The following is a 70,455-nucleotide window of genomic DNA, read 5'->3' on the forward strand; positions in this document are numbered from 1 at the left end:
CGTCTTCTCACACAAACTCATTACCGCCTCAGACTTGCTCCCGGCCCTCCGACGTTTAGGATACATTGGTCCAACGTTGCGGGAGAACCCAGTGATGACTCACATCTGACAAGCAGAATAAAGCCCTTAACAAAGGATGATAATTGAAAGATGGGATTCAGACCGGTAGCCATTGATAATGCAAATTAAAAAGCCTGAACTGCCTTATTGAATATCTTGTGAGTTTTCAAAGCTTATTCAGGCTTCAGATATAGAATTATCTGTTAGACATGGACAATGTTTTTTTATTTTTTTTCTCTGGACTGTATGTTTTGACGGAGTGGTTTAGGCTTAGTGATGGACTCGGAGCAAAGATGGTTGGGGGCGTTAATGAGATAGTTGACACTTTGGGGGTTAATGAGGGGCTGGAGGGAGAGGACTAAATGATTGGACTTCTGCTTGGATGAGCATTATAGAGACTGCTAGAGGAGGGCATTGTGGAGGCTGTGGATCTGCTGTAGCCAATTATTTAGGATGAAAAAAAAAACACGCAACTCCCCTAGATTGTATTTTTCTAAGATAATAAAGAGGAGATTAGATGTGTTATCCATTGTTCTTTTGTCTTGAGTATCCTTGAGGGCTGGGTAGTTATAGACGCTGCTGCGCCTCAATGCTCCTAAAACAAAGTCAGCAGTGAAGGGGGAAGAAAGGAGGCGGACAGGACAGGGATAGGATAGGAGGAGATGAGTCCCCCCACTCCGCCACTCCACAGATCTCCCATCAGCTCTTGTCATCCCTCTAATGAATATCAGTTAAATTGCTCTGTGGATCTGAGGAGTTTGGATGTCAATGTGATTTGTGTGAGTGTGGCGGATGGAGGGGCCCAGACTAATGAAAGGCGAGCCCAGCCTGACAGAGTGATGAGCATCAAGCCCATCAGACCAATCACACAAGAGTGGCTGACAGCACCGACAGACAGACAGCTGAGGAGAGGCTATGTATTTAGGAAAACAAAATGGTTGCCAAAATAGTGTTGGATGTCTTTAGAGCATATTGATAAATATTGCATCTGTCCTAGTGTACTGGTACAGTTATGTAAACTCATACGGGCCTAGTGTATCACACACAAGTACGTGGATCTGAAAATCCATTGTGATTGCAGAAAGATTTCTAGAAGCCAAACCGTGTTTTCTTTAATTCCCTCCTGTTGTGATATTTCACAGAGTCTTCAAAAAATGTCACCAGGCTAAGAGGATGAAAGGGGTTTATTGGTATTAAAGGGAATAACAAAGCGAACGCTCCTTCAGTCTGTCTGATCTGACGTGTAATTTGTTCATCGCAGCCTACTAATGACCTTTGAGTCTCTCTAAAGCCTCGCGTGCCTGGACGGAAGACAATGTAGGAAGTGTTGTCTTTTTCACGCTGCCTCCATACCAAAGGTGACATGATGCCTCCTGACAGCAGCGAAGGACTCATGGGCAGAAGCAAGTCGGCTTCACCTTGGACCCCTGACCCCTGTCTCCACTGTATAGGAGGGGTCACACGCATCTGTGACAGCCAATATGAAGGTCACTGGCCTGTCACCAATTGTGCCAAGAAGGTTCTATTCTGTATTACAGAACATGGTGCTTGAAATCGACCATACGATCATGTAGATAGAAAGATTTGCGCAAAAGTTTACTTAAACAGGCAGGAATTTTACCTCGCAGAGACGACAGCCAGTGTTGAAAGTGCGGGCAGACACAAAGGATTTAGGAAAGAGTAAGAGAGGAGAGGAGATGGAGACAGAGACACCGAGAGAAAGAGACAGAGCGGTGAGTTTAAGGGGGTCTGATTTCCAAATGTGCCTTCACTGGGGAGTATAGGTTTTTATGCTGCTGTGTTGCAGTGGGCTGCCGCTGCCTGAGATAGCTGTCAAAGGTATTTTGGTGTGATATCTGACAGATTTGCTAAAGACACTCGTCTCAGGGCACTACTCTATATATCGTTAGTTTAATGCACAATGACATGACCAATTATAGCGAGCTCCATGCTCAAATAGCATGTCAAAACCTGTGTATCAATCCATTAGATCCTGTCTCCCAGCACATTAAGTGGTACCTTTAGCTATCTCTCCGGCACGTAAAGAAAAATGCTGACGGAATGGAAAATCTGCCCGTGCTGTTCACAATGCTGCTGTCTTCTGGAGGAGGAGGAGGAGGAGGCTCTCTGTCTCTCTCTCTCTCACTCCCTCTCTTTTTTCTTTCTCTCTGTCTTTCTTTCTTTGTCTGTGTCTTTCTCCCTCTCCCTCTCTCTAACTCACTCATCGCAGCCTCGGAGCACAAGACACATGAACAATACATCTCGATAATGGCCTGCATTGTTTACTTAGCTCTGAAAATGTATTTGTGCAAAACTCTAAAATGCATTTAAGAGGAATCACTCACGCTGTGTAAAGCCTTGTTGACATCGGGGTGCTCTCAAAAGCAGGGGAAGTGTCATAACAAAATCATATATTATGGTATCAATTGAGATAAGAGGATGTGATGTATATACTACTTGGAGAGTGCTCGCTGAAATAAACCGGTGGACTTGACCAGTGGGTGATATCTGTGTGACTCTGCCTCTCCCGGTACTTCTGTATCAACCTGCTTTGTCGGCCATGACAGTGGGAGGGAGGAGGTATGTGATTTAGTGCGGTCGGCCCTAACGACCGCTCTGTCCTTGTGACGAGGACACGCAGCCTCGGGGCGCTGGCATGGAGGATGTGCCTAGGACCGCCTGGCACCTCGCCTGGCACCACGCGTGGCACCGCGTCCACACTCTGCCACCCCTCTGATGGATTGGCCTGTCTCTGGTGCCACCTTCATGAAATCACTTTTTGATTTGTTGTCATGTTTTTCTCCCTTTTTTCCTCCTAGTTGGGTTTTTTTCACGGGTAAGAACACCCTCTGGTCAGGTATTACAAGAGTGATTAAATTAACCTTCAATAAATCAGCATAATAGAGCATTACCTGTGTGTGCGTGCGTGTGTGTGCGTGTGTCTGCCTCATGCTATGAAGGTGTGTGCTCAGAGGGTCAACGTCTAACGTCCATCCATGACTACTGTATGAACCGGTTGCCTGTGGCTGGGGCTGCTCTTTCCAATGTGCCATTTCACAGGAAACACATCAATAAGGCGCGATTACAAGGCTGACAAAATTAATCTCAACTGTCATTTCGCAGAGCTCGGGTTTGAGAGTGCTCTGATCAAGTTACATTAGTGGGGAGCTATTGAATGATTTGGAGTGGAATCAAAATCCATTTGACTTCCCTTCTGTTTGGCAAGGGCTTATTATCCTCAAGGACCTTTTGTTATCAGATACAAATGGCATTCATGAGTGCATTTTAATCTGGGTTTCTGAATTTAATACATATAATGCTGTAATTGGGTAGGTTCATTTTGTTGTGCCTAGTGAAGGAACTAAATGTGATGTTATAGCTGTTTGAAGCAGAGAAACAGTTATGTGTCTTTTCCATTGTGCCTTAGGCCTACGCTGCAAAACGTCAAGTCATTTAGTGTCATACTCAGCCTTAAAATATGAAACATTCTGCCAGTGGTGTGAGATAATTCTGCTTGTTTCCAATACAGTTTAACTTGTTTCAGGAATTTTCTAGAAAAAAGTGTTGATATCTTGATTTTTAGTCCAAGTAAAGTCCAACACCCGTTTCAACAAAGTGGCTCTACTTTTTCTCATCATACAACTCATTCTCGACACAGAGAGAAGCTAAACCTCAGACAATTCATTCTCTCCATCTGCACCGTCTTACATGTCCTTCAGGAGGAAATCTTGACAGTTCTGTCCAGAGAAGGAAGGCAAACTCAGGACATCTGCTTCTCCGCTTCACAGAGACAGTCTCCTGACATGGCAGGGATTTTGACACAGGGTGTCAGGGTAATCTGACAAGACAAGCCTCTTGTTTTATCGGAGCTTTCAAAAAATGTGCCGCCGTCGCTCTGGCTCGCGTCTTCCGTACGTCAGTCTGTCTTCTCCTTGACTGTTCTGCGTTGCGTAGGTGGCGTCAAAATAGAATGTCCTGGAAAAGCAGAAGAAAGAGGAGGGAGAGAGAGACAGAGAAAGAGAGAGAGAGAGAGAGAGAGAGAGAGAGAGAGACAGAGAAAGAGAGAGAGAGGAGTCAGACCCGTGACCTCTTCGGCCGTGCGACGCGTCTGGAGCTGGCAGGGGACGCAATTGAGAGTGACACTCCTGGTTGGAGCTGCCAAACTGCCACTTCCTGTCCTCTTTATTCACACATAGCAGGAGTTTAAGCCGGACGTTTGAAGAGCGCAGAACAGACATGTGTCTCCTTGTACCGCCGTCCCTTCTGACTGTCATTATTGTGGTTCACGACCACTCCGTCAACATCGTGGTCCCATCCGTCGCACGAGGGAGGAAAAGGGAGGAAAAATGGGAGCGAATAATCCAAGGGGGTCTGATGGATATTATGAGTTTCTTTTTATAATTGATTGAAATATGAAACTTTCTTCACCGTCGTCGCTCCCTTTGTCCGACTCCTTATATATCTGGTGTTATCATTGCATTTGGGAATCCTCGGTGGCCCAGCGCGATCGAATCGCCGCAGAATTGGCAAAATTGGACTCATAATTTTGATGTTTTGTGTTGAATAACCCTTTAACTTTGTTAGGATCAAGTTTGTCACTCTTCCTCCTCTGCTCTCTCCTTTAATGGCTTTGTTTTTCTCCTTCCCAGCATCCCTAATAATGCCCGTGTCTGAGATGGGTCACTTTCACCAATACAAATAAGATTCAAAGTCATGTGTCCAGCTCCAGGTTTTCATTGAATTCTGTCCCCCCGGGTCAAGTTTGTTTTATTTCTCTGATATTCTCGTCTTTCCTGCCTTTGTCTTACCGCTATCTCCATCTCTCTTTCTCCCCTTCTCTTTTTTTCTGTCTTTCTCTCCCTTGGTCGCTCACTCTCCCTCCACACTGACACACACACATACACACACATACGCAGCTCTCTCACACACACACACGCATACACGCACACATTATCCTTGGGCTATTACCAGGATAAGTCAATTTGATCCATCCAAGGCAGTGGATGTCATTTTATTCATATATTTTCAAGCCTAGTGACTTTATTAAAGGCTACTGCTTCAATCTACCCTGAATGGATGAATGCACCCACTGATGAAACACAAAAAAAATGAGGCCCACACAGCCTGAAATGACCGCAGCCAATCAGCCTGTCATTTCCAAACATGTCTTCAAATTTTGTGTTTTATATGCAATCGAAAACAGCTTGGTGACTCCGAAGCTTTCTGGCACAATGTTTTCTATTCATCTGTGAGTGAGGAGACAGAGAGCTGCCTGCCCGCCTTCCAATGACAAGAGAATGGCTGTTGAGACTTCCAGCTTGGGGGAAAAAATGAGATGTTACAGTCAGTGGAGGCAGAGAGCAGAGAAAGTTGGAGCCGAGACAAAAATGTGTCTATTCATGCCAACTGGTGTCCTGACCCTCCTCCAGGCTGCCATTGCCTTCTGTCAGGAGAGGGAATTAAAGGGCCATTCTCCGGACATGAAGATTTCCACTTCATCCCAGCCGGGCCTCATCCACTTCCGCCCCACCACGCTCTTTTCTAGTTTCATTTCTGGTGTCTAATAGGTGTTGAAGAGGGAAACCGTCCGACGAGGCGCGTTCAAACACAGAACAGGAGAAGTAATGACGGGCCTGTCTCTTTAAGGTGAATATGGAGATGCCAGAGTGCGCCCAGCCAACTAGTGTTCCAGAGGAGAGGGGAAGGTCACAGGGAGTTCAGAGTGAGGGCGATGACTGATGGCTGTAGCGAGGGGCTCTGGTGTCTGCCGCTGCACCTCTCAAAGACATGGCTCCACAGGCTGCGAGCAGGCCAGGCCGGGCTGGAGCTAGAACTGGGGATGGGACTGGACCAGGGCTGAGTGGAGCTGAGCTGGAGGAAGACTAAGAGAGAGATTGACAGCTGCTGAGAGAAAACGCTCTCTGCCCTCAAGCGCTTTGCTGGAGGACGCTGTAATACAGGAGGTGGAAGGTTGGAAGGACATCACAGACATCATCTCCGAGGTGAGACCAGATATGACCGAGCGATGACGAGATCCTGTGGTCTTCTTCATGGTTTCTGGTCGACTTAACCACACCAGGCGATGAACTGGAGCCTGTCGGAGCAATGTTCTCATCTGACATGAGCACAGAGAAGAGAAAGATATATGTATGTGTGTGTGTGTGTGTGTGTGTGTGTGTGTGCGTGTGCGTGACAGTTATCGAATCTAAATTCATCCCCTCTTGCCTCCGCAGCCCTCCCGCACCTCTCCGCCAGCCCCTCCACCCTCCTCAACTATCAGAGCTGTATCGTTTTGCAAACCTCTGCGGTGATGTTGTCAGGCTTCTTTCTGTGAAGTGGCCCCAGCCATAAAACAACAGTGACGTGAGTGATTGATCCAGCAATGAGGATGGCAATACTCCTCTGCATCAATATGAGGGCAGCCTGCGGGACTGGAGCCCTTTCAGACAGCTCTCTGTTTCTCCTCAGAGGAAAAATCCATACACAATTGATGGCAGTTCAAAGAGAGGCTTTATTGTGGGATATCAAATAAAACATCAGAGAACACAGAGAGAGGGAGAGGGAGAGAGATAGAATGAAAGAGTGCATGTGAGTGAGTGAGTGAGTGTGTGTGTGTGTGTGTGTGTGTGTGTGTGTCTGTGTGTGTGGAAGAGGGGGAGACAGAAAGTGTGATCTGCATTTTGCTTTATCTCTTTTTTGCACCTGAATGGTAATGAACTGGCTCAGATGAAATGGAGAGAATTCGCATGCATCGCTTTCCAAAGGACTTGCAAACAGCATGTGGATGTCAACAGTATCTATGGCACAATTACACTATATGATACCACACACAAAAAAGGCATGTAGATACGGCGACGAGGTGATTGTGTGCGAATGGAGACAACCTAGATAGGCCTGTAAAGGTGTTAAGTATTTATAGGGTTATTTCAGGGTATAACAGAGCTGTGTAAGTAAGAAAGAGAGATATCAGTCGTTTCCTGTCTGTTCTCTGCAGCCTCGCCTCTAGCAAACCCCGTTGTGATTTCATCAGCACTGCTTCTAATCCACTTACTTAATGAAATACATAATTAACACAGCTTAATTGTGGTAAGGACAGTTTTGACAGAAATCATTTCCCGTGGCCAGTGCTGCGGTAATTGAATGTGTTCTTCACACCCTATCAAGACCTTTGGGTTAAGGCAGAGGTTTGTTGATTTTCCCCTTAATTTGTTTTTTGTCCCCCTGCGATGAAACCAGAGGACTACGGATCAGACTCTTTCCTATTGTTTATTTGTTTATTTGTTTGTTTGTCCATCCGTCACATGGTCACACAATACATCAGACACCACTGATCAGATTTTGATGAAACTTGTGGGTATGACACGTCTCATCATCGCATTTCAGCATTTTCAAATTACACTTATTAACGCTATATATATTTGTTAATTTGTTTGTCCATGTTTCAGATGCAATATCTCAGAAACCACGTATCGGATTTTGACGAAATTTGGGGAAATGATGCATCTCACTGCTTCACATCAGTATTTTCAACATTTCACTGATTGGTCTAAGGGAGGTGCTACAGTTACAGGTCAAAACAAGGTGACATATTTGTTACTGATTGGTGTGATGGGACTGCATCGTTCATGAGGGACACAATGTTTACCTTGTTTTCATTCTGACTCTCTCTGTCCCCTCTCTGTCAATCTCTCTCTCTCTCTCTCTCTTTGGTCGTGATTGATTGATGTGTCAGATATGATGGGGCATCATGGCGTTAGAGTGGGTTTGCAGCGAAGTCATGTGACCACAGCAGATGGCACAGCTGAGTATTAGAGCAGGTTCACCTGCTGTTTGCTCTCCTGCATCCTGCTTTACTGCTATCAAATACCACCAAGGGAGAGGGAGTGAGGGAGAGAGGGAAGGCAGGAGAGGAGAGAGCGAGGGTGGGAGGAGGTGAGGGGAAAGTTGAAAGGGAGAGAGAGAGAGAGCTGGTGGGAGAAAGATGGGGCAAGAGGGAGGAAAACAGGCGAGGGATGGATGAAGAAAGGTAGAGAGAGGGAGATGAGATGAAGAGAGGATAAGTTAGCATGAGAGGGAGAGTGACGTATGTGTGCAGAGGTGTGTATGATATTTTGCACAGAGGGAATATAAAAGAAGGAGCACTGCTGAATCAGAAAATAAATGCATGTGCTGTATTATTTCACCGATTTCTATCTCTTCATGCCTCTCTCTCTCTGTATCTTCCTCTCTTTCTCACTCCCCCTCTTTCTCTCTCTCAGTCATAAGCATACAGGCTCATAATGAGGGGATGTGGTCTAGGATCCATTTAACACCCGTTCCAGACCAGTGCATGACTGTAGATAGAGGGGCTTAAGAGACACACACAAAGTAACTATGACTGATCACTGAGCCTGGTGACTCCAAGGGACATCCTCTATGTAATTCTCTTAGTGTAGCATAATATCATTTATCCCACAAATAGACATATGACCCTGCAGTGCCCGTGTCACTCAGAGTTCAAGACGGGTACACAGGAAGGACAGGACGCACACACACGCACATACACAAAATTACACATTACACATACATGCTTGTGCAATGGATACATGCACAGGCAAACACACTCGGACGGATACAGTGCACACACACACACACATAAACAGAGAGACACATACACACATTCGCATATACTGTATATACACACGCTCATTACATATGCATAACCGGCATGCACCGTCGAGGGCATTGCTGACTAATAGAAGCACTCAGCGCGCCCTGCACCATAAGCGCGTTATCAGTGATGAATTCTACCACACCTACCCACCTTGACAGCAGTCCAAGCGACAGCCTCCTCGGCTCCTATCTGCCCTCTACAGCCCCGCTCCTGGGCTGTTTGGGAGTGAGTGGCAGGTGTGTGTAAATGCTGGCGCCGATATGTCACAGGCACCAATCTGCAGTCCCCGGGGATCCTTCTGGGAGTTCAGCCTGAGTATCACACCGAGGAGAAAACAATTTCTGCTGCCAATACTCCCGCGCAGATGAGAAATGTTTTAATATTTGCCGCTGCTTTATGGCTGCGGCTGTGACAGTGATGGAGAAAATGTCAGCTTTTTCCACCCTTAAATGCCACTCTTTGTCTCAGCCTGTTTCTTTTCATTGATCTCTGCCTCTGCCTCTGAATCAATAAGGTCCACCAAACAGTCTCTTGTCTGAGAATGCATTGCCGCTTCCCCCCTCTCAAACCTTTCAGCGCTACAGCGTTTCCACGGTTTACTTTCTTTGCCTAATTAGTTCCCCAATACAGGCTCAGCTTGTGTAATAGCAACATGGAGAAGACGGAGACACGGCATTGTGATTCCACGGCTGATTTAGTTGTCAGTCACTTTCTCCTCACACCTCCCAGAGAATAGACTAATACAGAGGTCGTGTTTTGGGAGATTTGTACGTCGCTTTGGGTCTGTGTTGCAGTTTTATATGTTTTGTCTAACTGCTGCAACATTTACCCCGATAATAGCAACGCAATCAAAGACAACAATACCTCCCCCCCCCCCCCCAAAGCTATTCCAGAGCTCCGCAGATGCTTGTCGATAGTAACTGACCCAAACTTGCACCCTCTTGGGGGGGGTGAAGAGTAATTCAGTCCGTGTTGTCACTCAGCTGCAGTCCCTCTTCAGCTCTCCCCTCTGGTGCTGGGAAGAACAGTAACAGTTTAGGGCTCAACCAGGATGGAGGATGCGCTCCATCGACCAGCATCGTCCTCAGGAGTAGACGGCTGCTTGGTCCCATGTCAATTCCAATCAGGTATTTATGATGTTAGCCAAATAGTCTATAAACACAGAGGAAGTGATTAAATTTTAAACAAATGGATCGGCTAAGTCTAAAGATTCACAGACTGACTAGTGTTTTTAAAGTCGCATACATATTTCATCGGATGACTGAGAGGTTGAGGGAGAAATTTGGACAACAATAGGTCCATTAAGCTGAATCGTTGATTCGGGGGTCATTCAGGGGACGTCAGGGAGAGTGATGATATAATGTAACGCATCACTTCCCTTACATGTCGACAGGGCAGACAATTAAAGGTTTGTTCTCACAAGAAATGTCTTCCATTCCCGAGGGTTAGAAGAGGAGGAGGAGCGGGAGGGGCATGAAACTGATAGATCCCTCCTGAGACTTACTGGACAATGCATTGTGTCTGTAGACACGTGTGGATGCACACATGAACACATACAGTACACACACACACACACACACACACACACACACACACACACACAGACTCATCAGTGTTCCTACTGTGTAGAAATTTCACATGATCATAAAGTGCAACAATAGATATATAGTCAATCTTGCAATTCATCATTCACAATGAAAGGAAACAGATGTACAATACCTGGAAGCACAACACTCTATACATGCTCCAGGCGGTCACACATTAATGTTTAAAGCAAACACACCACTTAAAGGGGTGCACTAGTCACTTTAACAATTCACATGCTATCCCCACGGCCCAATACAGTCCAATCAATATTTAGGAACAAGAGCAGCTGTCTCCCAAAACCAGAAACCAGAGAACTGAGTCTGACCTGTGATGTTATTCTGACAGACAATGTACAAACAAACAAGTTGTTAAGCCTACAGTTCAGAACAAAGAGCTCATGAACAATGGATGGCTGACTGGTTTTTGGGAGCGCAGAGAGTGATACTGTGAGGTTTTACACCCAAATTAACTGTGTTGTGTACTGCAGCCATATTTAAATCATGAAGATCAAGATCATCCCAGGGACTAGTGGTGTCACTATTTCAGATTGATTCTTAGTGGAGCTGTACATCTTGTTGTTTTTAGTACAGGGAGATACTTGCTTATGATCACCCATACAAATAGGTTTTTTTTGGTAGAGAAATCACATTCTAATCCTAAAAGTCAGCGGTATTCCCCATTAAGATGCTCCCCTCCCTGCTTCCACTCTATCACTTAACTCAAGCCGGATGCTAAGTGCAATTTGCTCTTACACACACACACACACACACACACACACACAGGCACACTCTACGCGAGTCAAGTCAGCGAGAAAACATGAGTAAGAGAAGCTGATGGTATGTGTACACAAGGTCTTCAGAACACTCACCGTGTCTTCGGCAAGGTGCTGCGGCTTGTCAAAGCGACCCAGTGTCAGGTGACGAGACATCACGTCGCCGCGGACAGAAATGGCCCAGTAATGTCTCAGCGGATGAACCACGGGCCGCAGCTTTGTCCCTCCATCACCACTGAGTCTAAACAGCAGCCTGCCGCTGTCACTGTCTGTTAATGTAGCTCCACATAAACAACTGCCTTAACCGCATCAGCGCTTTCCTTTCATCTGACCTGTTGTCGTTATCACATTGTTTCATCTTGCCTTGGTTTCTGATTTTAGATTTCCGCCGGTCAACGTTAATGAGATCTTCTGTTCTGGTTGTATGCAGTGGAAATGAATGGAACCTGAGAGAAGGAATAGACAACATGTAGAAAACTAGCTGACAAATCATCATCTGAAGGATCAATGTAGTTTCTAGAGTTATCAATACAGAATAGTATGTTTATGGACATGGATATGTGGGGGTCGTCTTTCTAAAAATTATAAATTGGACTCATTGTGTTCACTCATAAGCACAGAGGCCTAGTCTGAGTATGGCTGAAGCCTCATTGTCAGAACATGACCTTTGTAGCCCTAATATGTGACTTTTCTCGTGACAATTTTTGTCATTCTAATTGGATATTACTCAGGCATAGACAATGAGATTTCCCCTAAATGTTTATTGTACCATTATAACAAAATAGGATAGATATCTATTTGAATCCAATTGAGCAAACAAACCATCTTTTGAAGAAAAGGCAATTTGAATAGCATTTGAATACTGATATTGTGCAACATGCTTTCCTCGCAGAATACTGTCACACATCTCCACAGTCGTCGCTCTAATCCTCTTTTCCACAGTCTAGTCTGAAAAAGGCCTTTCACTCCATGGCCTAAGGGACATGAATAATTGTTGATACAGAGGCTGGTTCATAAACTCCTAACATTGTAATCACGCTCTGACAGATGTACATGCAAGCATGTGCACCCCCCCCTCTCCCTCCACACACACACACGCACACACACACACGCATGCTGATAGGCAGAGGGAGAGACATTTTAACCCCCTCTTTTCTCAGTGACTCACTCCCAGTATCAACATAATGACCGCAGACTGATCTGGCCCACAGGGGGCGAGAGTTGGAGCAACACTGATTTCTGAATAAACAATGAGTGACGTATGAGGAGCGGCTGCATGTGGTTGTGGGCCAGTATGTATTTCACAATGTAAAGGCATACTCATCGTCCACAGATACCCAGCAGACTGCACTGATGTGAGAACAGGCCTGCCTTTCATTACGCCGCTCATCTGATTCAACTAGCTCCAGAATCTTTTATTCATTTATTTTTTACATGTCAGATCCAAATATTCTCAGTTCAATCCATTGCACCTCCTGAAACTTCAACATTTCTGTTATGGCAGTGGATTATAAAATGAATGACATTTGACCAAATGCAAAACAATAGCTTACAAAATCACCTTTTGTCCCTCGCTAAGTGGCGGTATCCTGGTATAGATTCTGTGACGATGAAGCATGAATAGTAATTGTTTACCTGCAGTTGGTACAATGTCAACAGACTAATCCATCACATGGACCCTGTCTACTTATTTATAGACAAGAGGAATAAATCAGGCAAGTAGATGAAAGTTGAAAAGACGAACACAAGGACACAAATAGGGGCTCCCATAGATAATCTTTTGCAACGTTTTAATCAGGACGTCAGCAACAGGGAAGATGAATGAAGCATCCATCAATCTGTAATTAAACTTGTGCATCATCATTCTGTAGATATAATGTGATAAACAACCTGATAGTGATATACTGAGACTAATAGTGCAGCTGAATGATTTGAGCTATATCATTATTTAGAGTTTGCATTGTAATACTGTAGGTAAATGATTTAAGCTATATCGTCGTTAGGAGTTTGCATTGTAGCACTGGGTGATCTGAAGTATATCTTCACTGAATTGTAATGCTTGAATAATTTTAATCATATTTTCATTATGAAACGGGCCTTTTTTCCGGACAAGGCCCGGGAAAACAGCTCCCGTAAACATGATGGACCTTCAACAGCTGTGAGTGTGATTCCCTGCTGTAAATATACCCCTAATTCTTTGGAGGGATGTTATAAAAATTGAAATGTTGAGATATGTGGTGTGTTGGGTTTTTATTTTTGTTTTAAATTAGATTATGTATCATCTGACAAGTGGAAATCAAAGCTAAGCTGGAATTCTGTGTCATGAAACATTCTCAGGATTTGGCAATAACAATTATCTTGGAAAATCTGTGTGCAATATGTTTATCTTGTGATCCCTCTAACTGGTTCAAGAGTATTGTTTTCCCCGCTCAGAAACCAGACGGCCCTCCGCTGCTTGCTTGGAAATTTCCCTCATTTGCTGTTACACACAAAAGATAAGGGAACGCCGCGAGTAGTTGCGAAGACAATCGAGCCTGCGTCAATATTTTCCACATAAACCTCATTTGAAAATATCAGAGAAAACATTCTGTGTCACTCTTCTGCGGCTCCCACACACTTTGGGATGGGCTGTCAGGAAGCGTTCTCTCCAATGTCTTTTTCATCAAATCAGGGAACAGGAGATGGCACCAACACCTTCAGACAGGCAGACGTATGACGGCCGGCGAAGACATGCGGAGAGACAGGAAAACAAAAAAAACACTGTTAATCTCCGTGGAGAAACACAGCCAAGTATGAATCCCTCACAACAGGATGGCACAGATTTAAGATGATGGGCCTGATTCTATCTGCTCCAAAAAACTCCTGCTACAATACTAACTTTCAATGTCATTGGATTTGTCTGTGCGTGTGTTGAGGGGGGGGGGGGGGGGAGAGGGGGGTGGGACTGAGATTACAGTGAATGTCACCCTACCTCCTCTCTCAATCATCCACTTTCAATCCATCGCCGTCTCGGGGTTTGTGAGACAGCTTGGCGATGATGCCAGTAAAATGGGATCAATAGCATAGGGAAAAACGGACCAGACAATCTCTTACCCCCTTGAACTTCTGTACCCATGATTGATTTGTCCCCTGCCACAGGAGAGGAGACATTAGAGACAAGAAACATGTGTGTGCTGCGCGTGTGTGTGCACGTGTGTGCCGGGGCGCGTGCATGTGCACACATAGGCACGACCGACGGTATTGTGTCTGCGTACGTGGGTTGAAAACATGTTTTTTGTAAAAGTGCCTGCGTGTGTGTGTGTGTGTGTGTGTGTGTGTGTGTGTGCGTGGGGGGGGGGGGGGGGGGGTGTGTACGTGTGTGCGCTCGGTGATTGATGATCTGAAGCACACACACATCATCAGCAAGGCATTTGCGAGGTGTGTGAGTCAGGAGCTGTCATCCCCCTCAGTCTCCCCAAGCAGAGGCCTCGGCTGCTGATTTATAGTAAATCATTAAAATCTGCTTATTATTGCAGCAGCTCATCACCCTCCCCCTCCCCCTCCCTCAGTCCCCATAACCAGCCACTCCCCCAAAACTTGCCACACCACTGCAGAGAGAGGGAGAGACAGAGAGAGAGAGAGAGACAGAGAGAGAGAGAGAGAGAGAGAGAGAGAGAGAGAGAGCTTGTCTGACCAACCCACCTACACTAACTTGTACTCACACACACAGATACACACACACACACACAAAGTGATAGTCAGCAGGTTTTGGCACATTAAATGCGTTGAATATTGTGCATGCTCTATTTCTGACACTTGTATATACTTGTTTGGAAATGAATACACTGGAAGTCCTGTTTCATAAACATCAGCTTTATGAAAGCTGTTGAAATCGAAAGAATCTGGTCATGTTCATGTAAAAACAGATTAAAAAAAAACAAAAAAACTTGTTCTCACGGGCACACACGCACACACACAGAGTGAAAGTCAGCACGTTTTGGCACAATAAATGGGTTGAACAATGGGCATGTTCTATTTCTGACACTAATCTAAAAAATCTGGTCATGTTCATGCAAAATAGCTGTAGGAGAGTGGACATATTTGTCCACACACACACAAAAAATAACTTTCTTATGGGCACTCACGCTCAAACACACACATGCACACACATACACACTTCTACTGTCTTCCGTCTATGAAACTGAAAATGTGATGTGACTTGAACAGTGACAGGTGTGTTTGTCAAGGATGTGGCTGTCACTTCAAATCAGCGGACATCTACCGAGGGAGAGTTTCCACTTCTCAGGGTTTGACCTGTTAGAACAAAAAGCTCACTGCGCTCCAGAGAACAGTCTTGTTCTCAAAGAGGCATTCGGGACTCTAGTTAAGTGTCCCCAGAAAAATTAAAAGTAGCTCAGAGTTGCAATTAAGTATCATTAAGTAGTTAATTGAAAACTGGGTAGTAGTAGTGACTCTGGTGTCACTCCTCTGACCATTATACACTCCCATGTCAATAGTATTAAACTATCATTTGCACTAAAACTAATGGAAAGATGAAAAATTAGCTTCAGCCAGCTGCCTTTCTGTCTGAGGGTCTTTAGCATGAAAAACTCTGAGTCACTGTTTTAGCGATGTCTTATTAAAAAAAAAGTTGTGCAAGGCAGTGAATGAAATGATGATAGGCCTAATCATTTCCAGTGAATAGCTCAAGTGAGGATCACAGCTTGTCTATTGTCACTTGGCGGCGCGCAATTTGTCAAATGTATTTCAATTACAATCTCCGTGAAGTGATTTTAATGGAGTTTTTGTGCGAGTACAAATGTTAGCTATGCAAGGCAAGGTCTTATCAGTGAATGGCAGAGAGGCGGCTTCAGACTCACATGAACTTTGGGTGATGACACGCGCGACACGAGCGGCTGAGCGGTGGAGTGACTGGGATGAAATCTATTTACTTTCTGTCATCGCTGTTTAACTGAACTCCTCTACCGGACTATATGAGGAAGGGGTTAATCCCCTACATGGACGCCTAAAATACAAACATGGGCCGTTGGCATCTGATTTTGGCACAAAGTGTCAGATGCACCGATCTGGGGCATGATTCCTGTCTCCAACACCCCCAATAACGGTCTGTCCCACTTTTCTCCCCCACCCCTCTGTCTCTCTCTCTCTCTCCCTCCCTCCCTGACACATACAGTATAACAGTCTCCTCTCCGTTCTGTCTCTAAAGCTCCTGGATCCTCGGAGCACAGGTGCAGGACTGCAGGGCTACAGCCCACAGGCCCTGGATGCTGTAACAGGAGAGGGGAGCCGGCACACACGGAGAATTACAACGCCTCCATTTCTCACACTGACATAATCCCCATGTTTTATTTGTCCCCTTGTAATTCTTTTTATATCTTGGGCTTATGTTCTTTGGCATCCATTCAATCCCAGCCTCGGGACACGGGGCTGTACCAGGCCCATATGTGTGCCTTGCTCCAGTTAACGCATATTAGTTCCTTTGTAACTGTGACTAAACTGGCACGTCTCAGCTGGGAGATGTGCTGGCTTTGACTGACAGCCCATGTCTGGATCCTGTACTTTGAGTCTCACACGGACTTGTCAAACACAGGCTCTGTCAAAGCATCCCTCACTCTGCTGTCAAGCACAGCAACCATGGAGAGCTACAGTGGGTTCACAGCTCCGACCACATGTCTCTGAATTACCTTACATTCTACGTGTGTGTGCGTGTGCGTGTGTGTGTGTGTGTGTGCGCGTAGCAGAGGAGGAATATTATCTCACACTCCACTGTTCACCAATGCTGTTCTTACTGGAGCTGAATCTCATAGGTATGTTCCTGGCATGCAGGCATGTCCTTTCTCTCTTTCTCTTACTGGAGGAAATCCTATAGGAGAGAAACTAAGTGAAACATTTTTCATGCATGCATTTTGGCAAGTCTGCAAATGAGAGAGAGAAAGGAGAGACTTCCAGCCCCTGATCAGACCAGTCGCTAAAATTACAGCGAGAACGCTTTTCAAATAACAGCTTGATATTAGGATTTCAAGCGTGTGGTGTTGATGTATGTTGTCTGCGAAGAAAATCTGTTAAGTCTGTGCCATGTGATACCAACAGTCTTAAATATTGTTTTCACAACTGTGCAAGCTAATTACCTTTAATTTTTCATCTGTGCTCCAAGGGTTGTAAGAGACTGTGATTAGTGATTCATTACTTCTCATTACCTGGCCTGTCAAACTGTTTCCTTTACTTATTCAGGCTGATTAGCTGTACATGGCCCGCCTCTCCCAATGAGGCTGAGAAAGAGACCTCAAACAAGGTCTGCAGATAACCAACTGTAAATAGTGATAATGACGGGGAGGATAATGAGGAGGAGGCCATTGTGAAGAAAAGGCAGAAGAAGAAGAAGAAGAAGAAGAAGAAGAAGAAGAAGAAGAAGAAGAAGGAGGAGGAGGAGGAGGAGGGAAGAGGAGGGAGAGGAAAAACAAAAGAACAAAAAGATGAGGAGGGAGAAGGAGAACGCAAAGAAAATGCTGACGATGAAGAAGAAGATGATGATGATGATGAAGATGATGATGATGATGACAATGATGATGATGACGATGATGATGATGATGATGATGATAATGAAAGAAAGAAAGAAGTAGCAAAGCATTACATTACACTTAAAAACAGCCCAAGGCCAGAATATAGAGGATGGTACTTAACACATTTGCTGTTGGTTGGATTTTAACTTTATGTTCAGTTAGCAACTTTTACTTCCCATCACTTTACATCAATAAAGATCAAGATGATTCTGATTTTAGGGTGGTAGATAAGTACTCCACCCCACACTAATTGCCTGAGAGTGAGAGATGGCATCTTCGCCTGTTTGTCTCCGGAGTTATTTATAGGTGCGGATGATTGAAAGATTGATTTACTGAAGGTAAACAGCATGTCACTCTGAACAAAAGGTCAAGGTGAGCTAAATCCAAGGTGGGCCGACGCCAGGAATTTGGCATCTCAGTATTTCACCTGTCTGTCATAACATTTCAGTCAAGCCAATCGTGTCAGCGAGGCACGAAAGATCTTGATCTTGCTCAAGCTCACGCAAACTGCCATCTTTAACGCAGCCGCATGCTGTGTGCCTGACCTGATGAGACCGTGAGTTCAAAGTGGTACAACATGGGGAAACTGTGAAGCTACAGCGCTGTACAATAGAAACATCCTCAAAAAAACAGCTTAAAAAACAGCAAAAGCCTCTCAGTATGACATTGGCTACGGTAGTGAGACGTCAACTAAAACATTCATCACCATTAGGAGTAATTAATAAACTTCCCCGGCATTAATTAAAGGGCCCTGCTTTAAGGGAAACTGTGCTTAATTAGGAGGTTTGACAGGATGAGGCCTTAGGGATGATCCATACCCAGAGGGCAGTTGGGGGGGAAAAGTGACAGAATTTCTCCAAAGCCGTGGGTTTTGGAGCATTTACTCCTCCCACTATGAAACTCTCTGCCCTTGGTCAACGTGGGTCTGGTGTGGTCTGGTCTGGTCTGGTCCGATCTGACCTGGCTTGGCATGGCTCAGAAAAAAGTATTGACAGGTATGACAGCCTTCTGATTAGCCAGTCAGCTGGAGGCCCGGGCCTTGTCATCTGTCAGGTAGAGAGATGGAGGATGAGTGAGCAGTGAGGGAGGATAAGGGAGAGGAGGAGGATGGAGGAGAGAGACTTAAGGGGAAGAAGGAGGAAGGAGTGGGAGAGGGGGGGGGGGACAGAACGGCTGTGACACTGACATTCTACACTGACGGTATACATACAAATACGAGGAGTGCCAATAAAAACCACATGTATATCAGACATGAGTCACCTGCGGAAGTACTCCATTACAAAGCGAGGCGGGTTTGAGGATGACAAATGTAACCCAAAGAATCTGTGATTGGATCTGGGATTAAGGGGGCCCCGGCGTCTCTGAAGGGAAACAGGCAGGAGACGGAGAGAGAGAGAGAAGCAGAGAGAAAGAGAGAGACGGAAGGAAAGGGTGGAAGGAGGACAGTAAACGAATGTCAGACTGCCCAGGCAGGGAGACGGAGTGGGAGAGTGGGTGGGCTTTGACAGACACATCTCACACAGGCTGACAGCTCCGTCAATAGCCCCGGGATGGCCGCCCTGATTGACAGCTAGCAGGTGGCGCCTGAATGGAGTTGTCAGGCCGACTGTCAGTCAAAGTCACATCGCTGTGGCTACAAGGCCCCGGCTGAACAGGCGCAGAGCTGCCCAAGGTGATCTCCGGTCGTACAGGCAGAATATTGGCACGGGGGGTTGGAGCGGCCGGATCATGCTAAAATTACCGCGCATGGCAGCAGCGGCATACAATAGCTGTGTTGATTGGGCCTTCTTTATACTGGTGCAGTGGGCAGATCCACCATACGCACGCATGGGTGGCTCCCCTCCATTTAAAAGAAAGTAGAAAAAAACAAAAAACGGATTTGAATGTACTATCAATGAATCTCTGCAGTTTTTCCATTTCCTTCGTTCCCCTTAATTGAGCATTGTTCCAGCACGAGGGCATGAAGCATAGGAGTTAATGGGCAATAATTATATGTGAGAGAGGCTTTCTCCCTGGAGTGGAATCCAGAACAAATGGAAGCTCCGATGTGCAACATTCTACTTCATTACATCTGCCGCGATTAAAGCCCGAACATCTGGCACCGTATCCTGACAGATAGACAAGACTTCTGGACTGGAAGGAAAATCGAGCGATATTTACAAAAATGTAACACAGGGTATTTACTGGATGAAAGAACAAGAGCTTGGGGGAGGCACGGTACATTTTCCCTATCAGACAAGTGTTGAACTGATAGATGCGTGTAAACACAAGGAAATCGTTTGGACACTTTTGACGAAATGAACGGCACTGAACGCCCCCTCTGCACTTTCACATCACAATGAACTTTATTATAGGCAGCTTCTTTGCTACGGATAAATACATACTGTGTCTCTTCAAGTAAGCACTGGAATGTACATCAAGGTATCTGTGTTAACTTTTTTTTCTCTCTCTCTTTTAGAATCTCAGTCATCCTAACCCCCTGTCCCCCCCCCCCCTCCGAGGTGAAGCTAAAACAATACTCATAACTGTCTATATCTGCTGTTGCCATGACAACATCAAGTCCCACAGAGTGATGTCATGCCGATCTGGTCTCTCCCCGGCGCACGGGCGTCTTCCGCGACGATCGGAGGCGGCCGCGCGGGCCTCTGGGGCACGTGGGAGCGCCGGAGGCGGCGGTCGGGGTAGAGGCTGTTGTCAAAGGGCTTGCGGTGGACGCACAGGACGTGGGTCTTCAGGTTGCCCTTCTGGGAGGCGCTGTAGGGGCAGTACCTGCACTGGAATGGCTTCCGAGCTGGAAATAAAAACCAGGAGGCAGATTAGACAAAAACGCACTCAATGCTGATACTGCTGTGTAGTAAAAGAACCTCTGCAGGGTCTGAAATTACCATCTGCCGAGCGCCAAATGCAGTAAAATCTGTCTTTGGCAGGTAAATCAGTAGGCGTCACCCGCAAGACTGGCTGCTAACTTTTTAAGACGATAACATTTGGACGCCTTGGTTATATACATCTTTGCCCTTTGCCTGTTCTCAAACTTTATCCTTGCTGCTGAACACAGCACCCTCTGTGAACCAATCAAAGCAAAACAGTGGCTCTGGCTCTACACCAAGGTTTACTGAATCTTTCACACAGTGCCTCATTCTGTACATAGAATAGCATTGAAAGCAGTTAGAGTGACATATTTCTGTGAAAAATGTCTGTTAATTATTTATTCTTGGCAGGTCATTTTTTATTAGTTTACCAGTGACAAAAAGTTACATTTCAATTTCAATTACAAATTCAGCTGAATAACTTCAGTGTTTATTTACATATTCAGATGAGTGACAGAAAAACAGCCAGACGTTTCGGCTCTGCTGCCTCCTTCAGTGGCTGTGTCTCCAACAAGTCCAGTCCAATTGCGAGTAATAATCCAAATTTTTATATTGTACAGTATAATCAGCGACCGGGGTTCAACCATCTTTCACATCAGCTATACATGTTACCACTATTACTGTGGTAGTGTGGAAACTGTCAGAGGCATTGATTCGGCCACATCACTCGCCGGCAACATCTGCTACATTCGTTGGAACAACACTTTATAACAACATAACACGGTGACACATCAGCGCTGACATCGGTTTTCAAAGAAAGGCCAGTAAGTTAGAATTCATCATCTCACATCCTGTTCACATAAATGAATACGGAGACACACACGCAGACACGTAAACACACATGCCCACACACACACACACACACACACACACACACACACACGAGTGTTGGGCTGAGGAATGACAGGCGTCTGCAGCTGAGAGGCGAGGCATGGCTGAAACTTCCTCTCTGTTCCTCTCTTTAGCTCTCACTATACACTAGAAACAATGTGTAACTGCATGGCACAGCAGATGCACAGTGTACCTTTGAAATACGAACAACAAAGACTGTTAATAGCTTACAGAAGCTTATTTGATCTCAATTAAAGTGAGTATGATACCAGTACTTGAAGGTGGCACTAGGATCAAAACACGACATTGTGCTGCATTACTCATTTGTCTTTGTGTTTTATACCTTGACTACCATGTGTCCTTGTTCTCTGCTGCGCTATTTTTGGGATGCAACCTCATAGAATGGCTTTCTCTCTGTCTAACACTTCAACATGTTTTTCTATGATTCATCGTTACAGTAAACCATTATGTGATGATGTCATTTGACATCACTTCCCAAAAACTGAGGGCTGTCACAACCTTTTCACCCCTCCTCCTCCTCCTCCTCCTCCTCCTCCTCTGCTTCTCTATCATGCTCTTCATCAGAGCAGAGACAGCTGCAGAGAGCGGAGCAGCCTCTTTCACATCTACATAAAAAAGTCTTTTTTTGGGGGGAAAAGTGAGAAAACTCACAGAAGGTGTGAGCAATAAAAGGTAATGCTCCATCTGTTGGTGTATAATAACCTGATGGCCGTAAAGGACACACACACGCACACACCCACACACACACACCCATGCGCACGCAGACATATACACAAACACACACTCACACACTAGTCAGCAGGAAGATAAGGTCTGACACATCTGAATACCATCAGAATGGCAGACATGGCTGTGTGTGTGTGTGCGTGTGTGTGTGTGTGTGTGTGTGTGTGTATGACTAGTCCTTCTATGGGAGGAGGAAGCTGTCTGCGTGGAACAATAGTAAAAGAAAAGCTTTGTCAAAATCCAGGTACAGAGCAGTGTGTGTTAGGTGTTAACGTCCAACAGTGACTGTCTTTAAATGTGTGCAAAGAAAGGAAACGGGGGTGGACAGCCAAGTGGTTTTTAAAAATAAACAAAATGCCCCATGCCTGAGAAGCTCTGGAAGAATTCCTGAGTTTGTTGATTAAGCTTTTAAGCTTTAAAATTGTAGCCATGCATGTGGAAAACTGTATAACTATCATCGCGCTACATTTCGACAATCCACTGTGACTGGAGAGAGGGAACAGACTCGCCTCAATCTGCAGTCAAATGATGTGAACAATGCTGTAGCCTATTAACGCTTTCGTAAAATCAAGTTAATAATAAGCCAAAAGGTCTTGTGTCTACATGAGGCGGTTGTTGCCCTGCTGTCGTTCTCTCTCTACTTCTATTGCTCTCCTCTCTCCTCCTCTTCCCGGGCCTGGTGTTCTTTCTTCCCTCCCACTAGAGGAGAGGGGAGGTCCAAGAGAGGGCAACCTCCAAATAAGTTCCATTAATCACAGGCCAGAGTCTAATGTAACTAATATTTTACAATTAGAGGAGACAGCAGTGGGCTCAGAGCCATCCATCTCTCCACCACATGATCATCCATTCATAGGCTGCTCTAGCCACAGCCTCAGACCAGCCACACACACACACACACACACACACACACACACACACACATGCACTCCTATACACGTACACACGCATAGACGCACACAGGGATTGAACAGGAAATGAGAGGGGAGGGATGGAGTGGTGTGGTGTTGTGTGTGGGTGTGTATATATATATGTGTGTGTGTGTGTGTGCCTTCGCAGTTATCTGTGCGTGTGTTTGCACATGAATTTTTGCGCATAAAAGAGAAGACGTGCCAATAGACAATGATAGAAAAAGAAAAAAGAGAGCTTGTGTACACTGTGTGTCAGTATTACACAAATTCTTATTCTTGCGTGAGTACACACCTTCATGTTCTTGCGCCGTGTTTGCGTGAGAAAGTATTCGTGTGTATGTATGCATGCGTGTGTGTGTGTGTGTGTGTGTGTGTGTGTTGTGTGTCACAGGCTGAGATAATGACCATGATGACAGTGGCGGGGCTGAGGGGGCCAGAGGAGCTGAATGGTGACGGATGACACAGGCCTGAGCTCTGATGGCACACAGACAGTGAGTGATGACTGCACATCCTTCCCGGTGCTCCACCCTTCATTATCTCTATGGGGAGAAGCAAGGCACAAAGGCAGGCCGCGCTGCCCTCTCGCTGCCCTCAAACGACATCTGCTCACAGAGACGGCCACACTACCGCTCCTCTTTCACCTCGCTGTCTCTCCATCTATCTCCATCTATGGTGATCTTTCTCTCTCCCCTTTTTCTCTCCCCGTTTTCTCTCGCTCTCTGTCACACTCTCTGCGGAGGGTATACAGCGGTCAGACAATGAGATAATGACTCACCCCTTTCAACCTTTCAAATCAGGCCTTTTCTTTCTCCCACTCTCTCTCTCTCGCTCTCTCTCTCACGCGCGTTCTTTCATTCTTAATCCTTTCTTTATCGATCTTCTCATATTCACTTGTTCTCATGTGTCTGAGAGGCCTGGTCTGATGTCTCCCATATGTGGAGGAGGAGGCAGTTGGTTTAGCTCTATTCACAGCAACTGGTTAACTGGTTTAAAGTTAGATAATACCCTGGACCCTCTGATCGAGGCGTCCGCAGCACTGCATTCACTGCATTCTCTAAACTAGTCTTCTTAATCCTATGAGATATGACTGCGTGCCATGATACCTGGCAGAGGAAAACAGGTTTAGGACAGTGGACAAAGCCGTTTGAGAGCGGTTGTTGGAGTGGTATATGTTGCCATCTAGTGGCCTAATCTGAGCAGTGCAGCCATGGGAGATGGTTCAAAACACAAGGGAGGGCTCTGTGAGACTAATGAGCATGCAGACAGGTTCAACCAGAGGTCACCATCTGGCCAATTACCACTGCTGGCACAGTGGAGCCGACCTGAACTGTCATCACAAACACATCACTCCATGTCCAAAGTGCCCGGCAATATGTCACCGTGCCACTAGACGTGCCATACAGTATGGAGAGGATGGGGGCGACAGGAGACAGCCCCTTGACAAAGCCACCTGGTCAGCACCGCAGACAGGACAGGCTGGTGGGCCACCTGCTGTGTGCAATTTTAGAGGACACTCAATGGACTCTCAATGTCAGTTAACCGTCTCAATGTCCAGTTTGACTGACAGATGTTCATTGTGTCTTCTTGTGACGATCTGCCACCTCAGGAAGGGAAAACAAAAAACAGAGGATCAATCCTCAGAAAACAAAAGGCAAGGAGTTTGTATTTAAAATAACTCCTTGCAGCTAAAAGGTGAATAGGAAGCAAATATTGGCTATGGTTGTGTTGTGTGCTGGTTCTACAAAAAGAAAAAAAGGGATAATGAAGCATAATGTTTCCCTCTCCCTGTCTTTCTTCTTAAGAATTACAAAGGAATTTATAACATGAGGTTTGCTCAAAGATGACTCAAACCTATGCCAGCTCCTCTGACTCCTATCTATTTTTCATCCGAATGGCCTTATGTGCAATAAACGCGAGGAAGAAACATGAACAGTATGATGGCCGTGACAGGAGCTGAAGGGGAGGGGGAAATCTTTGGCATATTATAATAACCATCTGTACATTCAAACAGAAAACTACATCTTGCTGTTAGAATCATAAAGAAAGGGAACAGATGTTAATCCCTAATGGAGTTGACAGGCACTTTCCTGTCTTTCACATGAGCATATTGAGTTTCTGAATAAGAGGGGGATCAGAGGGAAGGTGTATCATGTTGCACTCATAATACATGCATATCAAAGACCCCAGCTGTTGGATTCCCTCTCCTGAGAGACAGCATTATTAAATCTGCACTCAGCAAGCATATCACACCAGAGCAAGAGCTAAGCCTCTCCATCAGTGGGCTCTGCTGGCTTGGGCGATTTGTAACCTATCACACAGGGAGATTATATCATCCCTTAAAGTGTAGAGGTAATCAGTGCCACACACCTGTGTCTTCTTTAGCCTCTGTTTGAGATCAGTGATAAGATGTGGGAAAAAAACTGAAGTGCTATAGTATAAACTGAGTGTCTTGTGCGTAATTGGCATGATTCACTCACGCACTCACACTCATCACACCTCCGCTGTCAGATGATAAGAGCTGAGATTCTGCAACAAAATGGATTGTTCTGGCACCATCCTGGTGCCTGGCAATGCTATGTATTGGTACTGAGCATAAGGTCATGCAACCCAATGAAATGTACATACAGAATATGGCAAAAGAAGTCAAAAATCAATAAAGTGCAAGTTCATCCTAAGCACAATCGATCAGTTGTAATATTGTATATTCCCTGACAAACCATCTGCAGTGGTCTATCACATTCAGATGGTGTGACTATAACACATCTGAAAGCTGGTAACGAGATGGAAAAAGTCAGTGCAACTACCAGTCCTTCTCCACTAGGTGGCAATATACTCTTTCAAATGTAAAGACAGTGGTGACTACATGGAGGTAAGACTGATAGATAAATATAAATTGATGCTCACCTGATGCACCTTCTATCTCCATGGCCCCCCCACCGTTCAAACTGGCTGTGTGTGTGTTGCTGAGGCCCCCGGGGGATCTGAGGAAAGACAGCAGGCTCCCCTGGTGCTGGAGCGGATGGGCCTGTCCCGGCGTTAGGTTCTCCAGAGAGGAGATAGGAGACTCGGCCACAGCTCTGCCCCACTGCCCCGGCTTCTCATGCTTCTCTCCAGGACCCTGGAAGTCGCCGTTCGCCTGTCCTGGCTCCTCTGGCTCAGAGTCATCATTCTTCAGCACCTTCCACTTGGTAGCATCGTCATTTTCTTCTTCCATCTCTTGGTCGGACATCGATTGCTCGAATGTGCCGTCATCGCTGTGGCATGAGGAGACATGGTTTAGCAGGCCGCCGTACTCTGCGTTCTGCGAGTGTATCTCCTCTTTTGTTCCCGGCACCAACAGGTCAGACTGATATGTGGGTTTCACATTGAGTTCAGCCACGGCGTTAGAGTAACTTTGTAGCCTGCGGGTAATGGAGGAGGAGTGTCCATTACTAAAAACGCTCGACATCTGCACCAGTACACCAGGAGACACGTCTGCATGAGAGGTGACGGACTCTGGTCTCACAGACAAATCCAAGGGCTCGTACTGGGACTTCCTGGTCGGACCAGGTAAGGAGCTGTCTAGGCCTGGGTCTTTGTCGGTGAGATCGGCCTGCTTGTTGAGGAGCAGGGCGCTTTCATCGTGGCTGTCCAGACCGAGGTAGTGACCTGCAGCTGGGCTCCAGTTTTCCCTGGACCTGGGTCTGAGCTTGGGGTTGGAGTTGGGGCTGGAGCCGGTGCTGGTGGGCTGCATCGGGGAAGAAAGCTCCCTGCTGCTTTGCCAGTGGGGGAAGTGGTAGCGATCCAGATGGAAACCAAGGGAGGCTGGCTGTGTGCTGGCATAGTCGCTGGAGACTGGACACCTGTAGACTTTCTCACCTGTCATAGAAAATAACAGAGAGAACATAAAACAATTCAAATCAAATGATGACGATAAGCATGTTCATATGAGGCACGCTGAGCATTTTTTTCTGAGGGAAGTATGTACAATGCAGTGCATATGAACACCGTTTACTAAACATGAAAAATGTTGCAATCCCACACAAGGCTGAGTTGAATGATTTAAGCCCTGCCCTGCAGTAAATCAAGCTTGATCAGCTTTCAGCTCCAGTGATCCATCATTTTACAGTATGGACGACACCACCATGTGCAATAAATACACTCAAAGATGTTAACACCAAACAAGATTCTTCCAAAAATAATAAACGGTTAAATTGTAAAGCAACTAGAAGAAGGCAGATGTTGCAGAGAAGAACCTCATTCCATCAAAACCAGTAACTGGGTTTCCCAGTCAAAAATAACGAAGTCTAACATGTGAACAGTTCTGATTAACCACACTGTGTATCTGAGTTTATTTTTGTTTCATACTTGAAAAATGTTGGGTTGGGTTCATAATTAAAACTGTACAAAAGAGAGTAAAAATGTGTTTTTTTCTTTTTAGCCAATGCACAATATTGATCTAGATCTAGATTTGATCCTCCTCAACATAACTTTTACTTACAGGTATTTTTTTGGCTTTTCCCTTCTGTTTACCTACAGTTAAATCCTTATAGCCATCACAGAAACATCCTCCAGGGTTAAACACACTCCCTGCCACCATTTTGAGTTAGTGATTGTCTGAGACCTAAGCCTTGCACTGTCTTTAAACAGCCCAGCTGTTTCGTTGCCATTCCAATTACAGTAAAAGTCATCCGACGCCATTAAGCCACAAATATTGGCAGTTTATTGCCCAACACTCTCCTGGCATTTGAAGGTCAGGTCATACATTATACTGTGTCTTTTAGGGATGTGTCTGGGATGGGGAGATAAACCCACCACCATTAATTTAATTCTATGCATATTGATGCCTTATTGTTCTTTTTTAATGGACTAATATCTGACTTACAACAGTGATTCATCCCCGCCAGAGAAATATCAATTTCATACACTTCAAGATCTGACCCTGAGGTAATTCTCCGAGGTAAATCTAAATCTAACGATCTATAGTTGTTTCTTACTTTGTCTCCAACTTTAATACCAAAACCATCATCATTTATGAGTTAAATTGTATTATAGAGGAGGCTGTTTTTAAATATTTTAAATTTACAAAGCCACAAACTGATACGCACATATTAATTAAATGGAGCTGTACCTAATAAAAATGAAAGAAAAGGCACTGCTGAAAAGCCATCATGTAGAATAAATGTTTTCAAACTAAAGACAGATTGTATGCATGTGTGTGTGTGTGTGTGTGTGTGTGTGTGTGTGTGTGTGTGTGTGTGTGTGTGCATGTGTGCTCGCGTGTGTGTGTGTGTGTGTATGCATGTGAGTGTGTGTGTGTCTCCAGCATATGACTTGAGTGAATGTCTGTGTACATGTGCGTGGCAATGTGAGTGGGTGTGCAAGAGCGGGAAAGAGACATCAACAGTGCCACACCCTTGTCTCCAGTAACAGACAAAAAATCCAAACAGCTTAATGGAACTCTCTCAGACACACTCTATATCTCAATTATTCTGTGGCTTAAATTACGATGACATTACCGGCCAGCTCCAAATGTAGAAAACACACATATCTGACCTCATCTTTCAGCGTGGACCTTCCTAAACCCATTTGCCTGCTTGCATGAGAGCAGTAAAACAACACAAAGACTGAAGACTCTGCCTTTTTCTCTTCCTTTGGACGGTTGCCATCTTTGTGATTGCCTGGTTCATGCTAACTTAATCAGTTTAAGATTTACTTACACTGCTGAGGCTCACATTATGTGAGGGGAGTAATTTTAGAGCTTAGATTTATCAACCAAAACTCCAATTACTGCATCATTACAAACCCCAGCCTCTCTCACCTAACACGGAGCATCTAATGAAGTGATGCATATGAGTTATCCACCCATACTGGATATGCAATGGGGGGGGAAAGGTAAATAATTAAATAAATACCTCAAGTGAGCTGTGTCTATGGAAAAAGCATGCAGCTGGGCTCGGACAAGTGATTCATTTCATATGGAAATAGGCTTTAAGATTTACAGCCATGCATCACCGTCAATGCAATCACCGCCTCACATACTCTATGCTTACATAGGCTTTTGGCAGTTATATTGTAGATATCAAACAGCAGACAGTGGGGCCTTGGCTCTCTCTATATATGCAATCAAGTACCTGAAATGCAAAACACTGATATATGGTGACTGGTTTGGTTTAAGATGAAACAGACTGAGAGAGAGAGAGTCACATACAAGACTGGTGAGAAAAACAGGGGCACCAGATGTTCTTTGATGTTTATAATAGCATATATTATTAATATTAATTAGACCACATAGTCAATGACGCATTTGGGACGTTTCCAAGTCAATTAAGCCAAATGGCATTCAGGAGACGGTGGAACAATATTTCAAGGCAGGTGTTCAGAACTCCCTGGGTAAATCTTTTTATCTGCATGCTAGGAAAACAAGCATTTTGAGCTTAATTTGAGCCTCATATCTGCAATAATAATTAAAAAGAGGATTAAAAGACAGAAGTGAGAGGGAGACAGAAAAGCCAACAGGTAATCAGTTTAGACAAACCAGTCAGATCGACTCCGATCTCTGAATAAGAACGCAATTTGTTAGGACCAGTACAAGACCAAGTTAGATAAGCAGCCGGTTACTTAAAAGATATTTTTACTGTCAGTAATCACAAAGAATAGACTGATGTAACTGGGACAGCCAAATGCATGCTGATATAGTAACTTTTGTGGACTTGTACTTAATCTGTGTTTCTGAGTTAACCACTGCTCATATTACCATTCACAGTTTTACAGTGGGTTATCATTTCAGGCTTTCTCGGGTGTAATGCTTACAGTAAAAGTAGTGTAAAAGAGGGGAATAAGGGACAAAAGACAAGTGGGGACAACATCATTACATGGTGTCTGCTCATTGACCTTGGGGTTAAGAGTATTGAATGGGACTAATTAATAACTGTCAGACCATTTTATATTTGTTAGGCATGTTTGTATTCTGAGTTGGGATCCAACTGGTCCAATGTAGGTCAGAGGCCCGAAGCATGCATCCCTCATTAGTTTATCATTTTAAGAGGAGTCGTTATTCATAATCTAAGATTATAATTACAGTCAAAGTATATTTTCAAATCTGTCTTGATTAGATACTGCGAGCGGCAATTCTTAACACAAGCCCTCCATTGAAACCAATGCGTGATTTCTAATTTAAGATGCTGGGTGTTTGTAGTTAAAAAATCTAAATCCAGCACTATATCTGGATGTATCAAGCAAAGGAGCCGTCTCTCACTCTGACAACCATGACTGTACTATATTTGCTATCCATATTGAGAACATCAATAACTTCATGACCACCATAGGCTGACTATGAATAATGCAGCCAGTAATTCTGGACTAATCAATGTTCCTCAAGCTGAACATCTGGCAGTGGTAATTCTTCCTCAGCATCTCCGCTCTCCTGAATTAGAAAATACTCTCTCTCCCTCTCTATCTCTCTCTCTCTCTCTCTCTCTCTCTCTCTCTCTACGGCCAACCATCGAGACAGACAGACTTGATCAGTTACAACCCCCCACCTCCAAAAAAACTTATCCCTGTTATTAAACCCTCATCAAGTGGTGCGTGTTCTCCATATGTGTAGGATTTACCTATCTGTCCCGCAGCAGACCTGTGTGTTGAGCCGGGGCCAGCAGCGTGTGATTGTGTTAATTAATCTGTCATTGTGAGCGCAGGGAGCAGCTGCAGAGGTCTCTGGGATATATTGTCAGAGCTAAACAATGCGGTGCTAAGCCCCCAGAGTGAGTCTACCATTACACAGGACTAAGAACAGAGAGGAGAGGAGGAGAGGGGGAGAGAGAGCCTGCCGGATCCATCATTGACTAAAGCAATGACGCCTGACCTTTACAATGAATTAGTTTCCATGCTTAATATTGACTGAAATTAGAGTCTGATACTGAATGTGCCATCCCAGAACTCTGTGCACTCAAATCCTAAGCTAGCTAGCTATCATAAATGTTAGCGGGGAGTGACACAGTATGGTCTTGGAGATAGGGGAGAAGAGGGAAAGTCAAAACAACAGAGTTTGAATATGTTTTCTTAAAGAGCAACCAGAGAGGGATTTGGCCATAAAATGCGAACATCTACATGTAAATATGCAGATACAAGTATGTGTGCACAATATGGAAACAAAACATCTAATGAGATTAAACCTGATCCATTTATCTCTGCTATACGGCCATCATTTAAGAGGATACTGGATCAAATCCCACAAGAGCGCATGAGACTCAGATGCATAACAGCAGCGCTGCAACCCTGGTAGAAAAATGATGATAGTCATGAGCTAAGAAGAAATAGAATAAAGTTTGGATGCTTTTTTTCTCTTAACAGCACTGTTATAGCAGCAATTTAGACTCATGATAACATGTTAGCAGGATGCCATGACAAGAAAGGCATTTACCCAGGGAGCCGAATCATCCAAATCACCAGGTGGAACAGAAGACTATCAATAAAAATACCAGGTGGTAGATCAAATCATAAAAATCACTGGGTGGTATATATCAAATCATTAAAAACAACAGATGGCATGCATTAACATCTTGTGCCCCCGTAGGCAAGGGGTGGGGATGTGACGGATATAAAATAGAGGGTACTAATTATCCCTACAATTCAACATGATGCCATTATATTTAAAAGGAAGAGAGAGTCCTTGTAGATGGCAGTAATATTTGTGGCGGTGTTACCCTGGAGTGCCGCTGACCGCGTGCTTCATGTCCACCTACACTAAGTGGAAAAGATGAAGCCAGAGTTCTCCCTCAACTATTCTGTTTTGCCAAAACATATATAAAGGATTATGAGGTGCTTTAATTTGGTCTTTTGTTGTATCTACATGCGGACAACTTGTGATATTTTAAGCTTATTTGTTTATGGCATGCCCTAGAGATAGGTCTCTTTGTTACACTCTGTCAGTTTAGCCAGAACCACATGGATTCTCAGACTAGAAACATGTAAAACTGAAAAGAAAAATAAAGAAAATAAAAGAATCAAGCAGTAACTCTCAGGTTTTTGTTACTTGATTGGTAACCCTTTAAATTACAGGCCATTAATTATGCAGTAATGGCTGGAAATAACTAATTTCCAAGTAAAATAGATAATAACTAATAGGTAATAACTCTTTATAGCATTAGAGTGACTGGTACTGAGTAATATAAAAGTAAAAATAAAAGGTGCTAAGCAGCAGGCTACGCCTGTTATGGGCTTTCTGTTGTTTTCTGTTATTTGTGTAGAGTTATTATGGAGTACATTTGATTACCTATGTGAGTATTGTACATAGTATTGATATGTCTTTTCTAAAATATATAATATATGATTGTATGTATTCTACATTATAAGCAATTGAAAACCTCATGAAAAACATTGATTGTTTCTGCACAGGTGTCGTCACTTTCTGTAATAAAAGTCCCTCCCCTCTGTGGAGGATAAATCAATGGAGACTGTGTGTTTCTTCCTTTTTGAACTAGTTCATTTTTTTGCCTGCAGCACCTTTCTAAGTTTTCAAAAGTGTGCAGCAGTTCTACTTATTTAATACAATAACATCTATTTTACTTGGATATTACTTAGTTATTTCCAGCCATTGCAGCGTAATTAATGGCCTGTAATTTAAAGGGTTACCAATCAACAAACATCTAAAATAGCCTTCAGAAAATTTGTTTTCATGAGATAGTGACTGAATTACCTGTAGCTGGGGAAGAGGATTGTGGGCGGCTGTCCTGGGACGATCCCGTCTCTGTGATGATCTCTGTTGGCCCATGATGACTCAGACCGCCTGGGCTGCCGGGCCTGCTGATGGCTTTAATGTCTGGGTCACCAAGACGCACTTTCCCATCATCTACTGGGACACATCTCTCAGCCAGGTAGGAACACTGCTGCTGCTGCTCTTTAGGATTAAACATTTGTTGTTCCACAACCAGTGCCGGTGCCATGATCTGCCAGCCTGGATAGCCGCTGCTGTTGAGCGTGTCTCTGTCAGCAATTGCTTTCTGCAGATACTCCATACTGTTTGAGCTCAGTGGAGGGTGGAGATGATTCAACCCCAGCAGAGAAGAGCTCTCTCTGTCAGTCAAAGGGCCCGCGCTGGAGGAAATCATCCTCCCTAACATCTCCCTGACCTTCATCTCAACACCTGCTGTGGTCAGAATCTGGTTATAGTCTGGCTGGCCGGCTCTCTCAGCTGTGAGGAACCGGTTGTGTATGCTGGAAATGTACTGGGAGTAGAGGTTGGTCTGAGGGTCTTGCGTTAAGCTACTCATGTTAACAGATGCTTCGTGCTCAGCGGGGAGTTTACTCTTGGCTGCCAGCTTATTGAGGTGGACCTTCATGTGGTTCTTGAGAAACCAGGGTTCTTTGAAACGACGGCCGCAGATTTGACAGCAGTGTTCGAAGGAGTCCTTGTGTTTTCTCATGTGGCCCTTGAGGAACCAGGCCTGGCTGAAGGTCTGGCCGCACACCTCACATGGGAATTCGCCGATGGGCTTCCCCTTGTCGCTGGCCCCCATGGCGGGCTTCTGTCCCGCCCCCGAATCGGCGGTTATATGGGCCGTCTCCACGTGGCCGATGAGCTCCTCCTCGTGCGCGGCGGCGAACTCGCACAAGGTGCATTTATAGGGTTTGTGCAGAATCCTGATGTGGCGCTCGAGCTCCTGCTGCTTCCTGAACTTGCCCTTACAGAATGAGCAGCGGAAACCTGTGGGCTGCGGCTGGATGGGCTCATCTTGGATGGTGGTCACCTGAGGAGATGTGGATGTGTGTGACAGGCTCTCCACGGCGCCAGAGGAGGTTAGGGAGAACTGAGTTTGTGTTGGGGCAATCTGTGGCAGCTGGAGCTTTTGAAGTTGGGTTATATTAGATGTTTGCTGATGGCCGACGTGGCCGGCTCTCATCTGCCTGTCCCTCAGTATTGCCCTCTCCTCGAGCTCGTGAAGCAACCTGTTCTCCTCTCTGATTCGCCCGCGGCCTTTGCCCAGAATGCCTTGCTTGTGAGTGCGGAGGTGTATCTTCAGATTGCCCTTCTGCGCAGCCCTGTGGTCACAGTAAGGGCACTTGAAGGGCTTCTCGCCTGTGTGCGTGCGCATGTGGAGAGAAAGGATGCTATTGAAGCGGAAGCGCTTTCCGCACAAAGGGCAGGGGTACTTCCGGTTCTTGCGGTTGTCTTCCTGGGTGGAATTCACCTGGGAGGCAATGCTCTGGCCGGGGGCCCTCAAGAACTGGGAAAGCTCCACTCTCCCATTCATACTGCTAAGAATCCTTGCGTCCATGATTTGATTGGCTAGAAGCGCCATCTGGCTCCTAATTGGGTGGGTGGCCGGGGTAATGAGGCTGTCCTTTCAGGGATTGGTTGATGTTACAGTATGGTGGTCAGAGATGGCTATCTGGGACAGTCAGAAGGTTAGCAGTGGACTGTGTGTTGATTATTTACACCTATTCAATTGAAACAGGATTTGGATTCATGCTGCTCAGCTGAGTGTCTCTGCAGGCATCTGTTGGAGCTCAGACCTAAAAAGAAAAAAGGGAACAGCCATTAAGTACTTTCAAATTCTGCAAAAAAAAGCATTCTCAAATTCTGCAAAAAAAGCATTCTAATACATTTACTCCCAACTTTGAAATCATAAGATTGGGTGAGTAAATTGTCAGCGGCATTATATTCAGTAAATAAAATCTGTAAAACTGCTGTATGCCAGTGATGCAGCTCAAATAGGTCAGGAAACAGAGCAAAGCAAGTTCTGAGTCTCCTCATCCTGTGTTAAGTGTACCTGTGGTTTTAGATTATTGTTGGAGACTGTGAAAATGCTGATTAAGTCTAACCTCAAAGGCTTCCTCTACAAATATCTCATCTTTACTAAAGGGTAAGGTGAAAATCTTTGTCTTGATCTCATTCTGTACTGACACACAATACTAAGGCAGCATAAACATCAAAGACTGTCTGCTTCCACTTGCCCTTCCTCTTGCATTTCACACATCTGTGAAACGCTTAAAAAAAAAAAAAAAAGATTAAAGTAAAAGAGTTAAGCTTTTTCGGCAGGTCTATGGCATATTTGAATAAAACCTTTACCAGGGATAATTATGTCACAGGAGTACTAAGAAAAATAAACAACTTAATGATGCAAAAATGCAAAGTAAAGTTAAAGGAAGAATATCCAAATGGAAAGCTAAAATATGCTTTATATCTCCCCTTCCCTACTCCCTTTTCAACTCCACTGTAGCAGCAAACAAAGCCTCAAATTCACATCGTGCTACAATGGTAGAGGTCACATAAGCGAGCCCTGCACAGCTCTACTGCAGAACCAAAGGGCACAGAACAAAGCCTGCACTGTCCACACAGAATTAACACAGGCTTACATCATCCTGGACTGCAACCTCAGTCAGTCATGAAAATGATGTACACAAAACCACACAGATAAAGAGCTGGCGTGCCTGCAGCGAAGGCTGGTGTGAGCAGCCTATCTGCTCTGAGCTGTCTGCAGATCAGAAATCAATGTAAAGCTGTGGAACCGACCTAATCATATCTGACAGCAAGAAAGTGAGAGAATGATACTGCCATACAGTAGATCCACTTCGTATTTGCTAAAGTGGTATTCCTCTGATTACCTAAGCATAGCAATGAGGCATAAAGCTGTCATATGTGTGTGTGTCTGTGTGTGTTTGTGTGTTGTGGATGGATGGGTGCAGGTCCATGTGGACATCGGCGTGCGTACTGAAGTCTGTTGGAATTGGTGGAGATGAGAGCGGCATGCAAGTCTGTCAGAGTGGATTAGGCTCTTTTGGGAGAGATTGAGAGAGAGCTTGATTGTTATTAAGCATCGTGTCACAGGAGCTCCTCTTAGGTGTGGCCACGCGTAGATGAACAAGGAGCAGGTGTGATTTAGCACAGGCAATAAAGGAAGGAAATGTGACACATAAACATTTTAAACCAGCCATGGGAGCTGTGCATGATAGATGACTTTAGATGTGACAATATCAAACCTGGTTACACTTTTTTTTTTTTTTTTTTTTACAATTGTGAGGCTAAGGATTTCTATAAAATATAATCTTCAAGCCAGTGGAGGCACAATTTTTTCTGCTTGGTAGTTACTGCATATTGACAATTAGGATGGATGGCCCATATTGTAAATCCATACTGAAGTGACATTCTGTTCCTAGAGCAGAATGACATATTTCTTTTTAACAGCAGAACTGGGTAAATAATACCTTTGCTTGCTGAGCCGACAAATACTTCTAATGCACAACAAACAGCATTCTAAGCCCGCAGCCAATAGCTGCAGTGCCCTTCTAATGCAACCTATACTAAGTAAATAAGACTTTATCTGCAAGTCAGTGGAGGGGAATAATATGTATATCTAATGATGCAGTCTGATGATATACATATCTGATGATACACATATCTGATGATAGTCTGATGATACACATATCTGACAAGACAGTCTGATGATACACATATCTGATGGTACAGTCTGATGCTACATATCCCAGATTATTTGTCACATGGCTCTGTCTACTTCACGATTGCACTTTACAAGAGATCGCAGCTTTCAAATTCTTGGAATTCCATGAATTCCCAGTATATAGATAACAACTGTTTTATTCATTATTAAAGAGTAGGCTTATGCCCAGTCAGTGCAACCCCTATGCCATGCACTATGCCCTTGTGCCTCACTTCACCCACGCACCCACCCACCAACCCAGCCAGCCAGCCAGCCAACCAGCCTGTGGAGTGGCCTGTCAAGGGATGAAGCGCTTCTACAAGGCAGAGGGCAGTGGTAACACAGCTGCCCACCATGACCCAGACAAAAGATAACACCCATATACTTTCTGACAGCCGGATTAATGAAACCCTATAGGAGCTTCTCTGTAGGCCCCCCAAAAGCCTGACGGAGACAGAATAGTCTAACCAGCACCATTCATTACTGGAGAAGTACAGAGCACAGAAAGAGCACACACAGCACTGACAAACTAGCTCCTTGTGAGTAATAGCTAAAGAACTCATAAAGGAATACATACACATTTGTTGTGGATGCAGTAAATCTATGCCACTCTTTTTACAACTATCAAAATCTGGCTTATTCCTTGTAAAAATAAATCTGGCGTGCATGTGGTGTGGTAGTGACATGCTGTTATTTGGGAGTCAGCTATTTCATTTGTTGAGTGAAAACGAGTCTTTCCATTGATTGTTGTTTGTTTGATTCAGTAATGCAGATTAGCGGCCTTGAAGAGAAGTTCCTCTGGCCACACAGAAGCTACAGTGCAGCGATTGCGAGTCTGACTCAAAACACAAGGCTTTCTTAATGTGTGTGTGTGTTTGTGTGTGTGTGGGTACCTGTATGACTTGGTAGAAAAACTCTCCCACACATGTCATTACTTCCGGTTCACTAAAGAAAGTCTTTGAAACTGCTCACTAATCGCATACTATACTGTAGTGCAGGGGACATAGAAGACAACGTGGTTTCACATAAAGTACGGTAAAATGTGAAACAATGAGCTGAAAGAAACAGGCTGTGTGACAATCTCATATTAGTGCTTGTGTGTGTGTGTGTGTGTGTGTGTGTGTGTGCCATACATGCACTGCATTTATGAGATTCCTCTGAGGCTTTCAATAGAGCTCACACACAAAGCAGACCGAGGAAATATAAACAGTCTGTTGAACTCTCCCTCATGCACATGCAGAGACACACACACTCTCAAACACTCTCTCTCTCTCTCTTTCTCTCTCTCTCTCACACACACACACACACACACACACACACACGCGCGCGCGCGCGCACATGCATATAGAATGTATTTTAAATCACTAATGTGTAAACAGTTGCTCTTGTTTGCACAGACCACCTGTTCTTTCTGGACACAAACAAAGCTCTGGCGCACGATGGGATGTGTTAACAGTGTGGGGTGCGTAGGGGATGCCTTGCGCAAGAGAAGCCTATCCACATGGTGTAGGCTGCATCAGATGGTTGGGCCCTGCAGGACAGCAGCCATCTCCAATAGAGCTCACACAGATCTCAAAGAACGGAGCCTCTTCAGTCCGGAACATATTGACATATTTTGCTTTCTCTGAAAGTACAATTTCCACCAGTGCGAGGAAAGCATCAGCTGCATAAACGATCATAAAACTGCCAGTGCGGCTCTCACATACAGTACATCATTTAGCTTAACAGTACTTGTGATTGGGCTTATATCATTCTGTTTTTTACATTACACTTCTATCTCATTCCCAAATATTTGCGTAACTGCATAACATAAGGGCGATGGCAAAAAATGAAGAAAAAATGAATGTGTCTACTTTCAGTTCCTAAAGCACTCGGAGGCACTAAAACAAAAGTCATTAAACGAGTCATCACAAAATCACAGCAGGAGTTTGGTAATGCCACTTACAGTATCTCATTAAGCTATGGCATCTACAGGAGAAAAAAAACTGACAAACAAAGAGCATAATCCAAGGCACATTAACTGGGCTGATAATTCAATGAACTCTCATTTGGCAGCCATCTTGCCCTTGTGATGGTCTTTTTTTTTCCAGCCACAGCAGCACAGCACAGACCCCTCATGAAGTTCCTCTCTCTCTCTCTCTCTCTCTCTCTCTCTCTCTCTCTCACACACACACACACACACACACATTCTTTCTCTCGATCCCTCTCTTTCCCTCGCTCTCTAAAACAACAAAACATCCACCATTAGACAACGGGGTACCAGCGTAATTAGAAAATGACTTCCTTTGCAATCCTAGCTAAGTAGTTTACACACTGTAATTACAGGGACAAAATCATCTTTTCATCATTTCACTGATTGAGCTCATCAACCCAGTGGGATCCCAGGATTGTGCTCAGGCAACATCTGGGCTAAGAGAATTAGCCTTTAGTTTACCAGGCCTTACACAGTGGCAAGCAACGCAGCATGAGCACCGGACATGGCCGTGGCACACATCTCTAATTGAAATCGCTTTCGGATTGTGCATCAGATTGGGCATTAGATCACATGCCGCATCAGACGAGCCCCGTTCAAGGGAGCGCTCCAAAGTTTCCATCCGGTCTTACTTCACTACAATGGGAGCCTGTTCAAGAGGAGGGCAAGGGCGCCGCGCTGCAGCTATCTTTATTTCCCATACTTCCAAAATTCCATATCAAACTTTGTACTCCCCCTCGGCGCGCGGCCGCACCGTGAATCGAAGCACTGAAGATTGACCTTGGTGCACAACAACACGCCTTTTCACGGGGAGCTCTGTTTACTCAAATTCTCTGTGTGCCCTTAGCCTTGACTTTCTAACAAACACATGTGGGCCTGGAGTTGAAGGTGAAGTGCTTTCGTCTCTGTCCTGTGGAAGAGCTCTGCCTCTGTGTGTTGGCAACAGAGGCAAGTGTTTAATGTGGCAGCTGTTAGCCTCGTGGATTTTCACTAATCACTCTCTCCTGATTACTCTGATGAGTGTATGATGCTCTTAAATAATCAACCCGCAATGAAAAAAAAAAAAAGCAAAATAATTATCATCATCTCCCTAAGTAGTGCAGCTGCACCCGCCTGCAATAATTACAACTAGAACAGGGCGCCTTCTCTCGTCACTTACAACCACTTATTATTAGAGATAACGCTAATTCGTGCAGTGGTGGGCGACAATTCTTCATGGGGTTCATCGTAAAAAGCCAAACCTTGAAAGTTATGACACATTAGAGGTCTTAAAGCCAAGGTATGGTATTAAACATCGCATGCTGAGACACACTGATAATCTGCGCTGGGGGAGTAGTAGACTTCCTATCAGTAGCCCCTTGGTTGCCTTGCTGCCTTGCCCTCACCCCACCCATCCCCCCTCTTGGTATCAGCCTGGCAGACACAATTAACATTTTCATAAAAACAATTCCCTGCCTCCAATAGTCCAATGTAATTTGTTTTCCATCTCTGTTCATTAATCATTGTTTAAATCGGTGAGCCATCCCCTCCACTCTGCCATCTGCACTCAGCTGTGTTACAGATATGACACCTTCCCCCTTAATGGGAGCTGACAGCCAAGAGAGGAGGCCTGTGGAAAATAGCTTCCTGCATGTGCACTTCCACCTCACACACTGCCAGCAGGTGAGAGTGGGTTATTTAATGGCTTCTGATTAATCTCAAAGGCAAACAACATTACACTACAAAATTATACAGCATACAACACCATATACGACGCAGCAGCATCACTATGAAAAGCACGCAAAGTGACAATGACCGGAATAACTAGACCAACACTCACTAGACATACTTCACAACAATGGCGATACATTCCACATTTTGTCGAAGCTGTCGAGCATTTTTTTTTTCTTCCTCTAGTTAAATTAGTGCAGTGTTCCTACAATATGCTATTGTTTTCCTGGAATTGGGAGCAAGGTTATTAATTATTCACTGTTGTGTTCTCATATGAGGGGGCTATGCTTTTCACTGTATTGCCTCATAGCTCAAACACTTAGGGCCATGGTACTCCGGCAAATTTCATGAGGCAACATCACAGAGATATTATGATCACGAGGCAGACAGTTATGAGATTAAAAGTTTCCTGAAGAGTTTGAATGATTGGAAAGGTTCAGATTCTCTCTGATAAGATTTAAAAGTTGCAGGGCTTCTGCAGTCCACGGGGAAAGGCAACTCAAATAACTTTTGCCTCACTCTCTTTCAAAGTGGTTTTAAGCCTAAATAGCTTTGACATTTTTTGGGGGAGAAAATCCTACTCAATGTGGTGGCAGGAGGGTGCCAAAAAGTTCATCTGGCCTGTTGATTTGAGCATGGATTACAGATATTCAAATCATGTGCTTCATGTTCAAACAAGTGCCTCTATCAGGGGAGAAAGTTGCCAAGCAGAGCTTTGTCATGTAAGCCGTATGATTTTACTGCAGTATAATGAGAAAATGGCTGTGGCGCTACATTTAATACAGTTTCATTCACTCACCCTCCCTCACTCAGACTCCCTCTCAATTACGGCTGTAATAATTTCAAATTCCCCAGTTTCCAATATAGGCCAAATTGCATCAAAAGAGATGCTGTCACCTGTGCAGAGGCAGAGTTTTTCACCAGAAAAAGGTGTCACACCTTAAACATGCTCTCAGTTGCAAAGCGCATCAAACAAATGCCCAACTCGTGCTTATTGGGGGCTTCTAACAAGGCCAGCAGCGGTAGTAGTAAATGATGTGTATATTCAAAGCTGAATATTTCATGTTGATTGATCGTACTGACTGCCACCCACCTGCTCCTCCTCCTGTCCCACCGGAGCTGGCAAGAGGAGAATTCTGTAATTGAGAAGAGCAGAGCATGGTCTCTCTTTGCTCACATATGACAGATGGGGCATCATCGCTTCAAAGGAGAGCATTTGGAAACAGGAGGAAGGGGGGCAGAGGGTGAGGGTGGTTTTGCAACCAGCTATGCCACTCTGTACAGGTGACAGTAAAAAAAGATTGCTCTAGCCAAAGAATGGGCAATGCAACAGTCAAAAACACCCATGAGCAGTGTTAATAACTGAAACTTACAAAACCTGTGGATGCATACTTCTGCACATCCAAATAAGATATCTATCATTTTGTTTAATCAGAGTGAGGCAGATCTGTACATTCAAATATAGTCACACGGACACATTACATCATGATTCTCAGCCACAACCACCCAACTTAATTAGTCCATATTTCACAGTAAGAATATAGTGCATCAGATATGTTGTATTTTCTCATGAAACGATTTTATGCATCTAAATTGTGAGGAGTAAACAGGAAATGATGAAAAAGGAACATAATATGATATCATGGAAAGGAGAAATAAAGCATAATTGAAGATGTTCATTACAAAACATTTCTACTTTACACAAAACCTACAAACAAGCACCCGGTAGGCACACACTGGCTGTTGTCTCTATTCTACCGAGAGACTCTGGCTTTTATTTTGCTGTAACGTATCGAAGTGAATTCCATAGTCACCTTTACCCCTCGCCATTACTTACTTTTCAGTAAAAAAGCAAGCAGAGGCAGCTTTGGGAAATGCATGCCTGTCAGAATCCGGCTCACCTGAAACTTATACTCACTCACCTCCACAAATAGCTGAAGTAAATCTTAATAAGTGATTTTCTTACCTGGGCACTCCGAGACGCAGCGGGCACGAAGTGACAGTTGGAGTTCAGCGGAGAGTGATGTTGGACTGGATGACTGACTGACTGTCTGTCGGGCTGTATGCTTCATACGCTTTATCATAAACGCTCCGCTTTATCATAAACGCTCAGCGGTCGGACCCAGATTCCCCTCGCGTTGCCGTTTCCACCGAAGCCCTAGACGCATTCGTCAGACGCAGGCAGCGGCGTGCCGTCCTGTAGTAATTCCAGTTCAAGAAAGAGGTAATGAAATCTTCTAAAATTACTCGGGATACTTCGACATGTCCCGAAGCCGTATGTCTCCCTCATCTGGCCACTGGTGGTGTATAAGTGTAATTGACTGGCACCGTGCGTAAAATGCGCATTGGCGTCTCCAAGATGTAGATCCCATCACTCCTTCTTATGCACAGTATGTCAAATTTGGTAAGGTGATTACCTGCAAAGTAGCAATTCTATATTATTTGAAAACTTCTGTTAATAGTATAATGGGTCTGAAAAACCTACTCTCTCTTCATATGAATCTTTAGCAAAAAATGTTATTTATTTATTTATTTTGTGACGAGTCTTACTTAGCCTACGTACTTTCGCAATTTTATAGAATACCATAATAACAATAATAATAATAATATTAATAGTATTGGCCACTGGATTCATGTATGCTTTAATATTTCTCATTTGTATGGATGGTTCATTGTTTGGGACTTGCAGAGAAAACATATTCTCTATGTAAAGCTTTCTCCTTAACCCCCATGGAAAATGTTAACAAACTGAGGTGGCATGGTGGCCGTGGAGATCTTTCTCAAAGTATTCCTAATGAGGATTTTACCCACGCTGACCCCGTGTATTGAATAATGCAGCAGTTGCAATCTCTGCAACTGTTTTAGGGCACATAAGGGAAGTGAGGATGGCTACCTCTGTGATTCAGCATTTTCAGGAGTCGGTTAAGTGGCTCAGAGGCTTCTTTTAAGAAAGCTTAATTGGATGCTTGTAACATCTATCACACTTCTGTCATCCTACTGACCTTCACTGTGGATTATCCTCCCTGAAAATGAGGGAGAGCTATCTAACTCCAAATAAGTCCAGCATGCGCTCCGAGCACATCCACTCACAAATTCTAAGACATAATCAGAAGTCTAAACATCTACAAGGCATGGTCAAAATAAAGCAAACGATATACAGCCTGCACTCTCTGACGGGTCCTGGGGTTTGGTGGTGTGGTGTAGGCTGCATTGGTTTACACTGAAAACATTTGGACAGTTACTCACATTTTTATGCTTTACTCTGTGCTCTTGTGTTGGATGTGAAATGACTCCCTGATTTTGAGGTGAAAGTTTAATCAGATAGGCCTTCATTCTATGTTTCACATATCACTTTAACACATTTTTTATACATTCAGAAGGCCAAAAGTCTTTGGACAGATTAGGGTTATATTCAATAAATTTGGGGTTTTTTTGTAAAGAAAAAAAAAGTCCAATATATAACTTAAAAATGTCAACAATTCTTAATATATAACTGAGAGAAGTCTGCTCCTATAAACTTCCCCAGACTCTGGATGTCTTCTTTTCATGTGGTCCTGACAGCCGCTCTGAATCACAATGCAATCTCTATGAAAATTCAGCAGCAGACTACATCTAACTCTGAATTACTTTGATGGAATACGAAGCACTCGGTTGGCTAAGTGACTTGGAGTAAACAACGGTCTCGGGTATCAAAGTGTTGTGATGCTGCAGAGCTCGGAGACGGCCATGGATCACTTGAGCACTTGTTTCTCCCCACTGATTTCCTACTAAAGTTTATTAGGGAAATAAGTGAGGAAGAACAGCCAGTGCAATACATTTTCCCCATATAGGCCAGGAGTGCATATGATGCATGGGCACAACACTTTGATGTATGTATGTAGCTGAATCTGTAATATCATAGGTTAACATAGCAGTTAAGCAGGTATACAGGGTGCTGTTTAATCCATTAGTCTGACATTTGGAGCTAAGACCAACTCTCTCTCTCCCTCTCTCTCTCTCTCTCTCCCTCTCTCTCCCAGGTCCAAGCACCTGTCTGGACAACAATACCTGCTTGAATCCTTCATCACACAACTCTTAAAATCCCTCTTAATCCCTGAAATGTAGATCTCATTTGTGTTCCAGCCCATTACACAGTTTGTATTCTAGATTTCTTTGAAATGTAAGTTTTGCCTATGTTCCAGCATATACCTTCACAGCTTAACCCACTTAAGTCCATTGATCTGTGTCTCACCAACGCAACGCTACCATGTTAAGCATTGGCTAATCTGTCTCATGCTACCTGGATTTTCATATTGGAGAAATAATCCTGATGAGGGGAGAGGGAATGGGGAGAGAGTCACCTCAGGACCAGTTTAAAAGCTCCTTATCAGAGGCCTGCACTCCCACCATTTAACAAAAAGGGGAGTGATAGCCTTTCAACTCACAAGCTGCAGCTTTAATTAAAGCTGCTTTGGAGAGATGAAGTACAGTGGTGTATGAGTTTCACTGCCCAAAATCAAAATCATGTCCAAAACAAAGCAATACAGACAGTTGTGATGGTCTTTTCAACTTCACTATGGAAGGAGAACAAAACTGATTGGAACTGATCTGGACCGATATCAAATAAGATAAAGCTGCTGCATTCTAGCCCACTGAGTTCTTAGGTTTAGCTTTTCCATCTAGTTCTGTTAAGTTCCCTAGATGAAACTCACCCCCCTAGCTCCTTGTTGAGTTTCCTAGATACCAGCCCACACAGAGGGGCACCCCCAACAAGCATTACCCGGACAAGACGAATACAAATTCGTACTTACCCGTGTTTTCTGTATTGGGATCCTGCTGATAACGCCAATTTGTTGAAGAAATGTTCTGTAGTCAGAGGTTCGTCTTACTTGAATATATATTTATTAAAAGGAGTCTCATGAGAGGAAGAGATGCACACAGCAGGAGGCTAGGTACACTTCTTCAAAGAGAAAGAGATTGAACCAGTCCTTTATGTATCTCCCAAGGATGTAGGCTACAGAATGCACTGACATTAGAACAGGTCACCAAAGTAGAGTAGAAGAAACACGTTATGTCTTATGTTAGAGCTTCCATAGACATCTCGGAGACGTCCAGGAGCCACTCTGACAACAACACCTCTGCATTGGTAAGTTATGACACAAGGATTACAGTGAGGTGACCATACATCATGAAACCTTACATTCCCTGAGGTGACCCCATTTTCTTCCACATGATCTTTCCAAAACTGTCAATGGCAAAAAAAAATCTTTTGAGAAATTGCAAAAAAAAAAAAAAAAAAATGTTCCCCATTAATGACCATGTATGTTTTAAATTCAACAGCATATTTCTAATTATGTGGCTTAGTCTTTAGGCAATGAAACATTATGAGATATGGGGTGGGGGGTGCCATTTATCAAGCAGAGGAACATATTTTTTAAAAATAAAATATATACATATACAGTATTGATTGATGGCAACTTAATATTTTCCTTGAAGAAAGGGAGAAAGAAAGAAGACTTCTAGCCAAAATCATTTATTTTCCTTCCAATTTGCAACAATATTCTTTTCTCTTAGTTTTTTTAAACATAAAGCTGGTCACAGAGGGGGACATACATTCAATAAGCAGGTGGAGAGAAGGTAAAATGACAGCCAGTTAGCACCTGATCCTGTATAGTAATCCAAACTAGATAAAGAAACAAAAAAGGCAATTCAGTCAAAAGCGGCAAAGCCTATTGTCTTACCATAGCAGGCGTTGTCATGGGTCAACAGAAAAGCAGTTGACAGGTAAACACTGGAATTGTCACAATACATGTAAGACACCTGAACAGTAACTACCACCACAAAACAAGCAGCACGGCAAGGTGGACTAGTGTTTAGTGCCATTATATTGCAGGAGTAGATAAGTAAAGTAAACAACATATTCATTCAACATATTTCTTAACTGATGTGCTATGGAGGCTTGGAGCTTGCTAAGAGAGCAGTGTTGCACACAAGGCGTGGTAATGTTAAGCCAGAACATAACGAGCTGACTTTCTAAACATTGCTAATGTTTTTCACAGAACAGTTATATGCATCTATAGAAACCCTGTGTGGTTAAAGCCGTGGGTTTGCCAGTGAAATAAAGAGGAACGAAAGAAAGAAGAGAGAGAAGAGAGACAGTTTATGGTTTGTCCAGCTCAGTCATAGAAAAAAAAGGCGTTAAAAAAAATTGAGATTTGCTCATAATGGTCATTTCTGCTGCAACCTGGCGGCTTTGAACTTTGACACCCTTTTGGGGGGCTGCTGGGGCGGGGCCACGTCCGGGGCCACCTCCTCCTGTTTCCTCTCCAGTATCGTTGGCAGAGCTGGTGGAGCAATGGTCAGGTGGGGAACAGCTGAAGGCATCGGGTCCTTCTCCACCACCGTGCCTGAAAATGCCTGGAGAAAGAAAAAAAAAAAACAAGAAAGGAAAGGTGATGTTAACTTGGCTTGCCGTGACTGATCGCTTTGACGTAAATCAGACCTGAACTGAAAAATGTAGCGTCATTAGTGAAACAGCAAGAAAAACTTCCTCCTGGTCTCCGGCGGTAGTTGCTGTCCGCACTGACATCCCTGCAACAGGTGTCGTTGCTATGGCGATCTTGACGACAACAACGATGGCGACCGAGTCGGCGTTGATGCCCCACACCAGACCCGGACGTTCACACAAACGTTCTTACTGCGTTTATTCTGTGAATTTTGTTTACAGGCACTCTCTGTGATGCCTGTCCAGGTTTCATTTTTTTTTTCCCTAATGAGGTTTCCGTGGGCGTTCTGCCTCATTGAGGGTTCTAAGGTTGGGGGGTTTCGTTTTCATGTATTCTTTCATAATGTGGGTGTTTTAAGCCTCTAAGTGTGATTTAGGGCTGTACAAATAAGCCTGACTTGACTGAACTTGAGACCGTGAGAAAGCGAGAAGTAAAACTAACACTAAAAAGACAATCGCATGTGTGTGTGTGTGTACCTCGAACCGGCTGGCGGGGTGCAGGGGGACCGCTGTGGGACTGTCCTCCTCTGTGATGCCGTCGCTGGTGTCGCTGTGCGTGGCCTCGTCGTGGCTGAAGCTGCGTCCGATCACCCGCCGCTCGTCGAAGTCCGCCGCGCTGCTCTCGCTGGTGTCGCTGCACACGCTGTTCTCTCGGCTTCGCGACTTCAGGATGGACTTCCTGGGGACGGGCTCCCCGTTCTTCACGTCCACAAACAACCTGACAGAAACAGCGACCGACCGGCGTGACCAATCAGAAGACAGGAACCTGGCAACTAACACACCTCATACCTGAACAACAGATGTGCCGCTTTGGATCAATATTAAATATGTGACCTACTATTTTGCCATTTATTCTACATAACCTGTAAACCAAATTTAGAGTGGGTTTGTGGTTTTACCTGTAGATGTCTGCTGGTGTTGTGATTTTGTGAAGTTCGTGATGAGAGTGACCGTTATTGTGGCCATTTTTCTTTTTCCTCTTTGAATGTTCCTTCTGCTCTTTCCTTTCACTGAACTTCAGTGTGGTGTTTTTTCCTGTGTTTATCCTCACCTGAAGAGAAAGACAGAGATGGGTGATGGATGAGACAAGGGAAGGAGGAAAGAAATGAGAGAAAGCCACGACAGCAACAACAGAAACAGGCTGCAAAACTAATAGTGAAGGAGAGAAAGGCCAAGCATTCTTTTCTTGACTTTCATGGCCAAAAACAACTCTGCAGAACATTCCAAGAGATTGATCGTGCTCACCTTCTTGGGTTCGACTGTATGAGAGAAATAGATGGTGGGCAAACAGTTGCCTTCCTCTTCCTCATCATCTTCCTCCTCTATCCTATCTCCGTTAGGTGGCGCTTTACTGTGAGGCACGGAGCTCCAGCTGGGCTTCGAACTCAGTCCGTTCACCGGATGAGCAGCATCTCCCTCCTTCTCCTCCTCGGAGGAAGAGGATGTTGTGTCCTCACCGTTCGTGTCTGCGTTGTCAGACATTCTGAGAAACATGACAAAGAGACAACTTCAAGTTTTCAGTAGAGCAGAAGGACCTGCAATGTTTTAGGCCGCTATTAAACTGTTTCACTGGGTGAATAAGTGACAGAAACACCCCGTGTGCGTGTGTGTTTATGTACCTGTCCTGCTCATCTTGTTGCTCCTCCTGTTTCTCGAGCTCATCCAACCTGGCCCACAGCTCCTCCTCTGTCAGTATGCCTTTTCTGCTCCCTCCATCGCCATCCTCTCCTTCATTCTCCCCTTCCTCATCTTCTAGGTCCAACACGGCATCCAGCTTGGGCTTAGATTTGGGTTTGTGAGCTATTCTGTGCTTTCCTGTTAAAGCAGACAAGATGAGAAACAAATTCATAAGCCTGTTTAGGCTAAATGATGCTCTAGTTATGGCCAATATGAGCAGTAACGGGTTAAAGTTATTTGTTGCCTTTTTGACTGCATAATCTACAGCATGTACAAGTCAAATGAGGTCAGTAGAAAGACTAAAAATACCTTTGGTGACAACAGCCTCATTGTTTCCAACCTCTTCTTTTATGTCAATGTAGTCTCCTTTACTCTGAAGAGGAAGCACAGTCAAAACGTGAGTTGGTGTATAGTCCCCACATCAAATGCAATATCTTATTTCAGAGAAGACATTCAAAGTAATGCAACATACGCCTGGTGTGGTTTCTAGATCCTTCGTCAACCCAACTCTGGCTTCAAAGTTCTTCATTGTCTTGAGCAGATCATCAAGTTCACTCTTCACATCTGTAGAAAACAGGTGCATAATGATCAGAAAATTGCATTCAGGGGAGCAAGGGGACAGACTGGCTGTAAGTTAGAAAAAGAGAGATGTGAATGAAATATTTAAAAAAAAAATATGCATCAAAAAGTAAGACAAGCAGCCGCTCAAGAGTTAAAATCCTGAGCATGTTGGGGGAAAAAAATGAAAAATGATGACACAAACAGTTCGTAATATCTTCTGCCCTGAATACTACTCCGGATCATTAAATCTTCACAACAATTAAGCCCTTTTACTAATAGCAGCAGAGGGCCCTTGTTTCCATGGCGATCGTGAGCCCCTCCAGTCAGTGCGTCAACTGGAAGTGAGGAAAGGTCAAACACGGAAGGCCTGACAACTCAGCCGCTGTCTGACACATTTCAGCCAGCTATGTTTGTATTACAGCACTTAGCTCTGTAATAGCGGGGTGGGCAGGGTCAGAGGAGAGAAGGGGGAGGGGGAGGGAGGGACGGGCTGTGGCAGCACGTTTCTGCTTCACTAAACACTCTAATAATGTTCACATCAGAGATCGTTACTTAGGCCCATTTGACTTGATATGAGATTTTCAGGCCCAGAATGAGCAGCGTGGAAAACACGGGGGAAATATGGCCAGACACTGCCTGTGTTTGCAGAAACAGTGAAACACCTCTTTTTACTGAAAGATTTCTTGCACTTAGCCAAACAAAAATGCTGTATAGACGGGATGAGACTTAAATCTGACCATAAGAGAGGAACAGGTAGGGAAAGCTGTCACAGGCTTTACCACAGAATCAGAGACAACGGTGAACTTTAACATATGAACACATCTACAGTAGTAAGTAGAGCAACTGAGCCTTCCTACCCAGTTGAGCCCTTGTGAAATAAAGTACCCTCGTTCTTCAGTTTACTTATCAGAAGCAGCATTAAAGTAACACATCCCTCGACAAGGCCTAAAAGACAAAAAGTCTGAAAAGTATCATCTTATCTGTGCACAGCATGGACATCAAAACCCCCCCAAAAAATGTTTCTGTCAGTATTCTATGGTGAAAGATGGCAAGCCTCCAAGCCGTTTTTCACATCAGTGATTCTTTTCAGGTGCTTGAAAAAACAATCTAGACCTGAGGTAGCAGCGCCCTCTGCTGGATGAGAGAGAGCAGTGCTGAGCGACAACATCAACATCCAATGTTGCCCATTTAGAGACAGATGGAAGACACGTATGGCGACTTTACATCAGTTAAGCTACAATGAAGCAAAAATGGTTTCCAACACAAACTCACATTTCATCCTGTGATCGACTATCTTCTGAGCCTGCTTGGCAGAGCACTTGGCAAACCAGTTGTCGCCGAGCAACACGGTGACCTCGTTGGTGTGCACCAGCTTCCCAGGCATGAAGGCCAAAGGGCCAAATGGCACCTGTTACAGCACAGTGGATAGTAAATCAAAGGAATGACAGAGAAAAGACTGAAATGAAGCAGGTGGCAGAACGTTGACATCAAAGTGGAGAGGGAGAAGAGGAACAGAAAGATTTCACTGACAGTAGTGAACCTCTTGCATGTTTCGGACCACTTCTGCAACGCTGAGAATATCCGCCCAGCTCATTATACTTGGCTAAATTTGCCCCTTGCTATGGGGAATTCTGTCTAGTCCAACATGCATTCACACCTATCAAAACAAACCATGTTGTGCTACAGTGTGTGTGTGTGTGTGTGTGAGTGGCCATGGAGACTCTTCTCTCCTGTGTATTTCATAGAAGGGCGGCACCATACCTAGATATGCGTGGCACTTACTGTGATATCATAAGAAAGTTGATCTGGGAGAGTTTTGAGGCGGTCATTCAGGGCTTCATAGTCACCTGATACTTTCTTCCTGCAAAATCATGGATTTGCATTTTTGTTAGGTCAGCAACTGTCCAAAAATATTTTTTTTCACTTGATGCCACAGCTCTCTTCTGGGGCCATTTTATCCAACCTAGTGAGCATTTGGTTTCATTAATTTGGGAATGTGAAACAAAACTGAAAGCAAACCATAGCTAGGGTTATTGGTTGGTTGCCATTTCTCTGCCAGGGGAGAGCTGATGTAGCCCAAATGGCCACAAGATGTTGCTGTTATTCATTTGTATTTTCTTGCATCTCCATTCAGAACACAGACAATATAAAACTTTGGAGGAAACCATGACAGTAGAGCAATCGACAAAAAATTACTCAAATACAAGCAAATACTAAAGGATAAAGACACAACCACAACTACAGTTGACGAGGCTTTGTTAACAAGACTCACCAGTGCTGAATCCGACCTTCACAGTCTTTCACCACCTGTTTTTAGGACAAATAATTTAAAAAATGAATCACATTCACGATCTCTGAATCCTACAGTCTTGTGTTGAGGATTTAATGGCCTAAATAAAAAATATAATATCAAATAAACCACAGTACACAGTAAAAAAGGAACACATGTGGAGGACTGTGATTACAAGTTGTGGGGAAATAGGCAAGTATTGACTTTGAAGAAATGAAGACTGCCCAGGTACTTGTGAGGTATACCAGTTCAGAAACAATCTCTGATTAGTGCTCTCACTTCACTGGTACTTCATAAACTGTAATGCAAATACACAATTGACAAATTTGTTGTTTTGGCTGAGTTAAAAGGATTACCATACACACACACACTCACTCAGAAAGACAAAACACCCAAGCACATTGGGGAAGTGGGGGGTGTAGACAAACACAGCTGTCAGATTGCATGTCAAGTGCTGAGGGACAAAAGCAGTAACACCCCTCCTCTGTGACATGCCTTTGTTAAACCAGTGGTTCCCAAAGTGGGATCCCGGGGCCCTCCCAGCAATCCTTGAGGGGGTTCCACGGGTCCTCCAGCAAAATGAGGTGGACTATAATTTCAGCATTAACTCATTTGAGGATGAGACAGCAAGAGAAGGCAGAAGAAATACTATACTGATAGGAGGTTTCACTCCCCCCACTGCTGTGTCCACACCTACAGTGTTCATTTGGTACTGAATCATATCAAAACAACAAAAACTTTTAAGATGGGGAGTCCCAGAGACAATATGATATAATTTGGGGGTCCCTGGTCGAATATGCATCAGTATGTGAGGGGGGCGTTGACATGAAAAAGTTTCTGAACCGTTGGTGGAAGCAACTGACTAGCTAACCAAGTCACCTAGCTAACGTTAGCTGCTTAAGCAATGCAGTAAAATAACTCGTACAATTCCAGTTTATACACCTCCAAAGTCTACAGAACTATCACCCGACAGGTATGTGAGTTTGGAGCAAGATAAAACTTGCAGTACGAGTTGGCATCCGGTACTGAGGAGACGAAGTGAGATTTCCTCCAGGCAGCCGACATAAACAAGAACGCGAACATGTGACTGGCGACAAGGAAGGAAGCTTCTCGAAAATGGATGGCCATAACTTGCAAATGATTTACCAGTGCAAGTGCGCCCTACAGCTAGTATAATTAGTGCACAAACGTTGACTTAAAATAAAAAAAGTACTGTAGTAGACTCATTCATCTTGCAAACATCCTTGCAGGTCCACCGCGTGCGTGAAAGCGTGGCGAGTGGCGTCGGCTCGACGGTGTAGTTAAAATAGCCAGCACGCAATTCAGGTTCAAACTGACTAAATTACCTTTTCATGTTCCTCTCGAAGCCTGTCAAATCCCACGAAATGCTCGTTATTCCTTGTGCTTTTCTCAGCCATTGTCACCCACGTGTCTGAAAATGCAAACGCGATGTTTTGCGACCCCAAAACAAAGCTCAGGGGTTGTTGTGAGTCCTAAAGAAGTGTTTATGAATGCAGCAGCAGGTATTGCTGAGACCCGTGCTGGTGTTATTCATCAATGGGGCAGTGGTAGTTATCCGCTCTCTCGGAAGTGATAGCATCTCACACGCTCATTTCAGGGTTGCTGCATGATCTCAAAAAATATCCACGGTGGCAATATTCCTTCAGATTAGCTGAATCTTCCCCGTCACTGTCCCTGCGCCATGCTCCTCACATCACAGTCAAGCCCACCACATTCAAACACGACTACCGGTCGTGTTTTTCCAAAATAAAACCTTCATTGGTGAAGGTCTCGCGACGTCTTTGAGTATTACGACATACCAACGCTAAACTAAAGACTGCATTCAAGGATGAATCTGTAGTCATTTAGAATAAAATTGTTTATGTGTGCTTTGTTGTTCTGTTCACCCAAACACTGATTGGCTCAATGTCAATCCGATATGACATGATACGGCGATTGCAAGTGCTTAAGGGCTCTGATGTGGACTTAAGTGGAGACTGTTATTGAGTCTGCAAACCTAAAAACTTTCCACGTACATCAATAAATGAGGACAGTGGGGAGGCATCCAAAAAACACACCAAGCATGGCAAGTGTTGGCAAGACAAAAATATCTGTAAATTATCTGTAAATGCAAACAGCTAGAGTAGTAGTTTATTGCACTTGTGTATGCAGTAATTGTATCTTCAGATACCACATTTTATAGTCTAAGCTTCAGTCAAAGGGGAAAATATACTTCCTCGTATTTTGCATATGATTTCCATATCTGTTTTTATCTGATTGATGAAAATAGATGGTCAAATACATGAGCTTTCCACATGAGACCGTTTGTGTTGCTGTATTCAAGGAAACATGTGATGTCATTAAGTCTGGCTTTGTTTCTTCTTTTGTACAATTTGAAGCCTTGACACCCTCTCGCACTTACACAAAGGGATAGTGGGGGGCACAATATCCCCTTTTCTGCACTAGTGACACATTTTACGCTTTTATTTTGAAGGCAAAATATCTCACTTTCCGTCTTATTCTAGCTGTCGATGGCTAGCTTGACGCAGCTGTTCCTCTGTCCCCCGGTGTATTCTGGGTAAATGTTGAGATTGGACAAATGTAAACAGTCGACATAAATACTGTTGCTACGCTTCCACAGTGAACAGCACAGTCGTTCAGTATATCAGATACCGAACATCGAGCTAGTAGAAAAGTAGCAGCGGGTTTGTTTCACACGTGACACGGTGGTTCTGCTTATAGCTGCATAAAACATCGCAGTTACAGATGCATCATCTTCTTGTTTTGACTACTCAGCTGTGTGCATAACATCCTACATATCAGTGCAAGTCAAATAGTGTCAGACAGAACAGTAATTTTGTGATAATAAAAGTGCAGGTTACAATAACATAATACTTCTGGTAATATAATACTTCCATGTTCCAACCCCCTTCTTCTGCTGCAGCTCATTGGCTACCTGTGTTGCCTTTGGGTGTCGTCGGAAATATCCCCATTACTAGCTGAGCGACCCAAGGATATGGATGTGGTTCTCAAAGTTATCGCGTCTCGGGAGTTGCAAGATGATTTATGTGATAGAAAAAAAAACACATTTCTACTATACAAATGTATTATCATGTGTAATTTTTCAGATTTTTCTCTAATTTGTGCTTTTTGGGAGCCATGGCAATGCTGAATAGCTTTCAGCCTCTAGGCCTCCTCTTATAATCAAATGAAACAACCTGAAAAGGGAAAATCATTCTTTAAACTGTTCACCACTCTGCAGCCTGTGATGGGGGTCGGGAGTAGCATCCCTTCGTTTTAAGGGATCACGAGCCAAAACGATTGAGAACCATGGATGGAAAGCATGGAAGACCCAACGATTAATGGTAAAAGTGATTAATGACTTAAAATTAATTACATATCTTATGCGAATTTTCTGTAACTATGTGTCTTTTGATTTCTAAAATAAAACAACACGAACTACTATTACTACTTATGTTATTCAAATTCAAAAGCACTGCTACATGTCGTGTTTACAACTTCTCTTAGTAGCACTTGAAGGCAGCACGTTTTTTGACCCACACACTCTCCCATCAAGCATTGCGACCATGACCAAGCTCAGAAATCAGAAATGAATGACGCCTGGGATGAATAAAGAGATTACAACACCACGAATCTTGAGTCAACAGCAACTATTCATGAGGCTTTCATAACACACCAAGGTATGTTAATAAAGACTGGTACGCGCAGTAGACCTTTTATCGAATAGACAGCGTTGTTGTTTTGTAGAGAGACGTGATTACAATGATGCCATAGATATATGGTTGATGATACCTGCTGATGCAATCAGAGCTATTACACTATTAAATGTATTTACTTTTGATAACTGCTTTAGCAAATCAATTATTACTGTTTGTCATAATATATGCAGAATGATGTTTAGTTTTCTGTCATGTGTTGCAGTCTATTGTATGGCAGTCTCTTCTGTGACTAAATTGTTGATTTGTCTACATATCACAACAGTGTTCAACAAGTGTTCCTGATTTCATATTCTATGATTATTGTCAGATCCTCAAGTAGCCTACAGTTATCAATCATTATAATAACTTATATAAACTGTAACAGTTATAATTCTGTGTGATTTCACAGAATGTCTCATCGAATTGCTGATGTCATGAAGCTCTGTTGTGAGTTATCAGCCAATCAGCAAATAAAGACCACAGTGACGGGCTCGGGGAAGGGGGCAGCGGCTGCTGGGGGGCTGGCCTTTGCTGGAGGGTTGGTTGGAGGTCCACTCGGTATCGCAGTGGGTGAGTAGAAAAATACAACTTTTTTTTACTCAACCTTGTGAAAAATACAGTCTACAATCATCTTGATTGATTTGTGACTGTACTGAAGCACACACAGTGTAGTCTATACAGTTGTTATTGAGGCAAAGGCTTTAGTAAGATTTTATCTCTGGTAAAATGTACCAGTAAAATGTCATTAATGTCAATAGGACAGGTCAATACTGTTACTTAACCCCGCCCCTCTCCATAGGTGGTGCTGTCGGGGGTCTTCTGGGGTGCTGGCTGACCAGTGGGCAGTTCAAGCCACTGCCTCAGATCATCATGGAGCTTGCCCCTCAGCAGCAGCAGAAGCTTTATGATGATGTCATGGCCATCCTGGGTGAGATCCAGTGGATGGACGTGGCCCAGCTCACCGCTCTGGTGATGGGCAACGCGGCCCTGAAGCAGCAGCTTACAGGCGCCCTCGTTGGCTATATCACCAGGGAGCTCCAGGCAGAGGTGCATTATGTGGATTAGTCTCTCTTGTCACACTGGGATACCTGGCTCAGAGGACCGAGTCCCCAGGTGGTCCCCGTGGTGTCTTTGTAAACAACATGAAGTGTTTTGATGAAGGTGGAATCATTATATGATGGAGTAACACACTTTGCAGTGTTTGTATACAAGAGGATTCATGAATGATGGAGCAGAGACTTTTGATTAAATGTGAAAGCGCAGGTACCATCACAGTCTTGGTAACAGGTATACTGTTAAAAAGGAGGTTGACACATTGCTGTGAATTCATTTACAACTTAAAATTGCTAATTTATTGAGTGAAGTGTAATTATTATCAACTGAATTATTTATGTCCTTAATGACACTGATAATCATGTGTCTGCCTTTGGAAGTTACTACTGTGAACTAAGGCCTGGTGAGGTGTATGTGAGGCAGCTACAGTGTAGCATTGTTCTCAAAGGGTACAGTTTACTATCATATTTCAATATTGACAGTTATATACTGTATGAGTCAGTGCCAAGTGTAAAGGTCATGTTGGTGTAAATTGCTGATCAAACATCTGCTTATCAGTTGATAAGAGTAGGGATTTACCAGCATCTATGTAAAGTCTCTGATGGTACTGCCATCACTGAGTCAATCCTAACTCTTTACCTCAAAGTTTGAAATTGTTTGAACAATAAAAAAAAGAAAATGGATGTTTCAACTTGACTGATTGTTTCATATAGTTATGTAGAGCACACTTTCTCTCATTCCTGGGAATCATATCCTTCCTCACTTTGCAGCTTTAGACTTTTTTCCCTTGCCACTCTTAACAGATTACTCATGAAATCCTCATCTTGCCGTTGGACATTATTCCCACTAAATGTCAAAGAGGCCCTTGATACTGCCCCCCCTCCCTCCTCCCTCCTTTTTTTAAGGCATCATAAATAGTTCCCCGTCTTCTGGTTCTGGTCCCCACTTTGTTAAACACACCATGGTCCTGCCTCTCCTGAAGAAACCAGATGTCAATCCATTTGGTCTTAATAATGATAGACCTATTTCCAAAATGCCCTTCTTGTCTTAGGGCCTGAATTGAAAAAATGTCATTACAGCTACTGTCTTTCATGAAAAATTCAATCAGGTTTCAATACTGAGACCGCTCTACTCAGAGTGACTAACAACCTCCTTGTTGCTGCTGACAGAGATGACTGTTCAGTCCTAATTCTGTTAAACCTTAATGCTGCTTTTGACGCTGTTGATCACTGTCCACTGTTCTGTATCATTGTGTAAAAAATTAAGTCGGACTCTTGTTGATAGAAATGTTTTTGCTGTGACTGCAGTGCCTTCTCTGCCCCGGCACATCTCAGTTATGGTGTTCCCCAGGGTACGATCCTATTTCAGTCACCTTTTGTGGTTTTTATTGTGCTTCCTTTCTGTATTTTTTGTCCTGCTTTTATACTGCTTTGTTCTGTTTTTGTCTTTTATTTTTCTGTCCTGTATTTTTGTCAGATTTTTTTTGTCTTTTATTACATCTGTTTTACGTCCTTGTCTCTGTGAAGCACTTTGTAACTTTCTTTTGAAATTTGCTATGTAAATAAACACATTTATTATCATAAGTTATTATTATTTGTAAATTCTCAGCATTTTAGTTACACCACCATTTTGAATGTTAAAACAAGGCTAATCTATATAATCTAGCGTAATTTAGAGTATGAAGACATTCAACCCACAATGTGGCACAATGTTTGGAATAAACACGTCACCTTTTGAAGAGTGAAAAGATACAACAACAACTAAACTTTCACACAGCTTAAAATCTTCCTTTATTAGTAAAGAGAGATCTTTTCATCTCACGTCACAGTTCTCAGACAGACCCGTTTAAAAATACATACTAGAGTGAAGAGCTGAGATCCAGTATCTATCCCACCACAACTGTGTCATCATCAGGGAATTCATAATAGGGAACCTCCAGGTTGAGGGGGGCAGGTCCCTTTCTAATTCTGCCTGAGGCGTCGTAGTGGGAGCCATGGCAAGGACAGTAGTAGCCTCCGAAGTCTCCAGAATTGGCGATGGGCACACAGCCCAGATGGGTGCACACGCCGAGGACAATGACCCACCTGGGGTTGAGCACTCTGTCCTTGTCGTGCTGGGGGTCGCGCAGCTCCGCTAAATTCACACTCGCCTCGGCAGCGATTTCCGACTCTGTGCGATGACGGACAAAGAGAGGCTTTCCTCTCCACTTGAAGGTCATGTTTTTGCCCTCAGGAATATCGCCCAGCTTGATTTCAATCTTGGATAAGGCCAGGACGTCCGCTGACGCACTCATGGAGGAAACGAACTGGCTGACCACCGTCTTGGCTGCGTAGACGGTCACTACAGTAGTAGCTCCGGTGACCAGGTAGGAGAAAGCTCTTCTCCCCTCACTGCTCTCCTGGGAGGAGCCGTGTGGGTCAACAACCTGGGGGCGACGGTAGTCTGTAAAGTCAGGAATCTTGATGTCTGTGTGGGCGAGGCGGACTCCTCCGGGAGCTGCAGAGGAGACATTGGATGCACCAAGACAGCAGCATGCGTACCAAGTTAAAGGACATGGAGATGGTAAACTATACATTCCCATATTTACAACACATGCCATTGAAAAGTAATGCTTGATAACCTTAATCTAATTTGGCTAAGAAAGATACAAGAACACGAAAGATGGCCCCCTAATCATTCTCTTCACCAGATAAAACTGACTTTGAAACCAGAACAACTAAAGCTGTAGTCTTTCTTGCTACTGTTCTGCATGTGACTGCATCATCAGGTGGAGGATTTGCAGCAATCCAACGAGATACAGAAGCGAACTGAAGTGTAATGGTGTGTATATATGCATATATAAGCATGTCATACAATGACTAGTACATAGAGATGAGGTTGAAAATAGGCGAAGTGGTCCTTAAATACTATGCTCATTTGTTGGAAGAAACACAACTTTGCTTGTGTCTTGGATACATTTAGGAGAGGCAGTTTATGCCATTACAGCTGTACTGTTACTGGTTTATAACGGTGACATGATGTCCGCCATAACACTTTAAATCCTTAACCAATCACAGCGAGTTGTTCACAAGGATAATAGCTTCTACGGCATTCAAGTACGGCGGGGTAAAAATCTAAATAAACAAATCCCTTCATATTTACCCGTTTTGGCTGAATCTACACTTGTTAACTAATTTAATGACAGATGTCACAAAAGACAGGACGCAGCCTAGCAACATTAGCAGCTTTTAGCGCTAGTAGCTTCTCAGCTAGCCCGACCTTACCGGCAGCTCCAGCGGCGGGCACCACATCCTTAACGGCTCCGGGGAACACTTTTACCGAGTGTTTTGTGGCCTGCAAGTACGGGGAAAGACCCCCGCAACGAGCGGCGAAGGACATCATCTTAAAACGAATTAAGAGATCTCCACTGAGCAGTTGGGGACACGCCGACCTTTCTTACGGAAAACTTGGGTGCACCTGTCTGTTCGGCTTCACTAGAAACCCGCTCCGCCTTTGCAACGTTCCGCGTAACATCGGTGGGGTTAAACGAAGTGCCCCGTTCCATATTTTTCAACATTATGTGTTATAATTTTATTTTACAGTCTCTAATTAATATTTTAATTACCTTATATTTGTTTTAGAATTTAGATATGGGGATACTTTGTTGCAAAATTGCAGAAACCTTACACAGTTTTTAAAGAACGACCAATTTAGTGCAGGCACTTGTCTCAGTCAGACGTATCCAGGGGTCCTCGTGTTGTAAACAATACAGGAAGGGTCTTCACACAAAATCTGGAGACGAGCTACGGTGCACAATGGTAACATGAGAGAAAGAAAAGAAAAAATGAAAATACCAAAAAGAAAACTATTCCTCTTGATAATTTTTGCATATGTGGCGTTTTCACTCTATGCTGCATACAATGTGTTCTTTAGCACCAAAGTCATCTCCCGTGTGCACAGGGTGGTGAAGAAAGAGACTGGAGCACCCTCAGGTACCTGCACAAAACACCAACGTTAGCTAGCCGTAAGATGACAGAAATTCGAATAAATAAGTAGTTAAAACTCCTTTCTTTCTCATGCTAGATTTTGGAAATAATTGCGGGTGGTCTGGTGTGTTTACAGGTGGTGTCAGAGATGGCGGAGCTGCTGCACCGTTCATAGAAGATGAGGAGTGGAATCCATGGGAGGATGAACAAGTGGAGTACAACTCTGCCCTGTACAAGAAGAGAGAGGCCTTCAGACAGCACATGGCTCGGATAGACAGGAACAGACCCAAAAGACACAAGGTCCAAATCTGGGGCAAAGCTGCCATAGGTGAGTCATGTTTTCAAACCCCTTACAGCTTGCAGAGCAGGCCTGTGTTGTGACCTGGGAAGAAAATGGCATTGTTGTGACTTGACAATGACTATTTCAATAAATAGTTAATACTAGACCCAGTTATTAGTTAGATCCAGTTAGTACAGACTAGGCCCACTTTTACAAACTTTTTCTGATAGGAGTTCATAAATCAGATTAGATGAAATCTGACATTTTTCAAAATTGATAAATGACATTCTGATGATTCACTCTGGGATGTGGAATGGGTAATCAAATCCTAGCTTGAGTCAAGCTTAAATGTTGTTTCTGCATTTTTCAAAACTTAAAGGCAGAGATTAGGATAGTGTTGATGCCAAAAATCAGGATAATCAGGGCATTAAACATAATCAAGAAATAGTGATGTAATTGGTTAAAACATGGAGGAAATGCAGCCTATACATGTTGGAATAGATATTAAAAATAATATTTAATGTTGACATTTATTAAATGAGTAAAACCTTCAAAACAAAGTCTCATACTAACTGCTGGCATTACAGCAGATAGTGTAATCTCTTTATCTTGTGTTTTCTGGATCAGAATGATTCTATATACTAATTCAAAAAAATGAAAAAATAACAGACTAAAAATTAGCAAGACTGGTTTGATTCTGGATTGTTTAAAGGATTAGAAAATTTGTCTAATTCTGATGCAGATTGAATGTTTTGAAAAACTGTTCCCCTTTGTTAAATTGCAATCGGTAAGAGGGTTCTTTAGTGATAAAGGAGAATTGTGTTAGATAGGGAGAATATTACTTGACAAGTGCTAGTCAGAATGCCGTGTCTTGTTAGATTGGTGCAGTTTAGTGTGATCAATAACCCCAAAGGAAATCAGTTGACTCAGGTGAACAAATATCAAATGAAACTACACTTCAAACAGGTTTGATCGGTTCCAAAACAACTTCCCACAGCCCCTTATTTTAAGAAAAACCACTGAATTAATCTCTCTTGCTTTAGAGAAAGAGAGGGAGAGATACAACTTTAATGATCCCCGTGGGGAAATTGCATGATTTTATTTATCATTTAGAATGTTAAATAAGCCTTCAAATGAGAACATTTCTTACTCATAAACAAATTAGTTGCCATATGTTTTTTTGATAACTCAACCCTGTAACATCTAGATTAGGCTGGTGCATGTTGCTGCCTGTCTGATGCCCCTGTAGATTTATGACAGCAGAGCCTGATGTCCTCTGTAGTCACCATCTGTGGGTTAGCACATCATTCTCTTGACATCTGAATTGGGCTTTTGTGTGCTTACCTTGGATTATGGATTGGATTGCAACATCAAACCCTGTGTATTGGTAAATGCATCTTGATTTTCCTTCTTCTCCCCTTTCCTCCTTTGCTCTTCTTCATGGACTGCCATATTTCCCTCAAAACTAGGAAGCGAGCTAAAATGTGGCCAGGCTGGGCTCAGTCACTATATACACCTGACAATACCAAGACTGACCACATGCATATAGATGCAAACTACATAAAACAGATTGATGCCTGGTAATTGAGCACCCTTCATCTATGGAAGTCTGGTAACTTACGAGTTACAACATACTGGTACTGCACACATCAACATTTTAACTGTAGTGGCAAAACCAACCCTTGTTTTCTCTTCAGGACTTTACCTTTGGGAACATATTCTGGAGGGGCCGCTCAACCCTACCGACAAAGTAGCACAATGGAGAGAGGGGGAGCTGCAGTCAGGGAAGATTGATTTCAGGTAACATGTCACTGATGGGATGCTTAAACACTGCCAAACCTAAACCTATATGTCTCCGTTTGGGAGTCTATTAAATACACTTCACAGTAGAACAACCGCTGGATTAGACAAAATTCGACTCTCTCTCCTCTCTCCCTTCCTGCTTCCCTCTCTTCAGTTTCTACACAGGTCCCGCAGTCGTCCAGGGCCACGTCCCTCTGGATATGAACAGCCTGGTCCTGGTCCTGAACGGCCGGGAGCAGCAGAAGATCTCGTACTCCACGCGCTGGCTGGAGCACGTGCACGCTCTGGTGCAGGCCCACACCGTGTCTCATGTGGCCGTGGTCATGCTGGGCAACGAGCGCTGCGCCAACGACTGGATCAGCCCCTACCTGAAGAGGAACGGGGGCTTCGTGGATCTGCTGTTCCTGGTGTACGACAGCCCCTGGGTCAATGACAAGGACGTCTTCCAGTGGCCGCTTGGCGTTGCCACGTATGTCATTGTTTAGTATTTGTGTGTGTGTGTGTGTGTGTGTGTGTACATCATTGGTAGTCAACAATAGTACATGATATTATGCTGGCTGCTGTTTAAATGAATAACTCTGTTCTGTCTGTCTCTGTGCAGATACAGACAGTTCCCCATGATCAGGCCTAATGCCCAGATGATCACCTCCAGCAGGCCGTACCTCTGCAATTTCCTAGGAACTGTTTATAAAAATTCCACAAGAGAAACTCTCATGCAGGTGCTGAAACAAGCCGGCCTGGAGAAAGAGTGCATCACTACTGCCAGGGAGAAGTAAGTCATGACTCGGTCTTTGTTTGAGTCTGATCTGAAGAATATTAAGAATATCAAGCTCTCCTCTTCACAGAGACATGATACCTAGTGTTCTCTTTCTTGCATAAAAACATCATTTAGATTGTTTCTGATTAAAGTGTTGTATTGTTAACATTAATATACTCATGACTTTAATCTAGTTGTTCTGTATAAATGGCATAAACAAATACAATAACAAATAGTAATCAATAAACATTGACTGTGATAACATGCACATAATATTCCACTAAAATGCCCTCCTTCCAAAAATAGTAAGCTGTTTGCATGATTTACTAAACCGCATGTCACTGTTGCCCCTGTGACCCCAATTCATTTAGTATTTGTCAGTGTTTCCTGTAGAATGGGGTGGGAGTAATTTTGGTTGTGAGACCCAGGTTCGCTCCTGGTTCCATTCCAGTGTTAGGTGCTGTAGGTGTTGCAGTTTCAGAATGGCTTTTATTTTGATAATTGTATCATGGCATATGGACAATTGTGCTATAATGCCGTTGTAATTCACTGCCATTTTTCTTGAGCAGGCTGTGCAATAAAGCCAGATGATGAATTTTAATTTTATTTATATTTTTCTAGCTGTAGGGGGCCACTGCAGTTAAATTAATGTAACAGAAACACTGTTATTAGTGGTAGCTAAATTTAGCGTGTCTACCAGAAAACCCAACCTAGAATTTCAGTTTCAGTTTGTTCTTAGACTCGTTGGAATATATGACCATAGTGGGGTAAGATAACTGCTATGAATTCTTTCTTAACAGAGCATACATACACCATATAGTAGTACTGGAATACACAGTGTCTTATAACGCCTGTCTTATGTGTACTTTGCCTCAGGTGGCTCCCTCAGGAGACAGCAGACAGTCTGACTCGCTACCAGACGGCTCTGGCCCAGAGCGAGCTCACACTCTGCCCCGTAGGGATCAACACAGAGTGCTACCGCCTCTACGAGGCCTGTGCTTACGGCTCGGTCCCTGTGGTGGAGGACGTCCTGACGCCGGGGACCTGCGCGACTGGGCCCAGCTCCCCGCTGCGCCTGCTCAAAGCTGCGGGAGCGCCCTTCATCTTCCTCAGTGACTGGAAGGAACTGCCTGCCGTGTTGGAGAAGGAGCGAGGGATGAGCCAGGAGCAGCGGGTCGACAGGAGGAGGAGGCTGCTGGAGTGGTACAGCGGCTTCCGGCAGCAGATGAGGGAGAGGTTCACCGAGGTCATCGAGGAGACCTTCTTTAAAAGCGGTTGACCGCGGTGGTTAATTAGTAAACCCTAAAAAGGTCAACATGGGTAATGTTCAACACTGGTTTCATTTATTGTGCGGTGCGTGGAGAAATGCGATATTGGTGTCGTGATCTTGTTCATGTTCAGTGTAATACTCCTGTGCAGGTTATTTAAAAAAAAACCAATTATGGTATGTAGGAAAGTTGAAAAGCTGTCACTACTAGTCAGTAACGTTTCTGTAAAGTGTCCCAGGACACCACTTTATAGTTGCCATCTAAATGTTTACAATGGTGGAATGTTCAGGCAATTAGCGACCATGAATGGTGAACTGCCTTTGCATTTTGAAGTCCTTAATATTGTTTTAAATATGCATTTTTGTACCTCTGTTTCTACATAATTAATATTGTGTTTTTAAATGCTCTGATCTATTAGAAAACATACTCCAAGGAAACTATGATGGTACAACTGGTTTAGGGAGGAGATGATTCTGTGTTTTGTAGGCTTGGATCGGAAATAGTGCAATGTGTCTATTTGGGATTGTGTAACAGCCTGAAAGTGGATGTTGTTGCTGTGGCATGTGTTGCTTTCCTGAACAAAAAAAAAAAAAAACATAACATGAGTCATGTTTTTTTCAATGTAGTGGTGCATGCATTTCTAAACGGTGCAATAAAATGGAGTAATGTTCTGAAGAAAAAAATCAGTGGATCTGGTCGTCTTGTCCTTCTGCCCCCCTGCAGATGGCGCTGTGCACCACCTCGTGCTCAGTTGGTAGAGTGTTCTCAGCTGCATTTTAATGGAAAATGATTTTAATGGATTTTCTTGTTACAATGATGATGAGCAAAGGCTTCAACTTTTGAGTTTAACCCAAATCACCACAGATGAGATAATATTTTAGACCAAACAGCATACTGTGCTAGGAATGTTTATTGTTTGTTCTCAAGATTACCATTAAACTTTGATTTAATGAATGTGAGTTGTGTTCATTTTGGAATGTCCAATTAATATTTCTCAGTAAACGTAAAAATATGAAATACGGTACAATGGCCATAATTTGACCTTAAAGTGATTATGTTTGCTGAAACAGGAACCCGAGCTGCAATAGCTGTGATGGATGCTGTAGGGTGTCTGCAAGTTATTAAAAAGTCTAGTTGAAATGTCTCAAATGTGGTTGAGTCTCATACAGTTTCAGATAAATGTAGGGAGTGAAATTGATCTTTAATTTGATGTAATCTGGCAATATAAAGATCTTGAAAAGTCTCGAGTCTAACTTGCAGAAACCTGTAGCCTCCCTGTGATGGTACGGGGGAAGTACAAAAAGACGCTTACTGATTTGGGAATTAGGGTGTCAGTCCATTCGTGTCCACTGTGTGTGCTTGTGCCTCACCGATGCAATCCCTCCCTTTCCTTTTTTCCCTGCGAGGCTCCAGCTGCTGTGCTGCAGTCGGCCTGCCCTGTCTGAGCTCAGCCTGCTGCTGGGAGTGGGGGAGAACAGCGTCGAGGGAGAGCAGGGGAAGTGTGCGGGTCCCAAAAAAAAAACTAGAAAGCACCACCAAAAGCGCTACACCAACGGTCCAAGTCGACTAATGCGTTCCGGCTAGGTTGTTGGCACTACTTTGCGGCGCGAGCGGGACCGCGGAAAGCTCTGAATACCTGCCACGGAGATAGTCAAACTTGATTTTCTGTGGTAGCAGTGCTGTTGCGCGGCGCCGACTGCTCCGAGAGTTGAGTGGATCCATTGGTTGGAGCAGGATTGCGCATTGGCCCTGCTGTATCCAACGCCGATCCCGTGGAAGAAGGGGAACAATGAAGGACTAAACATTTTTTTTCTCTTTGCTCCGACCCGACCCGCGCTTGTTGCAAAGTTAATTCGCACCGCGCGCAGTTTAATTTTTTTTGTCTCCCGCTTTTCCTCGCGTTCATTTTCGCCCTGTGTGGGATGCGTCGGATGTTATAGGAGCCCGCTTGTTGACAAACAGTTTTACAAGAAGTTTACAACAAGCTCCGCGCACGAGCAGCCAGAAAATGTCCACGCCGAGGTTCAAAAAGGATAAAGAGATCATCGCGGAGTATGAGAGTCAAGTCAAAGGTAATGTGGACTTTAAATGTTTAGCATGGAAATTGTTTTTTTTTTTTTGCTTGCTTGGAAATTTCACAGGAAAAGCATCCCGTCCAGCACAGGAAAAGGCTAATTCACGCTTGACCTGGATGCATATGAATCATCTTCAGCGATGTATCGTGGTAAAATATTACCTCCAGTCGGTGTTCATTAGGCTACAAGTCAAACAAGCACCATAACCAAAACATCACATCCTCATATAACTTAATGATAAACAGGCCAACTATGAGTTTATGTCAGACATTTTTGTCAGCCTAAAAAGATGGGTAAACTTTATTTCACAAATAAACAGCTGGTTAATGGAGTTTAGGTGGGTTGATCCTCCACTACATCCCTCGTCATATCCTACTGAGGGGCATGTTGCTTGGCAGACTATGTAGTTTTAAGATGGTTAGCAGCAGGCTTCACCGGTGACAAAATTAGTCCGTTTCTATAGTCTTTAACATAGAGTTGTGGTCTATTCTACAGGTCCAGTTCACTATCTTCCATAGTTATATCTTCTATGCTCTGTGCTAGGGAGTAAATAATCTGTTGTTTACATTGAAGTTGTATCTCCCATAATGCTCCAGTCTGTGTTATTTTATCCACTGAAACACATTTCACTATTAAATTGTTCTGGTGCCTTTACACTGAAATATTATGTTTGCCTTACAACCTGTTACTGTGAAGGCTTGTGACTGATGCATGATTGGTGGAGGAGGTGTCCTCACCATGCTGTGTAGTTACCACAACATTACAGTGTTATTAATTATAGTAATGGAGAGAGGAAGCAGGAAGCCGCCCCCCCCCCATCATCCCCTCCACCCCCATCATCCCCTCCACAGGGAGGTCAGAGGTCAGCTCAGCTACAGAACAGCGCCCCCTGCAGCTGGTCAGTGTCTTGCTCAAGGACACTTCAGCAGGGCGGATGTGCTGACCCAGGGGTTTGAGCCTGTGTTGGTTCCTAATCACTACACTTCCCCTTATGTTACAGTAGGCGCTACCTTAAATATCCTCACTTCGTCCTTGCTGTGTTATTACACTATACTAGATTGTGGTTTATCTCTCTCTCAATCTCACAGCCACACACTCACTCTAAAGCATAAAACTGCTACTTGCCCTGATTTAGATGGATGATTTAGAGGTGCGCAGGGCACCTTGATGATGCCACCCTAACTCATCTTGTCTCCTCCATCTCCTTCGAGCCCCCTGCATGCAGAGCAGCAGTAGTTTATTCCCAGACAGACCAGCGCAGGAAAGAGGCAGTCGCTGCTCCGGGGTAACCATGGGGATTTGGCCCCCAGCCAAGGAGCTCTGTTCTCCAGTGCCGTCAGCATGCTGAAATACCACCTATTCATGTCTCCGTATCCAACCTTAAATCCAGAGAGAGGGGGGAGGGGAGTGTGTGTGTGTGTGTGTGTGTATGGGGGGGGGGACGGCTGCTAGAGGAATTGTATTGCATGTGGTTGGGCAGAAGCTCTCATTTGCAAGGAATGTTCAGCCCCCTTTCTTCTCCCTGTGAGGATGACTAAGGGCTTTCAGCCTATAATAGAAGATGATGCACAGTCATAGGGGATGCTGAACAAGAGATGACGAAGCCTCCCATTTGTCATGCAAAGCCCAATGGGGTAATAACAGCAACCTGATGCAACTGAGAATAGCTGTTGCTAGAATTCATATATGGGCCACTGGAGCCTCAGTAAATGGATGTTAAGTCGTATTATTTTGTTTAAGATGCAGAATTAAAGGCTAAGGCACTAAGGTGTGTCACACATTGTAAATATTCCTGTGGATATTTTCTTAGGGAAGGTTAACATCATAGGTAGCACCTAACTATTTGCATAAAGTACTGTACTTGTTCTGTTTGCATTGCAAGTAACCTTTGGGAATGCAATTTAAGTGACGTTTTATTGCTTATCATTCAAATATACTGTATGTTGCAGCTGTTGACATTTCTGAGCGATGAGTGTGTGAAAGGCCAAAAAGTCACTGTGGAATCCCTTTGTGTGTAAAATGTTTAGGAAACTTTGCCAAGATATCATACTCCTACCCTCTTAATTTGTATACACAATCCTCTGCAGTTGCATTCACTGTAATCCTGACCCTTGAGAGAAATTATGTTGCATATTTTCAGACTCAGCAAATACCGCCATATTATCTCTATAGGGAAGTTATTATGTTTGTGCTTATTCTTAGTCATAACAATTTGCTTGAGTCTTTAGTAAGTCTCATGACTACTACCAATGTGGATAATTTGGAATTGCAGCTGCGAGGCTATTTAGGTCATGAATACTACTGGAAGAAAATACTGAGTAGTAAGTTTTACATATAAAGTCAAGTCAGTTAAGTAGCTTTTTTCTTCTTATAGAACTTAAGCACAAGAGTATTGAGAGATAATGAAGTGGATACAGTCTGCAGTGTAGCAGTGATAGGGGCAGACTCTGGTGTACAGACATTGATTACTCAAGAAGTAGAACAACAAGCAACCCAGAAAACAGCTGGAGAGGATGTTTGATCTTCTGGCTCATAGTCTGTCTCAGAACTGGAAAAATGGTCTGGTTTTCGCTTTATTTGGGCAAATATCTGGGGGCCAGTTTCGGTTCATCTTATATTAGCCTATTGATCTGTAGCCTGAAGCCTGAACTTCTTATTCTGCAGAGGAACAGATGTACCGTGTTCACCTCCATAAGCCATTATCCAACTTCTCTGATTATCTATCAGTCATTCATGGCGTTTACACCAGCAATTCCCATTCTACCTGAGAATTATGAGTCATTATTTATTCCTGTCGTCTTACAGTGTTCTGCCAACTTCTGAGAGCTACAGTATGCTGAGAGCCATTGTTATTCAAGTCAGTAGATGTAGGTATTTAAATGAATCTTGTAATTCTCTATGGTGACTGTGTGTCTGGCAGCCTCCCTGCGACGGCTGACACTACTGTTCTCGGTCAAAGCCCAGTCTGTCATTCAGCTGACATTCATTTCTTAAGCATCCTCCAACAGAGACTTTTTTTTACCCTCCCACAGATGGAAATAAAACGGATGCCATTTTGACTGTTCAAGCGTAAAGGAAATTATTCTTCCATTGAAAAACATTCTGTAGCATAAGGGTTTAATTTCTGTGAACTTCTGACTCTGTTTTCACCAAGGGTCATCTTGTTTTGGAAACAACAAAAGACTGTGGGATTCATTTGTGCTTCATAGCACGCATTAGAGTCAATTTAAGTCATTTTAAGCAGGCTAGAGGAAGGCTGTGGGTGCGTTGGCATTCTGTCCGTGCCTCTGTGTCTTTGGACTGTTTTCTCTTGGGCAAAGTGTTGGTTTGATGTCAGACCGTGGCTTGCTGTTTGTGGCCCGGGGGTCGTGACTCAGATGGCAGGACCCCCTTGAGCCTCCGACAGGGGTCCTCTCCCAAATCATCATAAAGGCTTCCCCCTTTGACCTGCCTTCACTACCTTTTGAAATTGGAGTCCTGCCCCGCCGCATTCTCAATGAGAACGGCCGGCCATAATTTGTATGTGGGGAGATGAAAGGGTGAAACCTGCCCAGAGTCAGTGTGGTTGTGATTATCTTTCAAATTGATTGGATTTGTATTGTGGTTAACAGTCATTAGTTTGTTTACTTTAGTAACAGTGGGAATTTATGCTGTGGAACTGCCTGGCAGAAGATGAGTATATATTTGATGAACGCTGGTTCATGACACAAGGGTAATATATTTGACGTTTGGATCATGAGCAGTCAACACTGGAACTTTGCTTTAAATCTGTCTTTCATCGCTTTCTTAGTGAAACAAAATCCACCGTGTAAAGAGACTTCTACATGTGGTGATCTAAAGAGTATGGTGTGCTAAAGCTGCCTGCTCTTTATTTAGACACGCTCCTCAGCTGTACCTGTGGCTCATCTCGCTGACAAGACTGTTTCAGATTATAAAAACACTGGGAACACTTTAGAGTACATTACCAAATAGTCTCTTCAGTGGAAGACATGCAAACATTCGCTTGCAGAGTGCTTTCACAGAGTATTGAACACCAAATGAGTCCTTTACTCCCTTTCAGTGTATTATCCAGCAAGTGCAATTCACATCAACATCACATAAAATATTCTATACATTACAGAAAATAGAGCCTGCAGCCTTGTTATAGTCAGAAGTTTTGAGTGAAGGTAGATCAAGGTTCACCACAGGTACCTGTCTGATTGCACAGTAGTTTATGTTGGGAGGCCCCTCAGCATGTAATACTAGCACTTTTATTGGCGATGTCAGACTGTGTCTATGACTCATGGTGATCCTGGGGAGGATTTTGTATGAAAACATGTGTCTGAGGGCTTTTATCATGAAACCGGACAAAAAAATCTAGGATAATGTGCAAGGTGAGCAGAAGCATTGAAATTCAGTGGTGTGTGAGATTGTGTTCTGGTTCATATGTTGCACAATG

General features: G+C 43.8%; 6 protein-coding genes across 11 annotated transcripts in view; 3 read left to right on the plus strand and 3 right to left on the minus strand.

Moving 5' to 3' along the window:
* Positions 1 to 20,187: 20,187 nt before the first annotated feature.
* Positions 20,188 to 38,007, minus strand: LOC139649847 (zinc finger protein 536-like). Its single transcript, XM_071526352.1, has 5 exons — positions 37,969 to 38,007; positions 33,851 to 34,306; positions 32,662 to 33,808; positions 25,890 to 26,843; positions 20,188 to 20,423 (listed from the first exon to the last, which is right to left on the minus strand). Exons 1-5 carry the CDS (start codon positions 38,005 to 38,007, stop codon positions 20,188 to 20,190), a joined length of 2,832 nt encoding a protein of 943 aa, XP_071382453.1.
* A 7,574-nt stretch (positions 38,008 to 45,581) lies between these two features.
* Positions 45,582 to 52,802, minus strand: uri1 (URI1 prefoldin like chaperone). Its single transcript, XM_071526435.1, has 11 exons — positions 52,444 to 52,802; positions 51,080 to 51,114; positions 50,590 to 50,668; positions 50,080 to 50,215; positions 48,719 to 48,810; positions 48,556 to 48,619; positions 48,189 to 48,384; positions 47,815 to 48,052; positions 47,469 to 47,620; positions 47,047 to 47,287; positions 45,582 to 46,481 (listed from the first exon to the last, which is right to left on the minus strand). The coding sequence occupies exons 1-11, from the start codon at positions 52,513 to 52,515 to the stop codon at positions 46,293 to 46,295; spliced, it is 1,494 nt and encodes a 497-aa protein (XP_071382536.1). The 5' UTR covers positions 52,516 to 52,802; the 3' UTR covers positions 45,582 to 46,292.
* Positions 52,803 to 54,673: 1,871 nt separating this feature from the next.
* LOC139649979 (protein C19orf12 homolog) lies at positions 54,674 to 57,325 on the plus strand. Its single transcript, XM_071526505.1, has 3 exons — positions 54,674 to 54,798; positions 55,226 to 55,386; positions 55,616 to 57,325. Exons 2-3 carry the CDS (start codon positions 55,227 to 55,229, stop codon positions 55,879 to 55,881), a joined length of 426 nt encoding a protein of 141 aa, XP_071382606.1. The 5' UTR covers positions 54,674 to 54,798; position 55,226; the 3' UTR covers positions 55,882 to 57,325.
* A 323-nt stretch (positions 57,326 to 57,648) lies between these two features.
* Positions 57,649 to 59,340, minus strand: LOC139650000 (cytochrome b-c1 complex subunit Rieske, mitochondrial-like). The gene is made up of 2 exons (XM_071526528.1): positions 59,133 to 59,340; positions 57,649 to 58,365 (listed from the first exon to the last, which is right to left on the minus strand). Exons 1-2 carry the CDS (start codon positions 59,248 to 59,250, stop codon positions 57,755 to 57,757), a joined length of 729 nt encoding a protein of 242 aa, XP_071382629.1. The 5' UTR covers positions 59,251 to 59,340; the 3' UTR covers positions 57,649 to 57,754.
* A 310-nt stretch (positions 59,341 to 59,650) lies between these two features.
* On the plus strand, positions 59,651 to 64,542 carry rxylt1 (ribitol xylosyltransferase 1). Of its 4 annotated transcripts, none has more exons than XM_071526539.1 (6): positions 59,651 to 59,840; positions 59,971 to 60,162; positions 61,812 to 61,914; positions 62,072 to 62,386; positions 62,519 to 62,689; positions 63,551 to 64,542. In XM_071526539.1, exons 1-6 carry the CDS (start codon positions 59,672 to 59,674, stop codon positions 63,951 to 63,953), a joined length of 1,353 nt encoding a protein of 450 aa, XP_071382640.1. In that variant the 5' UTR covers positions 59,651 to 59,671; the 3' UTR covers positions 63,954 to 64,542. The 4 variants fall into 4 exon arrangements, with proteins under 4 accessions (XP_071382640.1, XP_071382648.1, XP_071382656.1 ...); XM_071526547.1 differs by having other exon boundaries at positions 59,992 to 60,162; XM_071526555.1 differs by having other exon boundaries at positions 60,013 to 60,162.
* A 954-nt stretch (positions 64,543 to 65,496) lies between these two features.
* The window catches only part of srgap1a (SLIT-ROBO Rho GTPase activating protein 1a), an 88,432-nt gene continuing 83,473 nt past the window's right edge, over positions 65,497 to 70,455 (plus strand). For all 3 annotated transcript variants that reach the window (XM_071526270.1, XM_071526277.1, XM_071526286.1), the window contains exon 1: positions 65,497 to 66,014. In XM_071526270.1, the coding sequence (XP_071382371.1) occupies positions 65,951 to 66,014 (64 nt within the window). In that variant the 5' untranslated portion in view covers positions 65,497 to 65,950. The remainder of the gene's footprint in view (positions 66,015 to 70,455) is intronic.

The sequence above is a fragment of the Centroberyx affinis genome, unplaced genomic scaffold (genome assembly GCF_046629955.1).
Source record: "Centroberyx affinis isolate AG114_WGS23_722 - 3 ecotype Tasmania unplaced genomic scaffold, CSIRO-AGI_Caff_v1 ptg000111l_1, whole genome shotgun sequence".
In the NCBI taxonomy this organism is placed as follows: domain Eukaryota; kingdom Metazoa; phylum Chordata; class Actinopteri; order Beryciformes; family Berycidae; genus Centroberyx; species Centroberyx affinis.

Coding starts and splice junctions, on each gene's coding strand:
- rxylt1 (XM_071526539.1), top strand. CDS start 59,672: ATGAGAGAAAGAAAAGAAAAAATGAAAATACCAAAAAGAAAACTATTC. Junction 59,841..59,970: donor AGAGACTGGAGCACCCTCAG/GTACCTGCACAA, acceptor GTGTGTTTACAG/GTGGTGTCAGAGATGGCGGA. Junction 62,387..62,518: donor TGGCCGCTTGGCGTTGCCAC/GTATGTCATTGT, acceptor GTCTCTGTGCAG/ATACAGACAGTTCCCCATGA.
- uri1 (XM_071526435.1), bottom strand. CDS start 52,515: ATGGCTGAGAAAAGCACAAGGAATAACGAGCATTTCGTGGGATTTGAC. Junction 50,669..51,079: donor GAAGGTCGGATTCAGCACTG/GTGAGTCTTGTT, acceptor ATGATTTTGCAG/GAAGAAAGTATCAGGTGACT. Junction 47,288..47,468: donor ACACCAGCAGACATCTACAG/GTAAAACCACAA, acceptor TGTTTCTGTCAG/GTTGTTTGTGGACGTGAAGA.
- LOC139649979 (XM_071526505.1), top strand. CDS start 55,227: ATGTCTCATCGAATTGCTGATGTCATGAAGCTCTGTTGTGAGTTATCA. Junction 55,387..55,615: donor TCCACTCGGTATCGCAGTGG/GTGAGTAGAAAA, acceptor CCCTCTCCATAG/GTGGTGCTGTCGGGGGTCTT.
- LOC139650000 (XM_071526528.1), bottom strand. CDS start 59,250: ATGATGTCCTTCGCCGCTCGTTGCGGGGGTCTTTCCCCGTACTTGCAG. Junction 58,366..59,132: donor GCCCGCCGCTGGAGCTGCCG/GTAAGGTCGGGC, acceptor TCTCCTCTGCAG/CTCCCGGAGGAGTCCGCCTC.
- LOC139649847 (XM_071526352.1), bottom strand. CDS start 38,007: ATGTTCCGGACTGAAGAGGCTCCGTTCTTTGAGATCTGT. Junction 33,809..33,850: donor GGCAGATGAGAGCCGGCCAC/GTCGGCCATCAG, acceptor CAACTTCAAAAG/CTCCAGCTGCCACAGATTGC. Junction 26,844..32,661: donor ATCCTCTTCCCCAGCTACAG/GTAATTCAGTCA, acceptor TTTCTATGACAG/GTGAGAAAGTCTACAGGTGT.